The sequence below is a fragment of the Saccostrea cucullata genome, unplaced genomic scaffold, assembly GCF_032062105.1.
Source record: "Saccostrea cucullata isolate Sc308-1 unplaced genomic scaffold, CSIRO_AGI_Scuc_v1 ctg827, whole genome shotgun sequence".
In the NCBI taxonomy this organism is placed as follows: Eukaryota; Metazoa; Mollusca; class Bivalvia; order Ostreida; family Ostreidae; genus Saccostrea; species Saccostrea cuccullata.
This window is the reverse complement of record NW_026922193.1, coordinates 105,552-177,640: the sequence shown is the minus strand read 5'-3', so window position 1 is coordinate 177,640 and position 72,089 is coordinate 105,552. Positions and strand designations below refer to the sequence as shown.

The following is a 72,089-nucleotide window of genomic DNA, read 5'->3' as shown; positions in this document are numbered from 1 at the left end:
TAAGTGGATGCAAGAAGTTGGCACACAGGGTTTAATACTAATATAAAGTTCACAAAATCGAACATTTTCCCTTCTTGGTAACCATAGCAACAGTGTTGTTTTCTTCATCAAATTTTATCAATATATGATATTCAACTTCAGTTCTAACAGATAAGTATGATTCAACCTCAGTCCTTTAATTTGTTTAGTGGTTATATGGCAATTTAATTCTGAATGCAGCGAAAAATAATTCACTTTTAAGCACTGGTACTTTGTTTCCATGGTAACACTGCAAAGTAGCAATTATACCCAATTTTTCTTATGGTTTTGGTGTTGTAAGGTCCTAAGGATGCATATTTGCCAGTTTTGAGTTTTCATGTTTTTCCTCAAGACAGTAGCATTAACCCAAACTTAGTTACTGGTTTTGCATGGTTACACTGTGTTACCATGGCAACCATAAAAGGTATTTATAGAATAATATTGCTTATACTCATATACTTAAGTTCAAACATTTTCATTGTTTTTCTTAAGTCGTTGATTGAGTTTGAGCATGTAACACCTACAACTAGTGAATACGGAGTATTTTTCAGCATATTTCAGCATTTTTTAAAAGTATTCCAAATGTATCCTTGGTTACCACTTACTTAGAGATATATTCTAAACATTTTCTTTACAGTATAAGTGACACCAAGGTGTCATGTCTTTGTGAAAATGACTTGTTTGCTTTTTCTAGTTTTTATTAAGCCACAGTCAAGATTTAAAGTGGCTGAAAATCTCGATTTTTCAAACTTTTCCGGTTGTTGCCATAGCAACCGAGACACATAGCAACGAAATTTTGTTTGATATTTGTTTCTGGTGTCAAGTACTAAGCATGGGTGAAGTTTCATCAAAATCGGTGACCATGCGTGGCAACGAAGTTTAAGTGGCTACAGAGAATGGCTATTAATAAGTGTAATAAATATAATTTGTTAAAAAAAATGTCCAGTAAGCCCTGGTATTGAATATCGAGGGGGGGAGGGGGGAGGGGTCCTGTCCACAAGTACCTGTGGTTTTCCTATGCGCGGAAATACCAAAAAAAAAAAACATAAGTGTAGAAGATAATACAAAAATATATATACTCCTGATACATGTAATCTATTTAATATTTAAGAAGCTATAATATAAATTGAAGTATATCTTGTTGCAAAAATCCAATAATTATTAAATTTCCTTCTAATATATATAAAACAACCTTTCTTGCATTGTAATTTAATCAAATGACCCATTGGTTATAATTATTTTAAACGATTTCTTGATAGTAAAAACATAATAAAGGGGAGTAATCAAATGTTGAATCCGCTTTTGATTGGTTAGTTTGGATCTTGAATCTCGAAACTCGTATTTCGAATCTCGAATTTCGAATCTCGTATTTTGAATCTCGAATCTCGAATGAGCCTTCTGGGCTTTCGTACTTTAAGCATCAAAAATACTGTAGAATACTGACTGAAATGAAACATTTGGATATAATGAATAGAGTTCAGATCAAAAGTCTGTTAAACATTACAATATAGAAGCAGAGCAAACACGGACCTCGATCCAAAACATCGGAGTTGGGATCAGGTGCCATTGAGGATTAAGAATTCCCTGCCAACCGGTCACACCCGCCCTGTGCTCCTTGTCATAATCGGGAAACAACGGGATAATTCGTAGTCAATTCAGTGTATAAATAAAGGACTAACAATTAGTATTAAAAATGTCAATTAGCATTTGAATCAATGATAAATTGTATTTGCTGACAAGATCATTATATCGACCATAGAACTTACGAAATGATGACTTTAAACGAGACTGCTGATATTCTTGTTTTATCAACTCGTTATAGAAATTGTTCAATCGTAGAGCATGCTCTTGCGTATAGAATCAACTGAGATATATAAACTCCATATGCAGGTGATGAAGGCATATTGCTGCATAAATAAGGGAGGTTTAAGATAGAAAAGTTAAAGTCATCACATTTATCATATAGCTTTGTTGTTAGATATATCATATCGACATAAGTATAAGTTAAAAGCCACAGCAAGTGTTTTCTTCTTTTTACGCATAAGATTTTATAACATTTAAGATTTACATGAATCATTTTCCATACTTGGTATTTTCTAAGACATATATCCATAAATTAATTTACATTTTCATGAATATTTATTTACCTCTATGTTTTATGGGTTTTTTTTTATTGTACAACGATTTTAGAGGCCATTGATAATATTAATATATTACTATTTTTTTTCATTTTAAAACAAAATATATCTTTTGAAATTAACTTCCTATAGTACGGTAAAACACACATCTAATTAATTTACAATTATTAGTACTACAAAGAAGTCATCCTATGCCCACTTCGCCTTAAAACTTTTTCACATTTTTCATACCTATATATTTCACAGTTAAGGCAAAATGGGAACACACCTTATATCCTTATGAACCTGCAAGACATATTACATGGTAGATGGACAACACGACGGACGTGCTATGTCCACAGACCGAAGGCTTTATGTCTCTGATAAGTCTAGTACTGCTATTTAAGGAAAGGCCTGTTTATTTGAACCACAGTTTAGAATTGTCAACAAGGAATCATTTAAAACTGCTAGTATGAAGGCTTTACTGGTTCTAGTTGCTGTCATTGGTATGAATAACCATCTTAATAATTATTTGTATTAATTAGGAGAAATAACCTAGCTAAATTGTTTTCATTTTTTCTTTTACCTAATAGTTTTTTTATTTAAATAAGGAAAAGTTAAATTCCTATTAGGACATAGGATTTATGAATTATTTTATTCAGTGACATAAGAGGAGTTGTGGAGAAGAGATGGATATTACCCAAAACGTAACATACGGACGAACGTACAGCTAGACGGACGGACATCGCGATCACTGTATACTGAGTACCCCCTACTTCTCTTGTGGGAGATATACTAATGTAATTCAATCTGGAATTTAATTAGCTGTCCTATAAAATGGAAGATTTTAGATCTGTAATATAATTGGCTCTCCAAGATAGGTTTTGCTGCGTCAGAGGGTTTCGATCTATAATGCAACTGACTCTCCTAGATAGGTTTTCCTGCGGCAGAGATGTGTTGATCTGTAATAAAATTGACTCTCCTACAGGTTGCGCTGTTGTAGAGTTGCGTAAATCTGTAATTTTATTTAGCATCTCAAAGGTTGCGCTGTTGTGGAGTTGAGTCAATTTGTAATATTATTGACTCTCCTATAGGTTGCGCCGCTGTGATGTGTCAATCTATAATATTATTGACTCTTCTACAGGTTGCGCTGTTGCAGAGCAGTGTAGAAGTGATTCTGACTGTTCACATGTCCAGTGTGATTCCTCCACCCAGCTCCACTGTGTCTACAATACGTGTACATGTACAGCACCAACTACGCATAGTAAGAAATTTTTTATGTCTTTGATATTAAACGATGAACATAGCTAAAAATTTTGAAAAGTAAAGCAAACATGCATTTGAAAGCAAGAAGGCAAGAACTCTCTCTCTCTCTCTCTCTCTCATGATTTACTAAATTAAAAATAAAATCATTTTGATATTGTGGAATCTATTATGATGTTCTGAAATTTGAATTATCAAATATATATTTGAATATATTCAAAAAATTATTTTTCCTTGGTATAGGGATAAAATAAAATCCAAATTCAAATGACAAACTCAAACTTTTATCTAAAGCGCTTTCGCCCTATGCGGACTAATTAGTAGATCTACTGATGAGCCCGCATGGGGCGAAAGCGCTTTAGATAAAAGTTTGAGTTTGTCATTTGAATTTGGATTTTATTTAAATATATATACATTTATTTCATCTGCAGTTAACCTGATTGTAATTTATCTTTTCAATACTAGAATGCCAAACACAAAGAGACTGCGCCTACCTGATGAGGTGGGACTGCCCACGTGACCGTCGCCATTGCATTGATGGATTATGCAAATGTACTCGATTTTAATAAATTGAAAAGCCTATCTAACAATAAATGTAAATTACTCAAAGAAATTATATCGAGGAGTCTAAAATACTAACAAAATATCTCGAATAACAAGAATGTCAAATTTTAAATATCTCTGTTGAATGATCCGAGCTTTTTATATGAAATGCCATAGATGTGTTTCAGTTGCAACAGTCACAATTTACTTGAATTTTTTTTGTGTTGTTTTCCTTGACAAGTCAAATGCAATTTCACAAAACGAGGTACGTATCTTCAAAACTCATATATTGTTTGGTATGTTCTTTTTTAAGATTTATTCATTAAAAATGTTTTTTAAAATCAATTTTGAGCAAATACTTTCCAATATCAAAATATGCAACATTTGTATATTTAACCAAATATTTACATGTAATTTGAATATGAAATCATATCTGTTCCTAACAATTTAAAATATGTTGTAGTAATGCATCTAAACTGAGAAAATTACGGAATGTTAGAAGCAATAAAATCTTAATCACAAGAAACTGACAAATATATATTTAAGGAATACTGTTAGTTTGTTGTGTATGACAGGGTATGCATGAATTTCCCCACGTTTCCATCTGTCGTTGATGTTTATGGCATACTATTCTACACTGCAACTAGACAGTGATTCCTGATTTTTACATGTCACTGTGAAATTTAACTTATTAATTTTTACTCTGAATGTTTTTTCATACAGATGTAAATATAAACAATAAATTGTCTCTGTTTGTTAGAACCTTTTCCAAGATACATTTCCAATAGTTGATAAAGGTAGGAATGAAATGAATAGAAAGTTGATCCATTAATCCACAGTAGACTCCATGTAACGCTATTGGTCCTATATGGACGACAGGTGTAGACTACATTTGAGATTTAGAGGCTTTATTTAAAACAAGACAATATTACTCAGTTCATTCGATAAGCAAGAGTATACTCTATGTACGAACGATTTTAAACGTGGTAAGTTTTTGACTCACAAGTTTATGAAACAAGAATATCAGCAGTCTCGCTTAAAGTAATCATTTCGTATGTTCTATGGTCGAAACAATAACCTTGTCAGCAAATACAGTTTATCATAAAGTCAAATGCTGACTGACGTTTTTTATACTAATTGTGAGGTCATTAGATATACTGAATTGTCAACGAATTTTTTTTATTTTCCTATCATGACAAGAAGAACACGGCGGAAATGACCGGTGGACAGGGGATGCTCACTCCTCCATGGCACCTGATCCCTCCTCTTATGTTTTGGAGATCCTTGTTTGCTTTACTCCTATTTTGTATTGTTTTATGGACACTTGATCTTGAATGAAGGATATGGAGATAACAGTATTCAATATCAAAGTCCATATACAGTGTATTTCATTTTACTATATTGAAATTATAGGAATTCAATGAAGTGTAAGTTAATAAATCAGTAAGTGAGGGAATAAATATTTCAGTGAATGTTTCAACAAGTTGCTGTCCTTTAAAAAAAGGACTACAATACGTGGACCACATGCATGTGTTTCTAACCGAAATTCAATTCAAAACAATTTCTAGGTTTAGTGAATATTCATGTAGGTTCGTTCACATTTTCTATTATGATCTGCCTACTTTGACTGATAGCACTTTCATAGCAAAAGTGTTAAATGTTATCTCCGATTGGCCTATATAGTTTTGTCGTTTTAAAAAAAATGGCCTATATTTATACATATAACCCATAATGGCTGGGACTTTACATCTGTTCTGGATGTATTTAAACCAAAATATATGTAACCCTTAGGATATCTCCACCAATTATGACCGCGTTGTGTGTCGTGGGGCAAGAGGGAATGTTGGCAGGGGAAGTGAGTGGCGTCGTTGGCCGGAAGAAATCTATAATTGGAAAAATAGATCTAATGATACACGTGTAGCACGGCTCTGCAGTACATACAGAATATTAAATGTACCATAATTATGGATATTCAAGGAATCACTGTCTAGCTAGTATAGTATGCCAGGGCATCAACCATGGGGAACGTGGGATAATTTGCATAACGGCGAAGCCCGTTATGCATATATTATCCCACATTTCCAACTATGGTTGATGTCCCTGGCATACTGTACTAACTAGACAGTGATTTCTTGATTATCCATTTCATTGTGATATAAATTGTAGATTAAGACTTTAAAGATTTAGATTTTATAGATTTAAATTACACGAGGACTCCCATGCCAAATCAAATAGTCCTCGCTCACTGACGTCAAACACAAAGACAGCCGCAAGAGATTTTCATGCATAGTTGGGTTCCGTATTGCGTCGGACAAATCGACAGACGTGGACGAGATTTACATGCATATAAGGCCTCCTTAGCTCCCGAGCTATCGATTCGCCTAATTAACATACCGATCGGTAGAATATCAAGAAAACAACTCCACTAACTTTCAAAGAGTTATCATAGAGAAAAAAAATAGGAATGGAAATATAACAAATTTTATATCAGGCCCGTTGGACATATAAGTTACTTTGTGCATTTTTTGTGTATAGATCTGGAAGTGTAGCTCCAGTGCAAAATGCTGAAAGTGAATGAAACTAAATGTAATTATTTATCGTAGAAAAGCATTAATTTCATCTTAACTTGTTGGAATAAAATTAGATATATATACAATCATTTAAAAATCATTTAATATTTCAAACCTTCCGTATATCCATCTTTCTAAAGAAAGGTGAATCAAACTGAAGCACGAAACAAACCGAATTTAACCACAATGATCCAGATCATGGCCAGGATAAATCCGGAGTAGTTCATGAAATAATTGTCAGGACGTAATACCTTTATAATCTCATGCATAAAATGTGAAGATATGGAGGTATATTTTGGTATTTGATAAGCTTTGAAAACGTGAGACTATGTTGACCACCAGTGACCTTTTTGATATGGATATATAAGACGACATCGCCGTTCTATCGCCGTTCACTGATTTTTCTATCAAAGCCATGAAAGTCTTCCTCCTTTTGGCCGTCGTCGTTGGTAAGTTTGTCTGTCTGTTTTATCGACTTAAATCATGTTTCATCCTGAGCGATGTTCAGGCATCCACTATAAATGATTCAACATAATATGCTATCTTCTACGTATACATGTACGAGGGCTGTTCAGTAAATAATGTCCTCAGTGCTCGGAAAGAATCTAAGAACGCTTTTCAATGATTTAGCCTGAATGATTTCACTTAAATATTTTCTTTTTGTTAAAACAGATGTCCGTAAATTTTTATCTAGTTTCTGTTTTAGAACGTATTTTTAGTATGGCCCTTCGTATACTGAAATATGGCAGATCCTTTTATATCCTTGACTTTTCTCTTCTTTCTGAAACATGTTTTTTCAAGTTTGGAAAATGAAACAAGTCAAAGGTTGAAAGATCTGGCGAATATTATTGGTATGACAAAACATTAACTTTCTGATTATCCCCAAAACTACTTCATGGTGTGTGGGTTTGGACGCTGTCGTGAAGAGATTTATTGTAGTAGATTCCTGATTCTGGTTCCATCCTCTCATAAACCTTTTGATTTTTTCGCAAAAGTTTGCTTTCTAGACTTCTCCAGAAATTGAGCTGCCTCCCTGAATAAATATTTGAGCAACAAGACTAGTAATATTTAAAGATGGCAACTAAAACTGTTATTGTGCTATTGCAATTCTTTCCTCGTCCCAGACCTTTGCTGTTTTTGTCAAGTGCATCTTATGGTAAATTTGTAATGATTTGTTTTGAGAGTTTAAAGAAATGGATTCAAGTTTCACTATATCTGTTTGAATTTCAGACAAACGTGGACAACTCCAATTTTTTATTTTTTTAAAAAATAATTGTTTAGATGTTCTAACACGCTGTCGTTTTTACTCATTTTTCGAAACATTGGGTTACCATCGAGTGCCTTGAGTAGTGCATTTCTTTATCACAAATGCCATTATGACCCTCAAAATTCGTCGATATTTAGATGCAATATGCTTTGCGCAATAAATTATATAGGAATTGCATATAACAACTTCTACGCATCTACAAATCTGTATAGTTTGATCTACTAATTTTCGAATGTAACCAGTTTGAGCTATTTGATGACGTCAAAGTGTATTTCTTACAGGATATGTAGCAGCCGAGTCCTGCCGAAGTGATGGCGACTGTTCACATACACAGTGTGACAGCACCAGTCAGCTTCACTGCGTCCACGGGATCTGCACGTGCACGGATTCCTCTGAACACAGTTAGTACTTAAAATATCTCATCTGATCCCAGAAATATCAATTGCTCTATTTATAGCCCTGTATATAAGCGTATATACATAAAAAATAAATCTTTTGTTATTTTCAGGATGTACATCTTTGACGGATTGTCAACGAGTTAACAACTGGAACTGTCCTTTGTCCAGGCGCCACTGTATTGATGGAGAATGCAGATGTACAAGACTCTAAATAAATACTCGAAAATCAATACTTCCTACACTGAATAGCAGCTAAAATACTTTTTGTTCTTATCGCATTTAAAACATGCAAAATAAGGATATGGAGATAACGAACAGTATTCAGTATCAAAGTCCATAAAACAATTGAAAATAGGAGCAGAGCAAACACAGACCTCCGAAACATCAGAGGTGGGATCAGGTGACATGGAGGAGTGAGCATCCCCTGCTGACCGGTCACACCCGGTGCTCCTTGTCATGATCGGGAAAGTACGAGAAAATCCCTCGTCAATTCAGTGTATAAATAATGGACCAACAATTAATATGAAAAACGTCAGTCAGCATTTGACTCAATGATAAATTGTATTTGCTGATAAGGTCATTGTATCGACCATAGAATTTACGAAATGATGACTTTAAACGAGACTGTTGATATTCCTGTATCATCAAATTGCTTGTCAATAATTTACCTCGTTTTAGAAATTGTTCATGCGTAGAGCATGCTCTTGCGTATCGAATAAACTGAGATATATACACTCCATATGCAGGTGATGAAGGTATATTGCTGCATAAGTGAGGGAAGCTGAGGATAGAAAAGTTAAAGTCATCACGTTTATCATACAGCTTGGTTGTTAGATTAACATTAACGTCTTTTTCAAGTAAAATATCCAAGTATGAAACAGATGTGTCAGACTCTGTGGTGTCTTTTATATCAAGCTCACCAGGATATATCGTATCGACGTAGGAATGGATATGACCATTGTTAATTGACAATACGCCGTCGATGTATCTAAATGTCGTGTTGAAGGCCACAGTAAGTGTTTTCTTCTTTTCACGCATTAGATTTTGCACAAATTCTGCTTCATATGAATATGAAATAGGTCTGCTAATAACGGAGCGCAATTGGTACCCATAGGAATTCCAATAGATTGTTGGAATACCTGGTCTCCAAAAACCACATAGATATTGTCAATCAGAAACTCAAGCATCTTTTTGAGGTCAACTTCAGAGTACTTGTGTGTGCAATCAGAATGTGTTTTAACAAAATAATTTTGCAAATGACCAATGACCAGGTAAGCAAATTTATGTAATTGACAAAACATTATCAATAATATTTAAAAGCCTGTTCTGTAATTTATCGTTCCATTTTTAAAATCTTGTGGCTTCAAATTGTCCAAAAGTTATTTGGAATTTTTGAGCATCCACGTCCACCAATGACCAGGTTAAATTTACGAGTTCCATTTTTATTGAAAAAGCAGCTGTCAATGATATCAAAAAGCCTGGACTTTAATTTATCGCGGGGAATGGCTGTGGATAAAGTTGAAAAGTCGTAAGTTTTTAAGCTGTTGATTTTGGTATGATTTTGATGAAAGATCTGGAGATAACGAACAGTATTCAATATCAAAGTCCATAAAACAATACACATTAAGAGCAGAGCAATCACGGACCTCCAAAACTTCAGAGGTGGGATCAGGTGCCATGGAGGTGTGAGCATCCCCTGCTGACCGGTCATACCCGCCGTGTGCTCCTTGTCATGATCGGGAAATAACGAAAAAATCCGTCGTCAATTCAGCATATAAATAATGGACTAACAATTGGTACGAAAAACGTCAGTCAGCATTTGACTCAATGATAGATTGTATTTGCTGAAAAGGTCATTGTATCGACCATAGAACTTACGAAATGATGACTTTTAATGAGACTGCTGATATTCTTGTTTCATTAACTTGCTTGTCAATAATTTACCTCGTTTTAGAAATTGCTCATACGTAGAGCATGCTCTTGCGTATCGAATCAACTGATATATATATATATATATATATATATATATATATATATATATATATATATATATATATATATATATATATATATATATATATATATATATATATATATATATATATATATATATATATATATATATATACTCCGTTGCAGGTGATGAAGGTTATTTGCTGCATAAGTAAGGGAATGTAACGATAGACACACTAAAACAAGTCAATTTGAGGATTTCAAACGCTGTTTATCAAATAGTTGATCATAATTCATTTAAAAAGGAGTTTTAAAAAATGAACTTACTAGTACTTAAAGCCTTAGAGAACAGAAGGGACACTGCATTTGTATATGATTGCAACAAGGAATGTTTGGAATATTTCAAACCTCATTGTGTGTCAGTTTAAATGTGATATGTTTTTGGAAATATACACGAATACTAATTGTTAACTTCATCATTAACTTAATACTAGTATATGTAGACGTATACATATTATGTTAGTGTTTAATCTTCTAATATTCCAAACAACCAACATGAATTCGAGTTTCCAAATCTACCGGTATATTGGATTCTAAAATTTTAGAAAAAATCTTAGAAAGATACATTGTGGGTTCCAGTAAAATGTTCAACCAAGCCTCTTTCTTTACTCCTCACTAAACATTCAACAGTAGTGAAGGAGAAACTTAAGGAATCTATATTTGAGAAGTGTTGTAAATATTAAAAAATTTAAAGGAAATTTTGGAAATATTAAATATTATTTTATTAAAAGACATTACTGTACACACGCGTATTCTGAAGTTGATATTAAAAAGATGCTTGAGTTCCTGATTCACAATATCTATGTGGTTTTAGCTCACCTGAGCCGAAAGCTCAAGTGAGCTTTTCTGATCACATTTTGTCCGGCGTCAATTTCAACCAAACTTGCCACAAAGCATCCTTGGGTGAAGGGGATTCAAATTTGTTCAAATGAAGGGCCACGCCCTCATTCAAGGGGAGATAATTCAGAAATAGTGAAAATTTGGTGGCATGTTTTACAAATCTTCTTCTCAAGATCCACTGTGCCGGGAAAAATGAAACTTTGGTGGAAATATCCTCAGGTAGTGGCAATTCAGGTTTATTGAAATCATGACCTCCGGGGGTAGGGCCGCAATGGCCGATCAAAGTTTTGTATAGAAATATATAGGAAAATTCTTTAAAAACTTCTTCTCAAGAATAACAAAGACAGTATTGATCATACTTATATGGAAACATCCTCAGGTAATGTAGATTCAAGTTTGTTCAAATCATGACCCCCGGGGGTAGGGCGGGGCAACAATGGCCGACCAAAGTTTTACATAGAAATATATAGGAAAATTCTTTAAAAATCTTTTTCTCCAGAATAGCAAAGCCATGTTTGATCATATTCATATGGAAGCATTGTCGAGTAGTGTAGATTCAAGTTTTTGCAAATTATATCCTCTCTCCTTTAAGAAATGGTTGGGACTACTTTTGGATTTAACCTATTTAATAATAGACTAATTTCTTCTTTTTTCTAGCCAAAGTGCTCAGGTGACCGATGTAGCCCATGGGTCTCTTGTTAGCGCACCTGAGCCAAAGGCTCAAGTGAGCTTTTCTGATCAAAATTTGTCCGTTGTCTGTCGTCGTCGTTAACTTTTCACATTTTCGACTTCTTCTCAAGAACCACTGGGCCAATTTTACCCAAACTTGCCACAAAGCATCCTTGGGTAAAGGGAATTCAAGTTTGTTCAAATGAAAGGCCACTCCCTTATTCAAGGGGAGATAATTCAGAAATAGTGAAAATTTTGTGGTATGTTTTAAAAATCTTCTTCTCAAGAACCACTGTGCCAGGAAAATGAAACTTATAGGGAAGCATTCTCGGGTAGTGTAAATTCAAGTTTGTTTAAATCATGACCCCGCAGGGGTAGGGTGGGGCCACAAAGGCCGATCAAAGTTTTGCATAGAAATATATAGGAAAATCCTTAAAAATCTTCTTTTCAAGAATAGCAAAGGCATGAATGATCATATTTATATGGAAGCATCCTCAGAGATTCAAGTTTGTTCTAATCATGACCCCAGGGGTAGGGCGGGGCCACAATGGCCGATCAAAGTTTTACATTGAAAAATATAGGAAAATATTTTTTAAAAATATCTTCTTTTCAAGAATAGCAAAGGCATGAATGATCGTACTTATATGGAAGCATCCTCAGGAAGTGGAAATTCAGGTTTATTCAAATCATGACCCTTGGGTAGGGCGGGGCCACAATGGCCGATCAAATTTTTGCATAGAAATATATAGGGAAATTCTTTAAAATGTTCTTCTCAAGAAAAGCAAAGGCATAAATGATCATATTTATATGGAAGCTCAGGTAGTGGAGATTGAAGTTTTTCTTCAAATCATGACCCCCAGGGGTAGGGCGGGGCCACAATGGCCGATCAAAGTTTTACAATGAAATATTTAGGAAAATTCTTTAAAAATCTTCTTTTCAAGAATAGCAAAGGCATGAATGATCATATTTTTATGGAAGCATCCTCAGGTAGTGGCGATTCAGGTTTATTTAAATCATGACCCACGGGGGTAGGGTAGGGCCAAAATGTCTGATCAAAGTTTTACATAGAAATATATAGAGATTTTTTTTAAAAAGCATAGCAGCCATGATAAGTCATATTTATATGGAAGCATCCTCAGGTAGTGTAGATTCAAGTTTGCTCAAATTATGACCGCTGGGGATAGGGCGGGGCCATAACATGGAATCCAAGTTTTACATAGAAACATGTAGAAGAAATCTTTAAAAATCTTCTTTTCAAGAATGGGAAAGCCATCATTAGTCATATTCATATGGAAGCATTCTCAGGTAGTGTAGATTTAAGTTTGTTCAAGTGATGACCTCTGGGGGTAGGGCGCGGTCACAATGTAAGTTCAAATGTAAAGGGCAATAAAGCCACAGGTAGTCAAAGAAATATGCAAGCATCCTTAGTTAGTGTAGATTCAAGTTTGTTCAAATCATACCCTCTCCCCTTTAAGGATTGGACCACTATTGGGTTTAAACTTTCAATAAAAAACGATTTCTGCGTTTTTCCTAGCCACCTTGCTCAGGTGAGCGATGTGGCCCATGGGCCTCTTGTTTGATACTTGGTCTTCCAGCAGTCCATTGGAATTCCCATGGGTACCAATTGCACCCGGTTGTTAGCAGACATATTTTTGTATTCATATGTAGCAGAGTAGCAATTTTTTTCCCAAAATCTGATAGATGAAAAGAAGAAAACAGTGTGCCCATCACCATTAGATAAATCGACAAAATATTTTCTCCTAACAATGGTTATTTCCATTCTTATGTCAATACGATATATCCCGGTTGGGTTGAGATAAAAAAAATACCACAGAGTCTAAAGCATCTGTTTCATATTTAGATATCTTATTTGAAAAAGAGGTTGATGGTAATCTAACAACCAAGCTTTGTGACAAACAAAATGACTTTATGTTTTCAATCGTCAACTTCCCGTTTAAAAATATCCAACAGTATACCTTCATCACCTGCATACGGGCTGATATCTCTCAATTGATTTGATACGCAAGAGCATGCTCTACGTATGCGCAACCTTTATATTGAGGTATGTTATCGACAAACTAGTTGCTGAAACAAGAATATCAGCTGTCTCGTTTAAAGTCATCATATCGAAGGTTCTATGGTCGATACAATGAACTTGTCAGCAAAAATAATTTGTCATTGAGTCAAATGCTGACTGACTTTTTCACATTAATTGTAACGTCATTATTTACACATAGATTTGACGACGGATTTTCCCGGATTTTTTTCGATAATGGCAAGGAGCACACGGTGGATGTGACCGGTCGACATGAGATGCTCACTTCTCCATGGCACCTGATCCCTCCTCTGATGTTTTGGAGGTCCTTGTTTGCTCTGCTCCTATTTTGCATTGTTTTATGGACTTTTGAGCTTGAATACTGTTCGTTATCTCCATATATATCATATTTTAATGAAGCAATAATTATTTTGTTTAAAAAAAACATTTCTGAGAGGGGAAACCCCATGCTGAAGCCTTCTTGTTTGAAGATAATAATGTCGAAGACATTTCATTAAATGACAATTATTTTCCCTGAATATATCTGAGTGAATTAAAGATCAGAGATTACATTTTTTGTTTAAATGACGGAAACAAAAATCCAAACTGGAATATACGTAAAGGTATAAATTCAGTTTTCTATAATCACAGGAAACACAACACCTCCAAATATGACCATGAAAAAATAAAACGATTTTCAAAATTGATTAGAATAATTATTTTCTGATAAAAATAATAGCACAGGAAAATCCTTTTAATAAATTAAAGGTTAATTTAAAAAAATAACGCAGGAAATGGACATTCCATTTTTTAGGACACAGATGTCTATCTCAGATTTCAGATAGGTGTATTTTTTTTTTATTATTAAGCAATTTTAAAAGTACATATTCCGGTGAAAAGGATATCAAAATTGAGAGAATAACAAGAAAAAAGCAAAAATGTGTTGTTTTATCTAGTAAGAGAAAACACTCGGGTTGGAAACAAGATATTTATGAACAAATTGTTGCTTTGTGTGTAAGTGATATGTAGACATTCAGAACTGGGTACATCTGCACCTTCCGTCGATACAGTGTCGTCTGTTCTGAGGACATATCCAGGCGTTGATTGCTAGACAGGTCTGCACGTCAGTACAAGCTGAAAAAAATAGAAAATATGATAAAGTTATAGAAATAAAAATTGCAGTGGAATACAGTTAAGTTGTTACTGAACAAAATAACATATTCTGTGACCAAACATAGATATCTACAGAGTTACTGCCTTATTGACATGACATAACGTGTACTGTATTTCAAATTAGTGCACTGATTTAAAATGGTTTAAGTATTTGATATTGAGCACATTTATAAGGTTTAAACACATTAAAATATTTATAAAGATACTGTACAGAATTCACGTTCAAAATTCCAAATAAGCAATGTAGATTTAGAGCAGGGTGACCCCTGAAAACACCCGACCTGGGATCAGGTACCATTTTAGAGTGAGTATTTTCATGTCGACTGGTCAGACCCTCCAACAGTTACGCACGGAATTGTTCTCTGATATGGTTTAAGAATTGTACACAGCTGATAAATCGATTTATTGTGACACTGGATTGTTGACAGATTTTTTTGTTTTTCCTGATAATGACATGGAGCACACAGCGGATGTGACCGGTCGACATTGGAACCACCATCCACGGTGGCGCCTGATTCCACCTCTGATGTTTTAGATGTTCGTGTTTGCTCTACTCCTGATTTGTATTGTTTGAATTACTTAATACATTACTGCTGACTAGCGAGTAAGTCTGTATAATCCATGCTTCTTATTTAAGGAATCTATGAGAGTTCTCATATAATGATTAATTTGCATAATGGGCGAAGCCCGTTATGCTAAAATTATCATGTAAATGTCCCTGGCAACAAAACAATGATTCCTTATATTTCCATTTCATTGTGAAATAAAATTGTAGACTTAGACATTAAGAATGTAGACTAATCGATTTAAATTACACGAGGACTTCCATGCCAATTTCAATAGTCCTAGCACACTGACGTCAAACACAAAGGCAACCGCACGAGATTTACATGCATATTTAACCTCCTTAGCGTCAGACACAGAGACAGATGCGCACAAAATTTGCATGCGTATTAGGCCTCCTTAGCTCCTGACCTATCGACCTGCCTAATTTACATTCCGTTATCAGGAAATCAACTCCGCTTACTTTCAAAGGGTTATTATAGAGAAAAAATTTAGAAATGGAAATATATAATAATTACAGAATGGAAGATAAGTACATGTAAATAACAAAACAATTAATTTCATGAAGTACGTACACAAAACGTAAATAACAAAGTTCCTTTAGGTTCTATTTGTGGTTATTACAGTACATATCACATACTAATGAGGTAGCGACTTACTCCATGTGGTTGTTACGGTACATGTACATAAGTTGTTGACACAGTGGATCTCGCTGCCGGAATCACACGACGTATGATGACAGGAATTGGTTTCCGTACAGTGTTCGCTGGTAACTAAACCTGATAGAACATTTAACTGATTGATATAATTATTTTAAATACAACTCAATAAATTGTTTTAGGAAGTATTTTTCTTTTGAAATTTAAAGATAAGAAAAGTCCAATAAAAAAGTTAACAAACATATATCTATTGTATTCCTTTTTATGTATGTTATCAATTCTTTTTAAAATAACATATCAAAATTTTAGTCATCTGATCCTGATGAATTACTAACAGTGCATATGTTACTTTTTTCAAAACAGAGAATTTAGTTCAATATAGACATACACTTGTCTTCACACAATAGGTTTCATTTGTGAATACCAGTACCACCCACAATTCAACCTTGTCTAATATCTTGAATATTTACGAACATAAAAATAGAATTTTAAAACCCCTAAAGAAACTTATAAATCACAAGTTACAATATAAAGGATATGAACCTATTTCTTACCAACACAGAGTGCAATCAAAACAAATTTCGTGTCCATTGTTCTTAGATCTATCACAAACACTCGCTTGTCTACTTTATCTTATTGACCTTCTGTCACGTCTATGATAAGTCTTTATTATATAGGAATATGATATACTGCAAAGTACAAGTATATAAACATCTATATAAAAAAGCTAGAGCCGAACATAATTTAAATATGTATATATATGTAACGGGAGAGGAGAAAATGCAGCGGACCAGACCGGGATTCGAACCCGGACCCCCTGAAACTCCGGTCAGGTGCTCTACCAACTGAGCTATCTGGCCACCGGCGATCGAACCCGGCTGACCGCCACATTCCTCCCTCCTTAAAGGTCTTTGGCCCTCCAAAGACCCCAACCCAGGCTCATCCCTGGCCGGTCTCGCACCTGTCAATTCCAGGGCATGGCACGGCACCAAATGTAACGGGAGAGGAGAAAATGCAGTGGACCAGACCGGGATTCGAACCCGGACCCCCTGAAACTCCGGTCAGGTGCTCTACCAACTGAGCTATCTGGCCACCGGCGATCGAACCCGGCTGACCGCCACATTCCTCCCTCCTTAAAGGTCTTTGGCCCTCCAAAGACCCCAACCCAGGCTCATCCCTGGCCGGTCTCGCACCTGTCAATTCCAGGGCATGGCACGGCACCAAATGTAACGGGAGAGGAGAAAATGCAGTGGACCAGACCGGGATTCGAACCCGGGCCCCCTGAAACTCCGGTCAGGTGCTCTACCAACTGAGCTATCTGGCCACCGGCGATCGAACCCGGCTGACCGCCACATATATAAGATCACTGTTTGTTATCATCACCTTTTTCACCCTTACAAGTCAAAAGTTTGCTTTTCACCGTCAATATGTTTTTTAAAATACTAAAAAGAATTATTTCAGAATATATTTTAACAATTTATAAATCAATTTCTTTCTCCCGATAAATTAAGAACAAGCATGAAGATCAAAAGCTGAGAACAGACACCAAAATTCAAATTTCAAATTAATATAATTTCTGAAATAATTTTGAAACAATATTTTCATCTTATGTTTGTATTTAATAATATTATATAAATATGGAAATTGTTTAACATGAATGAAAATACAGCTTTTGATCTTTGGACGAGGCGTTATGATATAGAACCACTTCTTTAATATAGGTAAATAGAACACGCCGATTTCTTTATTAGCTTTTCTGATCACATTTTGTCCGGCGTCCGTCTGTCTGTCCGTCTGTCCGTCTGTCTGTCTGTAAACTTTTCACATTTTCGACTTCTTCTCAAGAACCACTGGGCCAATATCAACCAAACTTGCCACAAAGCATCCTTGGGTAAAGGGGATTCAAGTTTGTTCAAATGAAGGGCCACGCCCTCATTCAAGGGGAGATAATTGGGAATTAATGAAAATTTGGTGGCATGTTTTAAAAATCTTCTTCTCAAGAACCACTGTGCCAGGAAAGATGAAACTTATGGGGTAACATCCTCAGGTAGTGTAGATTCAAATTTGTTCAAATCATGACCCCCGGGGGTAGGGCGGGGCCAAAATGGCCGACCAAAGTTTTACATAGAAATATATTGGAAAATTCTTTAAAATCTTCTTCTCAAGAACCACTGTGCCAGGAAAGATTTTTAACATCCTCAGGTAGTGTAGACTTGAAGTTTGTTCAAAATACATCACCCCCAAAGTTTGATGGGGCCAAAATGGCCAAAAGTTTTACATAGAAATATATTGGAAAATTCTTTAAAAATCTTCTTCTTAAGAATGACAGAGCCATAATTCATCAAATTTATATGGAAGTATACTCAGGTAGTGAAGATTCAAGTTTGTTCAAATCATGACCCCCGGGGGTAGGGCGGGGCCAAAATGGCCGACCAAAGTTTTACATAGAAATATATAGGAAAATTCTTTAAAAATCTTCTTCTCAAGAAGGTCACTGTGACCTAATTTTTAGTAGGCGACTTTCGAAAGCCCAAAATACATCAACTGACAAAGTTTGATGATTCTCAGCCAATAAGTACCTGAGATATTCAAAAGTAGGTTACCATGACCTACTTTTCGGTTGACATTCTCTGAATACCCAAGATGCATCAACTGACAAAGTTTGATGATTCTAAGCCAATAAGTACCAGAGATCTTTAAATAAAGCCATAAAATGTGAAAAGTAGGTCACTGTGACCTACGTTTTGGTCATCACTCTCCGAAAACCCAAGATGCATCAACTCACAAAGTTTGATGATTCTAAGCTTATAAATACATAAGATACTTAAATAAAGCTATAAAATGTCAAAAGTAGGTCACCATGACCTACTTTTTGGTCGTCACTCTCCGAAAACCCAAGATGCGTCAACTCACAAAGTTTGATGATTCTAAGCTTATAAATACCTAAGATACTTAAATAAAGCTATAAAATGTCAAAAGTAGGTCACCGTGACCTACATTTTAGTCAACATTTTTCAAAGTCGCAAGATGCATCTACTGACCAAGTTTGATGATCGTAGGTCTGAAGGTAATCAAAATATGCCTTTTAAACAATATGAAAACATATGCCTGCAAAATTCAAAAAGTAGGTCACAGTGACATACTTTTTCATAAATATGCTTTAAGGTCCCAAGATGCAGCAATTTACAAGATTTGATGATTCTAATCCTCTCAGTGTCTGCAATAATGGGATTAAATGTTTGAAAAAGGATAAGTCATAAAGTTCAAAAAGTAGGTCAAGGTGACCTACTTTTAAGTTGAAGTTGTTCAAGGACCCAAGATGTATTAACTAACAAAGTTTGATGATCATAGGCCTTAAAGTGTCCAAAATATGCCTTCAAATCAATTTGAAAACAAATGCCTGCAGAATTAAAAAAGTAGGTCACTGTGACCTACTTTTGATTCAACATGATGTGAAGTCTTAAGATGCATCAACTTACAAGATTTGATGATCCTAGTCCTTATAGTAAGCAAAATATAAACGTTTTTATCAATTGTAAATTTAGGTCAACTTTGAAGTGACCTTGAGACCACGCCCTTTGCCCCAGGGTCATGCCTTGAACAATTTTTAATCTTCAACATATCCTGATCCTTGTATGTAAGTTTGGTGAAAATCTGCCTGGTGGTTCTGGAGAAGAAGATTTTTTAGCAACCAGTACTTTTGGTTTTGTTTTCCTGATTATCTCCCCTTGTTTAAGGATACCCTGTGACAAATTTGACACTGATTGGCCAAGGCGTTCTTGAGTTATGGTCCATTTTCTAAAAAGTTAACGCACACCGCACACCGCACGACGCACACCGCACAAATGGCCATAGCATTAGCTCTTTGAGCCTTTGGCTCAGAAGAGTTAAAAATATATAGGAAAATTCTTTAAAAATCTTCTTCTCAAGAATGACAGAGCCATAATTCATCAAATTTATATGGAAGCATCCTCAGGTAGTGAAGATTCAAGTTTGTTCAAATCATGACCCCCGGGGGTAGGGCGGGGCCAAAATGGCCGACCAAAGTTTTACATAGTCTCGTTCAACCAGACGCTCGGCTGTCTCCGTAAACTCCGACCAGCAGAGAGTCTGGTAAAGAATCACGTAAGCGTTTGTAACCGTCAGAGGGCGCTATCTTGTTTTCATTTTGACGATCCTTTTTGAAAACAAATGTTATATGTGTTTCTTCTTCTGGTTTGTGACTTTATATTAATAAACTAATCTTTAATTTGTGACACCAAACGAGAAATTACAATATCAATCGAAGGAATGTGTATTACGCAGGTAGGGCTACACTACTTTCACTTTTGCTTTCGTACGGAATATTTGCAAGACATAATAAAACACACTTACCTATAACTGGTGGGCAACACCGTGAACAATTCCTATCTAACAGCTTTAACTTTTAGACATATAACTTTTACATCTTTAAGTTATTTTTCTCCTGGTTTATCATGTATTTATTTAAATCGTGTAGGTGTGTTCTTTTCAGCCAATCCAAAACTTTACCAGAATTTCGGTAAGCCTCGTTTTGGCGTCACAATCGATAATACGTATCTTTACCAGACCCTCTGGCTGGTCGGAGATTTACGGAGACAGCCGAGGGTCTGGTTGAACGAGACTAAGTTTTACATAGAAATATATAGGAAAATTCTTTAAAAATCTTCTTCTCAAGAATGACAGAGCCATAATTCATCAAATTTATATGGAAGTATCCTCAGGTAGTGAAGATTCAAGTTTGTTCAAATCATGACCCCCGGGGGTGGGGCGGGGCCAAAATGGCCGACCAAAGTTTTACATAGAAATTAATGGGAAAATTCTTTAAAAATCTTCTTCTCAAGAATGACAAAGCCATTATTCATCATATTTATATGGAAGCATCTTCAGGTAGTGTAGATTCAAATTTGTTCAAATCATGACCCCAGGGGGTAGGGCGGGGCCAAAATGGCCGACCAAAGTTTTACATAGAAATAATTATGGGAAAATTCTTTGAAGAATAGCAAATCCATGATTGATCATGGGATTACTTTTGGATTTTAACTTTTCAATAATAAACCAATTTCTACTTTTTCTAAGCTACAGTACTCAGGTGAGCGATGTGGCCCATGGGCCTCTTGTCTTTTTATTTGTAAAATCAGTTCATCAAAGGAAATAAAAATGATTTTACACGCAAATGCTATGAATTTTAATTAAATAGATGCTTGAGGTCCTCATTGGGAATATGTAAGTGGTCTTTAGATACCCCAATACAGACAGTATACATATACAGGGTGTCCCATAATATATGATACCATTTTAAATTATTGTCAGAAACTCAAGTCTTGGCCAATTTCTTTGAAATTTGTCTCATTAAATATTTGAATAAATACAATTTTTAGCAACAAATAATTTCAGTTAAAAATTTTCACTTAGTTGGAATAATATAGCCACATAACTACGTCAAAAAATTGCTAAAAATTGCATTTCAAGCAAAATGGATTTATCAAACTAGCTGGGTATACCCTCATTTCAAAACTAATTATCAAATCCTGTCTTAATATATTGGTACTAAACCTAAATTTAAATCTTTAATTTATCTAAAAAGGTATACTTCCAATGGAAATCTAGGTTATAACTAAAGAGAAATGAACTGTTGTCTTAAGTTATGGAATTTTGTGCAATGTCTAGACATGAACATTACCAAGATTTGACGTCATTTAGGGGACATAATTTAAAAACCATAGCATTTTCAACCTGAACTCATTTTGTCGTGTTCCTTTCAATGTCCATCAAATTGTGTGAATAAAATTGGACAGTATATGCAATGTTTATCGTGCATTTGTTGTAATTCAATATTCATTACATTATATTTTATATAATCGTGAAATGGTATCATATATTATGGGTTTTTTTTTCTATAAAGTTATTTTTTAAACCTCTATACGATTAGAAGAAAGATTTCACGATGGCTTTTATTTAATATACAAAGATTAATTAAAGTATAAATGTTTACTCATACTGTAAAATAGCAAATGTTCGTTTTGGTTTGATTTTCGTTGTTTTAAAGTTATGAAGAAACCCAATTTATGTCCACCACCAAATGCAATTTTTCACATATTGTACTACTGAACAATTATTCAACCTCGTAATCAAATCCCCGTTTACCAATATACTTTCCAAGAACCACGAAATTTAATCCCTCGAAAATATGTGAATTTACAGTATGTCGACGATATTTGTAAATCGGATGTGGATCCTTAAAGACTGCAAAGAACTTTTGGAAAATTTGAAATCGCCATTTTTTTTTTAACATTCAATAACATCAAAACGCACAACTTTTTACACTTTATAATCCATTCCCCGAGATTCCATTTTATATTATAGACAACGCTTCTTCAATAACAGTAAAAGTAAGAAATTTTCCTTTCTTTTATATGGTCTACAAATTACTTTGTTAAAGATCACTCTGATTCTACAAACAAGTGCTCTCAGGATGATATTAAAATGAGATTGGAGTTCCTTTCTGACATTTATGTATAGTCTTCAGAGACCAAATCTTCTAACAAACCGTTTGAATGAGCTGGCCTTTTTATATTCCAATGAAGGAGAATTTATTTTTTAACATTCTTCTTAAAAAGAAGAGGGCTATGCTATTGCTTTTAACGCAACATTTAGGTAAAGCAAAGATGTATAAAAATAAACAATGATTACGTTAATTCATATGTCAATTGGATATATACCAGTGAACTTGGAACGTCTGTTTTGAAATTTCTTCTAATTTAGACTGGAAAAGATTTGAAAAGAAAACAGCATCCGAAAAAAAGTGTAATAAAGGATTCATATACTTGAGTTTCTGCATGATTGACAATCTTTGTTGTTTTTGGAGACCCGTCTTTAAACAATCTATTGGAATTCCTGTGGGTACAAATTGCGCCCCGTTATTAGCAGACCTATTTTTGTATTCAAAAAAGCAGAATTTGTGCAAAATCTTATGCGTGAAAAGAAAAAAAATACTTGCTGTGGTCTTCAACTCAAGATTTAGATAAATCGACGACGTATTGTCAATAAACAAAGGTAATTTCCATTCTTATGTTGATGCGAAATATCCCGGTCAGCTTGATACAAAAGATACCACAGAGGTTGACACATCTGTTTTGTAACTGGATATTTTACTTGAAAAAGACATTAATGGTTATCTAACAACCAAGCAATATGATAAACCTGATGATGAGAATTTTTTATTCGTCAACTTCCCTTACTTATGCAGCAATATACCTTCATCAACTGCATACGGAGTGTATATATCTCAGTTGATTCAATACGCGAGAGCATGATCTACGTAAATATAAGTTCTAAAACAAGGTAAATTACTGACAGACAAGATGATGAAACAAGAAAATCTGCAGTCTCGTTTAAAGTCATAATTTCGTAAGTTCTATGGTCGATACAATGACTTTGTCAGCAAATAAGAGTCATTGAGTCAACTGCAGACTGACTTTTTCATACCCATTGTTAGTCCATTATTTATACACTGGATAAATGACGGATTTTTTCGTTATTTCCCGATCATGACAAGGAACATACGGCGGGTGCGACTGGTCGACATGAGATACTCAATCCTCCATGGCACCTGATCCCACCTCTGATGTTTTGGAGGTCCGTGTATGCTCTGCTCCTATTTTGTATTGTTTTATGGTCTTGATCTTGAATGCTGTTCTTTATCTCCATATGTTTTATATTTTAAACAATATATAGTAAAATAAATATACAAAATAATTTTCAAAAATATAATATTTATTTTTCAATTTTATTAACAATTACACTTTGTGATCATAAAAAAGTATATTTATGAAAATTCATTCTTATTTGTCAGTGCTTTACTTACAAATCTTTCCATAAAAAAATTGCAGTTAAGTATGACACTCCTTTTATGTAAGAGGAAGCGATTTTAAACAGATATAATAAAAATATCGTCGATACATGCAATGCAGTACAAAATATAAATAACAATACTATTTTTTCTTTAATCAGAAGGAAGACGTTCTTTTGGGAGACGGTTTCCACTGTTATTGCTACGAATTTAAACTATAGAATGCATTTTTAAAAAATAAATAAGGAAAATACAAGTATTTATTGATACAAAAAACCTAGTATAACATAAAAATACATAACTATACCGTCGTTGTCGTGACTCGTAAATAACAATTACAGTTTTTAAGTAAACGCTTACATTTTTTACGGAATTTATTATCAAAGAATCCATATATTACCGGATTAACAATAAAACTAATGATGTAAATTCGTGCCAGAAACGTCATGGCTACCAGCGTTTCCCTGTCAAGCTTGAACCAGAAGTTTGTGACCGCCATCTCTAGAACACGAACGATAACTCTAGGAAGAAGGGAACAGCAATACACTGCCGACATGATAACAAACATCCAAGTAAATCTTAAAAACCGAGCTCGCTTGCGCTGAATAAATCTTGTTTGCTTTGCGCGCTTTTTCTTCTTTTTTAATGTCGTTTCAAGGGTATTCATGCTAGATGGCACACAACTTGAATTTTCTGCTTTATCAATGTCGTCTAGGTAGAAAGTGGAGTGTGTTTTATAGTCTTTTGTATGCCAAAACATATCTTTCGTAGCAACAGTAGACAACGAAAATGTGCTCGCCGTCAGGTCTTCGGACGTGTCATCGATATCGTTGGCGGGAGTCGTTCTAATCGTGGACTGGGCCAGGGAGTACTGTCTTTTGATGCGGACGCCGACCAGTGAGTAGGACACAATAATGAAAAGAATACCCCCTACACAAAGGGCTGCTATAAACGACGAATACACACTAGACGAGGTTTTTAATGTGGGTGACAATCGTAGGCACTTTGTCGCGTTAATTCCATGTTCTATGTCAAAAAACAAAGTTATGTCGCTAAAAACTAACGAGGGAAAAGATATAACTAAGCCGCCCACAGCAGTCATTGCAATTGTTTGAGTCTGTGTGATGTGCAAGCGAGAAAAAGGATTACAAACTCTTTTATATCGGTGAAATGCAATTGCAAGCAAAATCATCCCCGAAATAGATGCCGGAAGCAAGCTTGTAAATGTCAAAACCTTGCAAGATAAACTTCCGGGATACCGCAGCGGATATCCATTTTCGATCATGTATTGACAGGACGAGGCTAGGGAAGCCATGAAATCCATCAGAGCCAGATAGGGTATGAAGCGGCGGTCGTCAAGCTTGTTGGAGAATTTGTAGTCTTTATAAACAAACAGCACCAAACAGTTACCAAAGGAGCCAAAAAGCATGAATAAAACCAACAACGCCGTGTTTCCCGCCAAAGCAACTTCTAGTTCATTTTCATAGTCCAAAGTACTATTTGTGTAGTCCAAAGTACTATTTGTGTCAACTAAAAAAATGCTAACATTAAAAGACGTGTTGTCGTACATGATTGAAATATTGCTAAGAGAAAATTCACATCTAAACAGTTCATTGTTTTATACAACTTCCTGAAGATAAAGTCCATTTCCTAAAAGTATGTACTTCCTGATGCTGAAATTCCATATATATTCTTAATTAGGGTACTTGTGTTTTACATTATTAACAATTAAGGAAATTATTCATCTATGTTTTTAACTTCCTGACAGTTTCATATTCATGATAATTTAAAACAAAATATGAAAACATCACTTCAAAATATGCATGTAATACTACATACGGAATAAAATAATTTGAATGCTTTGAAAGTACTAAATTGTTCCATAATTTATCTACATTTATACATTATTTTACAAATAGAAGGGTTATTGTTTGTTTAGGAATGAACAAAGTTTTTGTATTTTCTGTTGAGCTTTCTCGTATGATTATTCGTCCGTTCCTTTGGAAGAACAGCCGTAAATCAATGACGTCACCAGTGCCATTCCAGCTGCCCCCACCGCCACCCAGAATGACCATCCGAAGTGAAGGGACGCGTCATACGACACTTTGGCATTTTCTTCTTTAGATGATTTAATTCCGTACACGGCCGTAGCTATTCCCATGCTTAAAACTGTCAAAAAAATTAGGATACAAATCTATTAATCATTTTGATACAGAGGACAGAAAAAATAGTTTGAGGGCATACGCAACATAGTCTTGAACTTCAATTTCTTATTCTTTGTAAACTTTAAAATTTCCAATTATTGTAGGACCATTCTTGTCATTTTTAATGCCTGGCAATACTGTACACATCAAAATCAAATTTATGTCAAATAGCAGCTAAACTATAATATCATGCCAAGTTTTCTTTTACAAATTTAAGGTTTTTCATTATTTTCATGTATATATGGTCAAAACTTACGAAAGCCCAGAAGGCTCATTCGAGATTCGAGTTTCCAAATACGAGATTCGAAATTCGAGATTCAAAATTCGAAATTCGAGATTCAAAATTCGAGTTTCTTCAAGTAAACAACCAATCAAAAGCGGGTTCAACATTTGATTATTTCCCTTTATTATGTTTTTACTATCAAGAAATAGTTCAATATAATTATATCAAATGGGTCATTTGATTAAATTACAATGCAAGAAAAAGTGTTATATATATTAGAGGGAAATTTAAATAATTAATGGAATTTTGATCAGCAAAAAATATTTTTATTTATATTATAGATTCTTAAATATTAAATAGATTTCATATATCAGGAGATATATTTTTGAATTGTTTAATAAACTTAATTTTCATGCATTTCCTGTGTTAGGAAAACCACAGGTACTTGTGAAAGGTACCACCCCCTCCCCCCTCGATATTCAACCCTAAGGCTTATTTGACATTTTTTTTCACAAGTTTTATTTATTAAACTTATTCATCATGTATACAATAACAAATAATTGTAAAATCCCCAGAATAATCGCTTGCATTTATTTGGTTTTAACTTTATACATGTATGTCGATTCACACTGTCTCTACATATGCAATGTATTTCCAGGGGCGGATCCAGGAATTGAAGTTAGGGGGGCGCCAGATTCAGGCAGGGGGTCTGGGGGCGCCCGGGTGGGGGCCCAGGGGGCGAAGGCCCCGGAAGCTCTTGGATTCTAGAGGTTTTGTAGGGTAAAAATGAGGTCTACCGAGTAGACATTTAAAACATTTTCTCGACAAACTATGTTTTATGCTAACTTGGACAATTTTAAGGGGGCGCGCGCCGGGTGCGCCCCCCCCCCCTTAGAATGACTCTGCATCACGTAATAATCCCACATTTTTTCCGTAAACAGCTTTCTTTCTTGTAAAGTGGGGTAAAAGGTTTTTTTTTGTTTTGTTTTTTTGGTTGAGCACGTTTTAGAGTTTGTGTACATGTACGTTGCTTATGTCCTTGAAACCTATTGTCAGATGTTATTTAAATATATTCAAAATTATATTAATGCGCCATTTTATTCTATGCATTCAAGTACTAATCAGTGTAGAATGTAATGAAAATAAGAGCATTACAAGGAGAAATTATTGTAGCTTGAAATTCTTCAAGAGAAAATGAGTGCTCGCCCACTTGTAGCCTGCTAAGTCTTTTAATGAATTTACATTTAACCATATTTTTCAAATGTCTCCTTTGTTTAATAGTCTACAAATAAACTTGTTTATCATTGGGACAACTTCCATAAGAATTTTTAATTTTAGTTTAAACAAAAACCTGTTTTAAATATATTATTATATTAATGAAATATTTTTTATTTAAATTGTTTTATCGAAAACCAATCATCTTATAAATTTTCTAAAAATGTATCAACTGAACAGGACGCAGGATATATTGATACTTGATATCTATATGTATTGAGTGATTTCTGGGGAAAACAGATTTTTAGCAGGTGCTCTCATGAGACAAGTAAAATGTTTCCAAAGTGAAATTTAAATTAATAACAAACAAACAAATAACATAAATAGTACAAAACTCGAAATTTGGATGCAACAAAAAATACATTACATGTACAATAAAACATGATAAACATGATAAAATAATAAATAGGAACAAGTCTTTAAAACTTACACGCTGTTATAAGCAAACCCGCCACAAATCCTGCGTGGTTGCAACTAGTGCACTGGCAACATAAGGCTAAGGTAGCGACAAGTAGTGCTATGAGACACACGGCCAGGCCAACGGACATCAATCCCTGGGAAGCGATGACGTAATCTGTAAATAAATATAGCTCAATTAAATCATTATAATAGGTTGCACTCTGTAACCTATAATGGAGAACAAAAACGCGAAAAATAAAAAATATAGAGCAAGAATCTGAACTTGGCGTCGGTGCTCTTATATCAATTAAAGATGAAAGCTTAAAGAGAAAAAAATGTACACCTCAGTCATTAGCTGACATTTCTATAGAGCTTCCTAGTCAGAGTAGCTCTTATTGCAAAATTTAAGGGAATTATCTTTTTGGTACACAAATACAAATTTTCTCAGAAATATTTGTTACAATGAATTTCAAAACTTTATTCAGACAAATTTTTATTCATTTACAATTTTCTTATATATCGGTGAATATATTTTTTTGAAACTTTAAACATCTTGTCTTACCCTTGTCGGTGGGACTGTAGCTGGACTTTTCAAACACCCATTCACATTTCTGGTCATGACATTCCGCCCACAGGCCTATCGTCTTCCCTGTTTTCTCCAGCCAGTAAGGGGTGGCGAAGCTGACAATGCACGCTAAGTTGGTCACCACCAGCAAAATTAACCCCGAGATGGCGGTACAACTGTTCATTCTCAAAAAGTATGACAAAGGAAACGGCGACGAAGAACTAAACTGAACTCTTAATGTCAAAGTATAGCCAGAAAACGGCTCTTTTTTCCTCTTCAAAAGTACGGAGTTTGTTATAATTTACCAACTGCCTCAAAACTTCGCATGGTCGACCAACCACTGTGTAATTTAGCAAAGCGTTCCCCTGGAAACGACACAGATTCAATTGCGCGGAATATCTCTATATCATACAGCGTTCGTTCCTTATCTTGTGTTAATCTTCTAAAACTAAATAATCAAGAAATCCGGTAATGAAGTTCCCAGATTATAACGCTATAGGAGCCTGAGTCATAACAATCCACTCTATGCTTGCATCATACACGCCTTATAACGCATATCCACGGAATATAAAAATAACATACTTCCGGGTTCTTGCCGTTGGAGTTTGCGGAGAATATGCTAAAACTTTGTTTCTTTATTTAAGAATGGTGCGGTAGGATCGTAAAGATGAAAAGGATTTTTTTTTCCTAAGAACAATTAAGCCTTCTTGTCTCAATTAGTTTTAAGAACTAAATAAGAATTCTTAAGAGCTAAGTACTTAATTCCAGACGAAATATACTTGAGCTTACATATATATAAGTTCTCTCTTTTTTTTTTTTTTTTTTGGTTTGCTATGGATATTTTCTGGCAAGGAGAGCGAAACTACTTTTTTTCGAATCCGTGTCTCGGAAATTATTGAAACTTGATATTCTTTTTAATTTCGTTTTTCTATTTTTTGTTAATTTGTTTTTAAACACGAGTATTTCCATATTGACTGTAATATTAGGCAAACTATTGACAATTTCCTGAATAGACATAAAGGACATGTGGAAATGCGGAAATATAATGATTTATATATAGAGAGAGTTCGATATCAATCACGAAATCACTTTAAAAAAGGGATATGAAAAACTGGTCCATGAACCACAACGCTCACATGCGTCACCCCATTATTAAACAGCAGATTTGTTTCTGTGAAATGTATTACTTAAGGAATGAAGTTTATTCTAACCTATGTTATACGCGCGATATAACATAACTTGGGGCAGTTTACACACTATAAAGCGGTTTATATAAAAAAAAATGTACGCTGTCCCAAATTATGTTATATCGTTTAAAATAGGTTAAAATAAGCCTTATTCCTTATAATTTAATTTTAGTGTAGATAATGAGACAATTTTTCTTCCCGAAATAGCTTCAAATTGACCATATTTTAAGGATGTACAACACACATACCCCAAAAAATTCCTGTCGTTTAATTTTCGTTATTTTTGTATTTTTAAATATATCTACTGCATGTATGCATATTTTGGACAAAGATTAATTATTGGTTTTTGGAATGATGCGAACGTCTTTATACGTTTCATTGTTTACAAGGAGAAAAAAATTTAATCAATGAACTACTTAAACCTTGATTTTCAAAAAAACCCGGTTAGATATAAATGTCAAATTTCATTGGCTTATTCCTTTAACCATTTAACACAAAAACATAGTCATCTTTTTGATATACATATCATCAAAACAATTTTAAAAGACCTTAAACTGAAAAACTATGAATTTTCTAAGCCTTGAAAATTGCGTATTTTTCAAATTTAAAATTCTTTTGTGAAAAAACCTGTCGTTTAATTTTAGTAAAAAAAACTTTCTTTAGGTAGCTGGTTGTGATAATAGGAAACATGTTATTCGATATAACTCTTTTATCCAATCAAATGACTTGTTACAATTAAAATTAGCTTCTATTTCCATTGTGTAACTCCGCCTTTTATAGCTTCCTTGTTTGTCAAACTCTTATATAATTCACTGCGGCCCCATTCTATTGCCTATGTTAAACGTTGGTCCCTAATTGTGGTAAGCATCTACCCCCGCCCCCCACCCACCCTTTCCGGGGTCATGATTTACAAAACTAGACAAGTACGGGTGTGTCATACCAGTAAATTATCAGAGATGTTCTAAAAGGGACTACAATTTGCTTTCTTTTCATTTTTTAGGAGCAATGAAATAAAGAATTTGATACTATGCCAATAAATAAATTAAATTTTGTTAATTCTTTGGTAATTTTAATTTTAAAAGTAATATCTGTTAATTAATAAAATATTAACAAGATAATAATTTCAACTTTATCCTTTCCTCCTTTCCATCATAAAGAACTTTGATTATAGTAGAAAGGAGTTATCTTTCTTTTGTTATAAATGAATTGCAGCCATCACGTTTACATATATCATAAGCATGATAAAGCTTGATTATTTGATTATCATCATTGTTTTTTTTTTTCAATCAAAATATCAAATTATGAAAGAGATGCATCAAAATCTGTTATATATTATTTAAAGCTCACCGGGATGTATCGTATCGAAATAAAAAAGGAAATAAGAATCCCAAAGGATTGCTGGAAGACCTAGTCTCCAAAAACCACATACTTTATATTGTCAATCAGAAACTCAAGCATCTTTTTAATATCAACTTCAGAGTACTTGTGTGTACAATTAGAATGTTTTTAACAAAATAATTTTGGAAATAACCAATGACAAGGTATGTAAACTTACGAGTTCCCATTTAAAAATCAACTGTCAATACTATCAAATAGTCCAGACTTTAATTTATCGTCGGGAATAGTTGTGAATAAAGTTGTAAGTTTTGATATTGTCGATTTTGGTAAAATTTTGCGATTTCAAATTTCCAAAAAGTGTCTTAATATTTTAAGTCTTCTCATCTGATTTACACCACTCATCGAATATATTGTTGCATAATACTCTTGAATTTTCTCCTTCACTACTCTTAATATCTTAGTAAGGAGTAAAGAAAAATGCTTTGTAGAACATTTACTGAAACCAGCTAAGAATCTTTGTAAAGATGTTTGTCAAGTTTGAGAATCCAATATAGATCAAGTTCATATTGATTGTTGAGAATATTAAAAATACTTAAAAAATTGACATGTGATTTTGAAGAATTTCCTCCTTCTATAGAAAGGGATCTATGAGTATAAGTTGGATAACCACCAGTAGAATCACTAGTAAATCACAGTTCCTCTTAGAATATAATTGAGGAGTCTTAAAATAAAGACAATTTTGTTACTGCTTTGTCAGCATTAAATACTGACCGTGTTATATCAGTAATCTATCTAATTGTTTTTTCACTCCTTAATGGAATAGTTGCTTTCAGTTTCCATTCAGACAACGTGCCAATGCCTATTTTTCCATATTTTGCCAATCGCCTGGTTTAATCTTCATTAGAATCTATTATATATATTTATGAAACTGTGACGCCAGTTAAAAGATCTGAGTTTTCTAAAAGGCTCTTTTAAAATTAAATCAAAATAAGCTGAAACTTTGATGTCGAAATTTTCTGTTGCAAAATAGTCAGTAACTATTTAAAGCACAGAGAAAAAGAACATTTATAAACCTATATTGATCATATTTGTAATAAAAGAAATATAAATAAAGTCTTAATGATGCAAAATTACATTACTGTCGTCCTGTTCAATATTGTTTTCTTAAATAATACTAAATATTTGGTTGTTTCAAAGTCTTTCTTTTGAAATGGTGTTCTCAATAAATGAATTGAATTTGAAACAATTTTAATACTTTTTTAGTTTAATTGATCATGAAAGTTCAAAGGATGTATTCGCTTTAACAAAAGAATTGACCTATAGGAGAGAACAATTTCCCGGAAAAAGTGACATTTAAAAATCAGTCTTTATTTGTTGTTTTCTACCGTATATATGTCTAAATTTTTTAAATTTGTATTTTATACCTAAAATTTATTATTTACAACTTTACAATAAACCTCCAAAGTTGATCGAAACACCATTTTGTCCTTGAAAGCGTTGATTTTTGCATGAATTTTGGCCTTGAAGTCCACCAGGGCAGGCTTGCCCCTAAATAAAATTGTGATATTTTGATAGGTTAGGATGTAAGGAATAATTTAAGATAAGATTTGTTTAGGGGCACCTAACACAGGAAACTTTGATTGAGAATTTGCCTCTTTAAAAATAATCCCCCCCCCCCTTGCCACTGAAATTATCCTATATACTTTCTAAAAATATGCAAAATATACATATTTATGTAGTGTTTTTAATTTGTATTAACGGGTATATTTTTTAATTTGTAAACTGGCATGATTTAACATGTCCATGTATTAACTATACAGTATTGATAAGAGACGTACACTCTATTTTGAATTAAAGTTTTAGACAGACCTGGTACATTTTATATGACAAGTCAGTGTCTTTTTTGCTTTTTTTTTTAAATCAAACATTAATTGATCTGATAAAGAGAACAATAGCTGTGTTTCACCTAGTTCAATCAAAAAATCATCCGTGCTTCACTAGATGCTCAGCACTGTTAATTCTGATGGTTTTAGAGTAGAGCAGAACACACTTAACGAGACTCAAAGGAATAATCTAGTGTGTCAAAGAATTAATGTGTTTAGATGAAACAGGGCCGTATAGTTTGTTTATGTATGGCCAATGCTGAAATCTGAAACTCTGAGACAATTATCGCTTCATCGTCTTCACTAAGTGGTCACTGGTCAAATGTTTATTCTTTCCCAAGATATCGTTAGCTCTATTACTTGTGTGTATGAACAGGAGTACATGTACTTAATATATTGAAATCATGTGTTTTTCTTTGCTAGCAATATAGTGACCTTGTCTAATATCATACCCTGCTATAAAAACATGTTAAAAATTTTACTATAAATTGGTTATCTTTAAATATTATGGAAAAAAAAGACACAAATTCAATAAATTAATATCATCAATATTGTATCCTTTTAAACTATATGCTGCGGTTAGAATTTAAAAAAAACTAACTATAAAAGATTTAAACACTTTTTTGAAACAATTTACCGGGATTTTTTTTCTATTTTTATAAAATTTCTAGGCAAATTTTGTTGTGTTGTCAACTGCAAGGATTATGATCAATGCTTAAGTACCCGTGTACAATTTAAAGAAACATTTATAACAAAACCTTTATCTCAAAGGGTTTTTTTTATCATTCTATATATTAATCTTTTCTAAAAAAAAAAATAATAGTTAATTAAATACAAACTCACATTTTATGTATTGCATTAATTGTTTTAACAGATTTTTAATATTAATCAAAATGGAATGCAGTCCAAAATAGAGTGAATATGAAGTTTCTTTTAGTTGTCCTTCATCACTATCCCAGTGAAAAAAATATTTTATTCTTAGAAAAAAAAATCCAAAGGTGGTATCTTGTTTATATTCATACATATACCTATTGTTAAGGATTAGTTAAATACTTTAACAATAACTTAAGTATATATATTATTTAATTATAACTAAGTATTTATACTTCAGATCTAAAAAAAATTGTATATTAGTTATACATGTTAAATGCATGGTCGATCGGCAGATCTAATTGTCTAAATGTGTACTCAGTGTCCCGTCCCTGATAAAAGAAAAATAGTATTACTAAAAATACGAGTTACAGTTTCACTAGTTGATACTTCCATCATTTTATGCATATAACCGTAATTTTGTTATTATTTATTTATTAGGTTAAAGCTGAGAAAAAATGCACTATTCAGTTTCATTAGAGAGGTTTATTTTTACAACACATGCCTGATATGTACACCAATGAAATTCTTATTCCTAAAACTCAGTGTTCCAGTGTTAGTGAATGTAATTTCAAAGAGTTGAAGAAAATCTTCTTAAATTATTTCTACATAATGAAAGCTGCTAAGACCAGGGTTATATAAATTGACCTCAAGTTTTACAGATAACATCATCTTCGCTAGCCAAGGGTTTCTGATATGATACTCTCCTCATGAGAGTAGGCTATCAGAAACCCTTGGCTAGCGAAGATAAGATAACATAGACTTTTGACCTTGCTGCAGCTGGCTAAATTATTTAATCCCAAATGAACCACACTGCAATCCAAGATATAGGAAATCTGTGAAATTCAGAGTGCATGTTTCTGAAATTAACAATTAAATCAAAGATAGTTTCATTATCAAAGTATCTAACATTGAAAAGGGGGAAGGGGGATGAGCAAATGCCAATCAATAAAACAAACAATTGTATCACTATGACTCAGTACAACATTTCTTTTAATACATGTGCTAATAATTTAATAAAATATTCTAAATCAATAAAACATTTTTTAAGGTTTTTTTTTTTGGAAATATGGATTCTTATTCCTGCTTCCTTAAGATCTGACAATTAAGTGCAGGAGATGCTGTTTTCACATTATTATTTATTTTTATTATTTTTTTTTTTTACAAAATAATTATGTGGAATGTTTCTTTGCATTTAATATGTACAAACCAGATTTTAGCCTGAAATTTGTTATTCCCGAACCAGAATAATTAGTAAAGTTTTACAGTGTATATAAATTTCATTACATTTTTTGTTTTTTAAATATATTGAAACTATCCAAATCTTAAGGGAGTAAAATTTAAAATTCTAACAAGATCTAAATTCTCTCACTGTTTGAGTTCTGTTCTACAATGTAAATTACTTCAATCTTCTGACTGCAGAGACATGTTTATCTATAACACGATCAAGTCATCATAGCATCAGCACTGATCTTTACTGTCCATGAAGTCACAGGGGACAGATAGTTGCCAGAGCTGATCGCCTATAGCTAGTGTTCCATGAGCATGTATGATTGGCAGTGATTAATAACAATTACACTGTGAACTGGGGGCAGGAAGACATCAAGGTCTCAAAGTCTTTATCTTTAAAGTAAAGAATGATGCAGGAATTAGGGTTACTAGACAAATCCCTATTATAGAATCAATTCTTCGGTTTAAAGAAATACACAGTAGTACTACTATATATACAAATTAAGATTCAGAATGAAAATAGGTTCTTGTAAATTAAAGAATACATTAATAAAACCCATGAAATATTATTTGACAGCTGCATGTACTATGGAAAAGGAGAAATAAATTAAACTTTTAAAAATTTGATGACTTATATTATCATACATGTATATAAAATGTTCATTGGAGGAGTATGGGGCTTTAAGACCTATATATTATTATAATTTACATTGCAAGATATAAAGGAGAATTTTTTTTCTCAGACAAAATTTGCAAATCAGAGTTATTACTGTAAACGTGTAACATTTGGCGGTGTATTCTTTTTAGCGTTTTTGGTGGAAAGAAACATCCGCTAATTTAAGTACAACGCTAAATGTCTTAAACAAAGAACATTAAAATGCGCTAAATCAAACCTTTGCTAACTTGTTTAAATATCAATTTCCGCCAAATATTGTACACTCTAAATATAAAACATTTACAGTATTTCATTAAAATAGTATGAGAAAGATAGAAAGTGTCAATTTTGCTATATTCTTAGTACAGCATGAAAATGCTTTCATAATTCATGGGCAATTTAAAGTTCAAAATTTTAATTTAAGTTTTGCAATTTTTTTTATCGATTTTTCCAGTCTATTTAATTTTTAGATGAGACACCAAAACTTGTTACTATGTACATATTCAATTTGTTTCGACTATTCTAACTTTGCCTGAATCACATCTTTGATAATACGACATGCCGCTGTACTGAATGTGAGATTTTTCCTTCAGAAGATGACACCCAAGAAACTTGTTGAGGCTGTTTCACTGTGACTGATGAAAAAATGCTATGAACCTTTGGAGACCAAGGAATTGGAATCGTCTCTTTTATGAGGGAAAGATGTAACCGACAAAGAAACATTATTGACCTTCATCAACAATTTTGGCTTAATTTCATGGTAGAAAGGGAAATACTGTGGGTATTAACCTGTTAACCAAGACATTGTAATATGTGATCAACTGCCATTCAGTGAAAAAGCCCTTTGTGTTGATACATTAACACTGCACATTGCACATGCTTGTTCCGAAGTGAAATATTTGTTTGTTCCTGTACCTTGTTTATATTATGCTTTAAGAAAGCCTTAATTCAAAAAGTACTTTATAAAATGACAAACTGATTTTTCATATATATTTTGTAGAGTGTGTACAGATAAAAAATGTTTCTATGAATATGTACTGCATTTCATATAAAAGAGAGAAATATTTCCCAAATTCTTCATGTACGATAAAAACTGATATTATATGACAAAACACATGATAATGTTAGAGAGGGACGTTCCTCCAATGTTATTTTTAAGTGGGCTTTGTAATGTATCAACAGATATCCATTAAAAGACAGAGGAACGTTCCTCGAATGCACGGGTTGCAAGCTTCATGAGGTATAAGTAATCAACAGAAATACAACCATTTGTGAGAGGAACGTTCCTCAAATGCCTGATTTAATATGAATAAGGTATCAACATATACAAATCTGAGAGAAGAGCGTTCTTCAAATGCCTGGTTTAATATGATTAAGGTAGACATATACAAATCTGAGAGAGGAACGTTCCTCATACATGTAAGTATCATGTGTGAACAATGTTAAATTTAAGTGAGGAACGTTCCTCAATGCCTAATGTTTGACAATTCATGAGACAACCATTTGTGAGAGGAACGTTCCTCAAATGCTTGATATTTGATAATCCATGAGATGCCTACAGTAATAATTAAATTCGAGCAAGGAACGTTCCTCAAATGCCTGATGTTTGACCATTCATGAGATGTCTTCACAAACAAGTGAATTTGAGAGAGGAACGTTCCTCAAATGTCTCATGTGTTAAGATTCTTAAAGTATTTAAAAATACACACTGTATGTGCACATGTAAGAGAGGAACGTTACTCAAATGTCTGGTAATAATAAATTCATCTTAGTTTAGAGAGAGGAACGTTCCTCAAATGTCTGGTCATAACAAATGCATATGAAGGTCAGAGAGAGGGACGTTCCTCAAATGTCTGGTCATAACAAATGCATCTGAAGTGTAGAGAAAGAGAGGAACGTTCCTCAAATGTTTGGTGATAACAAATGCATCTGAAGTGTAGAAAGAGGAACGTTCCTCATATACTTAAAAAAAATCTTCAAAAAGGGAACTTGTGGAGAAACATATATGGATTTTAAGACCAAAATGACTTCAGATTGTAAACCTTGGGTGAAAAAAAGGGAATTTTGATTTTCCCTTTTATTTTTGGATTGTGTTTAATCAAACAATTAAGGGTAAATAAATCCGAATTATCTTCAGAAGTTAGGAAGACCTCTTGTGCAGAGGACAGTAGAGCATCAGCTAAAGGAATTGGATATGTAGGAGCAGTGGTTATCAATTTATTTATGGCTATCATACTCTCTTTTGATCTGATTAATCTATTTCAGAAATATGGACGTTAAAGAAAACACATGAAACCAAAAAGTAAAAAATCGGTAGAGTTTTAATGGCATCTATATGCTACTTTTGAGTGACCTATTCAGTTATGTGTCGCATTTAATTTATTATCTGAAGATATAATTAAAGCTATTCAAGATGTCTTTGTAGTTTTGAATGTAATTGATATTGCTTTGAACAGTTATTCATCTGTAACTGCTGAAGTTATATAATAAAAAGTTGCTTCTATAAAAAATTACAATAGAATTGACATATTTTTGAGTGATATTCCAGAGACGCTTTTTGTTTTGATCGTTTAATTAAACAAAAACTTAGCTTGTATTATGTTTTTATATTCATTGTTTTATTAAAGAAAGAATGTGCATTGATTTCTTTAAATTATTAATTGTGTTCTTCCCTTTATCAAAATAATCAACTTTAAAACAACCATATTTCCCATGATTCAATAGTGGATGTCACACTCACATGTCCTTTTCTGAACCATGTACTGTAGAGGTATTTTTTTCACGGGGTCATAATTCCGCGGAATCTCAATTTCTGTTTAATCCGCGTGTAGAAAATTACGCGGATTTCCTAGACTATCAATATATGCCTTGTATTTATATTAAGAACGCTTGGACAAATTTCCGCGGTTAATCTGCGACCGCGTACATAGCGTAAATTAATATCACGCGGATAAAAGTACTTCTACAGTATTTAGAAAATAATGCCAGCGAACATTGTTTAAAATTTATAAATATTTTATACCACACTCATGAACAATAAACAGTAGAAGAAGGATATGGAGATAACAAACAGTATTCAATATCAAAGTCCATAAAACAAAACAAATTAGGAGTTGAGCAAACACGGACCACAAAAACCTCTGAGGTGGGATCAGATGCCATTGAGGAGTGAGCATCCCCTGCTGAGCGGTCACACCCGCCGTGAGCTCCATGTCAGGATCGGGAAATTCAGTGTTTAAATAATGGACTAACAATTAGTAACTGAGATATACATATATATACTCCGTATGCAGGTGATGAAGGTATATTCCTGCATAAGTAAGGAAAGTTGACGATAAAAAAGTTAAAGTCATCACGTTTATCATATTGCTTAGTTGGTAGATTACCATTAACGTCTTTCTCAAGTAAAATATCCAGGTATGAAACAGATGTGTCAGACTCTGTGGTATCTTTTATCTCAAGCTCACCAGGATATATCGTATCGACGAAGGAATGAAAATATTACCATTATTAATTGAGTAGGGTTGTCAGTATTGAAGGGGAGGACTTTTGTCTTCTTGGCATTGATACATAGCCCAACTTTCTTACACTCCCGCTCTACTCTAGATAACAGTTCCTGTGCTTGGACGATTTCATCTGATAATAAGGAAATGTCGTCAGCAAAATCAAGTTCTGTAAGAACTTGTTTTGGATGTCTTCTGGATTTTCTAGGCAGTATGGTGAAACCCAATTCATTTTCATTTCCAGAGATGGCTTTTCTCAGTGCATAGTCCAGTACTATGATAAATAAGAATGGTGCTAAGGTATCTCCCTGCAAAACTCAAGCAGTTATTTCAAACATACCAGTTTCTCCATCAGGTGTTACGATCTTGGCCATGGTATTAGTATACATCTTTTCGATTGCTCGAAGAAGAATGGGCGGAATTCCATATGCCTTGAGTATGCGAATCATCTTACCTCTGTGTACATGTATGGAGTCAAAAGCTTTCCGAAAGTCTATAAAGGTAAAGATTGTTTTCAAGTTATTGGCTTTGACACCTTCGATTATTGGACGGAGGGCAAGAATCTGTGCTACTGTTGTTCTTCCAGGGCGAAAACCATTCTGATTTTTTCTGAGACGTAGATCGATGGCACTCCTGATACGATTTAGTATGAGCCGATTGTAAATCTTGGCTATGATGCATATCAAGCTGATGCCTCTGTAGTTATCAGTCTTCGATAGGTCGCCAGACTTGGGCACAGTTACAATGTTCATGAATGACCATGTATCTGGTTTGTCATTGTTGACGAGTGCATCATTACAGAAATCTAAACAAACACGATCAAAGTCACACAGTTTGAAGACTTCCGGGGAGATTTCATCCGGACCTGCTGCCTTGCCTAGCTTCAGGGAGGACTTTACTTTTCTGTATTCAGCCAGAGTGAAGGGTTCATCATTGATGTCGATATCATCGAACACCTTTGGAATTTCCTCCTCAGGCTCGTCTACATCAGGTTGATTTTCTAAGAGATTCTTGAAGTGCGTAAACCATGTGCTGACTCTCTCTTCAGGGCTACTTCCGGCTACCTGTCCTTCCTTTGCTTTTTTTCTACCAGTGATCTCATTAACGACTTTCCATGCCTCTCCATATCTTTGCTCTCCATGTGCAGTTTCAATACCTTGTATCTGTTTTGCTAATTCTTCTTCTTGTGCCAGCTTGTATGCTTGATAAAGGTTATTTACTGCTACAGACCAGAGATCTTTGTCCACGTCGGTTTTAGATGACTCATATTGCCTCTGGGCTTCTTGTGCTTTTTGGCGAGCTTCAGAGACTCTGGCGTCTGATGACCTGAGTGATTTCTTGATTTTAACTCGTTTTGGGAGACATTCTTTCATTGCTCCTTGATTGGCTTTTACAAACTTTTCGTATCTTTCGCTGTTGCTCTCATCAGTCAGAATCTGAAATCTGTTCTTAACAGCGACTGTGTATTTTTGCTGAAGCTCAGGATTGCTGGAGAACTGTTTCCAGTCGTATTTGACTTTCTGGGCTGTTTTTTAGGTTCTCAGACTGAGCTTGATCTTTGCAGACACTATTCTATGGTCAGACTTCACTGTGCTAAAGGAGTTGTACGCTTCTGCATTATGAACGCTATTTCTCCATTTTTGACGAACAAGAATGTAGTCAAGTTGTCTCAGTGTGTTGGATGCTCTACATTTGAATGTCCAAAGTTTTCCAGGGCGCTTCTTAAACTGTGTGTTTACTGCTAGTAGACCGAATTCAACGAGAATTTCAGCAAGATAGTTTCCACTTCTATTTGTTAACTCATGAAATGGATGAGGTACATGTTCAGGGCCCAGTCTAGCATTGAAATCTCCCATGAGTGCAAGGAAGTTGTGGGCTGGTACATCCTGGAGTACGTTTCTTAGCTCTGTGTAGAATTCCTCGATGACAGATTCCTCTGCATAGTTGGTAGGTGCATAAATAACTAGGATGGTTGTAAGAGGATTTCCATCAAATTCAGCCACTAGTATTCTTCCACTCTTAGATGGGACCACTTTCAGTAGAGATTTTCTAGCTTTCCTATCTAAGAGGAGTCCAACTCCACCTTGTGCTGCTTGGGATTTGTTTCTCCATCCAGATGAATTCACTAGAGTGCTTGTGTCAAACTTGATGTACTCAATTGGGTCAGAGTGTATGATGCGATGCTCCTGCACACCGAGAATTCCTATGTGTTGCAAATGGCTGCAATGCTGTTATTCCCACCTCTTATCTTCATCAAGTAGTGTGTTGACATTGTAGACTGCAATATTAGTTGTTTCATTACAACGTAAAAATGCCTTCATACGTCCACTGTTCTCAGATGCTACCCCCGAGAGTTCCGGTTTATGGCGACATCTTCATTCCGTCGCTGTTGCGAGCGACTAGCTTCAGTATTGATGGTAGGGTTCCTGCTCACTCCCGGAGCTGGAAGTATAGGATTCGGCTTACGAGACGTGTTCATGGTTGGTTTACGAAGCGATGATAATTCACTTGGGTCGCTACTCCTCAAGTGAATACTTTGGGCCGAATTGAAATGAGATCCTTTCTTCGCATCCATTCTTTGATTCAAGCAGAATCAGAAGTTTCTTCCTATGTAGATAGGTAACGCAGAAAACACTACGCCTGTTTTAAGTGATAGGTCACTAGGTATTTGTCTTGGCACCAGATCATATCCACACGCCGGTGGGTCATGCATGCCATAGACTTTAAGGGATACCTATCCCTGAGCACATGACCTCATTACTGAGTCTGCTACTAACAGCCGCGAAGCTGCGTTCCCCGGGAGGGCGGGCGAGAACCGTTGTCGTGCACTTGTGAAGATAACCTAATATCAGAACGTACTCCGACCGGTGCTCCGAGACAGCTGTGGAGAGAGCCTGACAGAACTGAAAGTTGAAAGCTTATAGGCCACCAACACCAAGCTGCTAAAAGCAAAATGTACCAAGCAACTAGCTAAAGCCAACTACAAAGCACTACTTCTATCAGCCCCTTCGTACTATAATATATATTATTGTGTGAAACTTAAATCCTATATCTTGAATTAATATGACAATTAAGCATGACTTTTCTTTATATTTGAATAGATCAATCCAAAAATACTTAAGTTTGTTTTAATTTTTTTATTCCTGTATACACTAAACAGTGCTCACTTATCAAACGCATTTGAAGCAATGGGATAAGAAGCGCCATTGATCGTACTGAAAATTCGTTACTTAATTAATAGCGGTGCACTCATTAAATCAATGTCTTTTTCAATTATTAGTAACCGACTATTCATTTACATTCATTTGTCGATTCGATAGATGTCCCTTTGAAATTGAAATGAAAGATACCACAGAGTCTGACCTATCTGATTTATATTAGGATATTCTACTAGAAAAATACATAATGGTTATATAATTATAATGCTTTATGATAAACGTGATGACTTCAACTATTCATTCGTTTATGTTGCAACCTAACCCTTAACACCTGCAAACGTGGTTTATATTTCTTAGTTGATTTAATATGCTAGAGCATGCTCTTCCTACGAACAATTTCTTAATCGAGGTAATATAACACCTCCTAACCTCATTAGCATAAATCGGAAGAATTCGGAGATAAACGTAATAAAATATGAATAAAATCCGTAAACGCCCGAACAGCTTTCCTCGCGAGAATTCAGCGAGACCAACATGCTAGAAGTGAAATTCGAGAGAGAAATTCAACATGAAAAAAGAGGTAAAACTTTATGTTATCTCGATTTATAAGATTTGTAAATTGCAAAAAGTTGAAAAACAAACGTTTCTTTACCTGAAAAGTGAAAGTAGATTTGCAGTTTCTTATTTTGTCATGTGCTATTGCACTTTAAAGTGTCAAAACAGCACCTCTCGATTTTGTAAACATGTTTCCACGTGGAAGGGAGTAGTTTATGTCGGTCAAGATTAACCCACATACATTGATTTAGTAAACAAAAACACTCGTAAGTAGAATTTGATTTATTTTTTCGATTACCTGTAGCACAAAATGCCTAAATATTTTAGGACATGTTTGTCAAATGCTGTTAATAGCATGTTTTAAATTGAAGAGAAAATGCAGGTGTGCTATAGTTCGTTCCTACTTGTAAGGTATTCTACTATGCATGCATATGCAGAGTAACGCGTATAAAAGTCATCATTCTTACTTATCAATACCCAGTGATTTGTGAGAACCATATCTGTTTTTTTTTCAAATACCAAGAGCAGACTAAATTTAATTCTATCCGTACTCGTGTGTATGCACAAGAAATTCTTCCGAATTTCCTCTACACATAAACATGTGTACCTGGATAAAGGATTCAAGGTTTCACCGTTTGTTTACATTTGTTTGCAGTTTTAATAGTGTCAGCTGTTTATATCAATCATGCAGTTCTCACTAAAGCCTACTGATCAAAATATGGTGGTTACTTTTCTAATTTTGTAATTTAATATCATAGAATTAATGATCAGATGATGTCAATTGCAGTTCTCACATACTTGTGTAACGTGTTATATATCAGGTATGAAACTTCACATATGCAGTTGTCGCCCACGTGGCGCAGTGCATAGAGCGTCTGCTCTAGAGTTGGGAAGTAAGGAGTCAATCCTTACGTCGCAAGTTCGAATCCCACTGTGGGACGTAGAGACCGGTCCTTCGGATGAGACCATATACCGAGGTCCCGTGTAGCAGTAGGTACTGGCACAAAAAAGATCCCTCCCTGCTAAATGACCCCAAATGCCGAGTATATAGGACAAAATTTGTAGCTCTCCACCGGCAAGTGGTGGCGACTCCATATGAGTGAAAATTTTCAAGAGGGACATTATAACAACATACAATCAATCACATATGCAGTTTATGAAAATTTTTGAATATTTCTACTACCACTATTTTCCATTTTAAAGTATTGCCCATCTAAAAGTAGCTACTGAAATACAGTATGAATATTATAAAACTAGAGGTACTGTACGTGAGCAATGAGCTCTGACACTAAATGATACCCATCGCTTCTCATATGAATATAATGACTGAGTCCATGTTTTGCGATGGGAAACCCCAAATATGTGGCGGATCAAAAATTAAACTAGATGCTGTCATGAGACAGTAATACCCACACTAAGGTGTTTGCCTCTAAATACACGCTCCTACATATTGGGCGGCTTTCCAAGGAAAAAGTCAAAATAATTCTATAATTTACATGTATTCATCAAAAGGCTAGATGGAAAAGTTTTGTTAAAACATCGTTTGTTATGAATTAATTTAAAATTAGTTCCTGTACTATACATGTTAACATGTAAATTTCTACATCACATTGCATCACCCATTATCATATTTTTAGATAAAACACGATTCGGCACACCGCGGCGGATTCCCACTTCAATGATTCTGTGCGTATTTTTTCATATCAATTCAACTTCGGCGCCCCAAAACTCACTGATGCTTTTGACTTTTGAATCCAAAAAATAAATATAAGTTACACAGACATGTAAGATCTTATTTATTTTGCATGCATTAAATTTGCGAATATGTGGAGGTACGGTGGGGTTGCAACTGCGCTGATTTTTAGATCTTAGATTTTACGAGAAAATATAGGGCACACTAAATTTAACTTCTCTTGAGCCTTCATCGATCCCACAAATCTGGTTAAAACACTGACGAATTTATGCCATCAAATTTTGTAACACTATCGCCTACTTTTCCTTGATTGTCAGCTTTGTCTTTTTCTCACAGTTAGGTCCCTTTTACGCAATTAATAGTTTGAGAGAGATTCGATAAAAACATGCCAAGTTTGACACTCGCTAAAACCATTTCAAAACAAAAAGATCTCCGAAATAGAACACCAAATGATAGATTGTAGTCTATGTAAACATTCCACCAATTTGTATTTGCTTCCGTTAGCTTGCGTTCGAGTAATGAGCAAGAGTTGTCTTGAAAATTTTAATTTGATCAAATTGTGTCTTTTCTTACGTCATTTTTATGGTAAGTATGCTAAACATTCTATATTCTGACGTCATTTTCGGAGTTATTACGTGATAAAAATTATAACGTGACTTCACAATACGTATATTTTTCTGATCTTTCCAAAGATATCAAGCTGAATAATTTCCGTAAAACGGTTAATTTTTTTATTAAACAGTTGCCAGAACTTTTGAAATGCCCCTCGTATATCAGACCCTGCTCCTACGTCATCGTTTAATAAATCTGATACAAAAAGTTATTTTAAAAATTTAAATTAATATCTGACAAAACAAAGAGAACTAACTCCCAAAGCCTAAGTGCATTGCTTCTTTCTGTGTAGAAAAATTACCCCAACTAATATTCTAAAGGGGTCACTTCTAGTCGTTACAGCTTTGCTAGCTTAATAGTAGTGGAGTGCGCTCATATAGACCACGGTTTGAATTTCGCGCCAATGACATCATCAAACTTTCGACCAATCAGAAGGCATCATTTGAATATTTGGTCACGTGACCTATCAAAGGAAAGGTCTGGACGAGAAGAGGTCATCCCGGGGGGGGGGGGGGGGGTCATTAAGTGCAAAATCAAAGCTACTCAAAAAGTATCGTCTGATATATCAAATGGAAGGACTTGACGAGGAGAGGTCATCCCGGGGGTGGTCAGGGGTCATTAAGTGCAAAATCAAAAATTATCCAAAGGGTATCGTGTGACATATCAAATATAAGGTTTCAACGCGTAGAGTTCAGCCCGGGGGTGGTCAGGGGTCATCAAATGTAAAATAAAAAAGTTACCCAAAGGGTATCGTGTGACATATCAAATGGAAGGTCTCGACGAGTAAAGTTCAGCCTGGGGGTGGTCTGGGGTCATCGAGTGCAAAATCAAAAGGTTAACCAAAGGGTATCTAGTGACATATCAAATGGAAGGTCACGACGAGTAGAGTTCAGCCCGGGGGTGTTCCGGGGTCATTAAGTGCAAAATCGAAAAGTTACTTAAAATGTATCATGTGACATATTACTTGGAAGGTCTAGACGAGGAGAGGTCAGCTCGGAGGTGTTCCGGGGTCATTCAGTGCAAAATAAAAAAGTAATTATAACTTGAAGTGTTGAATGTGATATCTCAAGTCTCGACAAGTGGAGTTTAACTCGAAAGTGTTCCTGGGGTCATCAGGTGCAAATTCAAAAGATAACCTTAAGGTAGCGTGTGACCTATCTTATGGACGATTCCGGGTTTTTCCGGGCCATTTGGTGCAGTATTTATGAATTTCCTAAAAGTATAAATGCTCTGAACAATCATGAATCTCTTCATTTTCAAACAGAATGGCAACGACGCTAGTCCTTCGATCTTCGGTGGGCAAACACCTGTTCCCAAGCAACAAACCTTATGATTTCACCGTCACATTGCCAAAAATGTTGGTGTTAAAGGAACAGTGGACACTAGAATTAAGTGAATTTTATATCACAACCCCTGTCAAGACCACAAAGAAGGAGCTTTTCATCTACTGTGACGCATGCGACACGTCTGTAGTGGGTGAACAATACCGACCATTGCTGAGGCGTGTTGTTTTGGAGTCCAACAAGAATCAAATCTTCACGAGACCGTACCCAGTTCCAATGCGAATCCAAGAGTTGAAAAAGATACGCCTGGAAATAAGAGATAAAGATTATGAGCATGCCACCTTCTTGAATGGCGATATAAGCCTGACTCTGATATTTCGACCCGCAGCCATGACCAGTTCCTTTGCCTAAAAACTATAAAAAGGTGATTCAAGAATAAATTGGTCACATTTTAAGAGTGTCTGCGGAAGAGTGAACATGCATAAAATCCAGTGCGACGATTGCCAAGGCTGGTTTTCCCGAAAGGATGTCTTAAAGCGGCATCAGCGAAGTGTACACGGAATGATGGGAATGCAGCCACCACCACCATCGTCGCCACCGCAGGTGATCACACCGCCGCCGCCACCGCCGCCGGAATTCACGCCGCCGCCATTCAAGCCACCGCCGCCGCTGCAGATGATCACGCCGCCGCCGCCGCCGCCGCAACTCAAGCCACCGCCGCCTCCATCAGCAACTCTTCCTTTACAGCAACGGCACCAGGACTTTGTCTTCAGGCATCCCTTTACTGCGAATATTTCTGGCCCCACGTGTTGTGGCAAGACGTATTTCTGTAAACTGCTCTTGCAACACTGCCTGAAAATAATATGGTCTCCTCCCGAGAGAATCATATGGCTCTACAAACGTTGGCAACCACTGTATGATGTCATTCAGAGTACCATTTATCCCAAGGTCGAATTTATTCAAGGAATACCTTTGGATCTGGATCAAGATTCCTTTATACATCCCAGATTGAGGAATCTCGTTATTTTGGATGATCTGATGTCTACGGCTTCCAAAGATTCCAGAATCAACGAATTGTTTACGGAGGGTAGTCATCACAGAAATATGTCCGTCATAGCCATCAATCAAAACCTATACTACAACAAAGATCCCACGCAGAGACGAAATTGCCATTACCTGGTCCTGTTTAACAATCCTGTGGACAGACAACAAGTTATGACCTTGGCTCGACAGATGTATCCCGAAAATCCTCAACACCTGCTGAGACATTTCAAAGACGCTACTTCCAAACCTTATGGATACCTGTTGGTGGATTTGAAGCCCACTACACCCGAACACCTGCGCATGCGCACTGACGTCTTGAATTCTATCAAACAGCAAGAAGCAGAGAATTTCCATCATTCTTCGAGAGATATTCCTCCCGATCGGTCGTACCACGGGTCGGTTCCTTCAACCTATCAATCCAATGATGTCTTGAATCCTATAAAACAGCAAGGAGCAGAGAATTCCCCTCATTCTCTGACAGATATTCCTACCGATCGGACATACCACGCATCGGTTCCTTCAACGAACCAATCCCTTGGGTCGGAATTTCAACACGTCATACCTACAGAAGATATGCCTTCCTGTGACGATTGTGGTCTGGTCTTTGAGAACGTCCACGACCTTCAAAGACATGTGAAAAGATGGTGTCCCGAAAACGGACAAAGGAAAGATGATATTGCCCCCATGGAGATGGATGAGGCAAATGCCTCCCCTGTCAAACCAGAGAAAGAAAATGATGACGAACACGAAGTCTTTAACTTTCTCATGGAAAGGGCAAAAGAAGACAACGAAAAACTATGGGACCTGAAATATGATAAATACATAAAGGAAGGTCTATCACGACAAGACGCCAGAGTTCAAACGGAGGAAAAAATGAACTCAAAAGACCTGAAGAAATTCTCAGAAAAATATGGACAACTCATCCTGTACATCTTACAGTTACAAAACGGATCCATTCACACCAAGGTCATGGATGATGTTAAAGATTTCCTGTCTGAAGGCTATGACGAACGCAGAGCCATCAGAATGGCTTTGAATAAGAATCGTCCCGTCCTTGAAGAAATGTGGGATCCTGAGAGTGATATGGAGATCGACGATGCTTCCGAAAGCGAAGACCAAGAGAGAGAGGATGACGATAGCGAGGAGGAAGAAGATGAATCCTAAGAAGTCTAAATAACATTTTGAGACTATGTCCATTTATTGTTTGAAAAATGGACTATCGATTGTATATTATTGCATTTACTTGAATAAACAGTGAAAAAACAGCATTGTTATTTATGTCATTATAAGTCACGTGATTAGGTATTATATAAGGGATTGGGGTACATTGAAGCTTCATTTTAACGTTGTCCATGCCAGAAGAAACATGTCTTGGGAGGATTATCTCAAGCAAGTGTATTACGATCCATCCACAGCTGGTAGTTTTACCGGAGTGGATAAATTATTCAGATACGTTCAAAAAGAGGGAAAATATGATATCAGCAAGTACAAGGTACGCAAATGGTTACAGAGACAGGAACCCTACAGTCTTCAGCGACCCGTGAGACGACATTATCGTCGCAATCAAGTCGTGGTCGCTGGCCTTGATGATCAATGGGACGCTGATCTCATGGACATGACAAGATTCAGCACAGAAAATGAGGGTGTGCAGTTCGTACTCTTGGTCATCGATATCTTCTCCAAGTTCCTGTGGATGCGACCTTTAAAGGATAAGAAAGGGCCAACGACAGCCCGGGCCTTTGAAGACGTATTGCGTGAGGGGAGGCAACCTAAGAAGCTTCGCACGGACAAAGGACAAGAATTCCGATCAAAAGCCTTCAATGATGTATTAAAGGATCACAACATCGAACATTTTTATTCTCAAAACACCGAAGTGAAAGCCAACTATGCAGAGAGAGCCATCAAGACGATCAAAACTAAGATGTATCGTTACATGACTTTCAAACAATCCCAACGATACATTGATCGTCTTCAGGAATTCGCTCGGAGTTACAACAAGACGTACCACCGCACCATTGACACTGAACCTGCACTGGTTAGACCAAACAACGAAGAAGAAGTGCGCGTATCAACATTCCTGTCTCGAGAGGAGATCCCACGCAAACAATCAAAGCGGCCCTACAAGTACAAAGTGGGTGATAAAGTCCGCATTTCGAAAATATCATCCATTTTCGACAGGGAATACGATCAAAAGTGGTCTGGTGAAATTTTCATCGTGTTTCGACGTTTCCTGAGGAACGGCATTCCAGTGTACAAACTCAAGGACTACAATGACGAAGCCATTACTGGGACATTCTATCAACCGGAACTCCAAAAAGTGGATGTTAGAGACGAGGATACGTTTAAGATTGAAAAGATCCTCAAGACCCGTGGAAGAGGACCAAACAAGCAATATTTTGTGAAATGGCTGCATTGGCCAAAGAAGTTTAATTCTTGGATAAATGCTGATGATATGGCTGCATAATTTAATGCAATTATCATTGCTTTCCTTGAAATTATATGTATTCAGACTTATGTCGAAAATATTGCTCTTCATGTCTTGCAATAAAATATGAACAAAAACAATGTGTTGTTTTGATCAACCCCCGACTGATCTTTACTCTTTGAGACCTTCCATTTGATATTTTTTTTTTCATTTGCACTTGATGAGCTCGATAGACCCCTGGACTGAACATTACTCGTCAAGACCTTCCATTTGATAGGTCACAATAAACCCTTTGAGTTACCTTTTGATTTTGCACTCGATGACCCCAGAACACCCCCGGGCTGAACTGTACTCGTCGAAACCTTCCATTTGATATGTCACACGATGCCCTTTGGGTAACTTTTTTATTTTACACTTGATGACCCCTGACCACCCCCGGGCTGAACTCTACGCGTTGAGACCTTCTATTTGATATGTCACACGATACCCTTTGTGTAATTTTTGAATTTGCACTTAATAACCCTTGACCACCCCCGGGCTAACCCCTCCTCCTCAAGACCTTTCATTTGATATGTCGCATGATACACTTTTAGTAACCTTTTGAATTTGCACTTGATGACCCCAGACCACCCCCGGGACGACCTCTCCTCGTCGAGATCTTCCATTTGATAGGTCACAATACTAGTATACCCTTTTGGTAACCTTTTGAATTTGCACTTGATGACCTCGGCACACCCTCCGGGCTGAGCTCTTCTCGTCCAGACCTTTCCTTTGATAGGTCACGTGACCAAATATTCAAATGATGCCTTCTGATTGGTCGAAAGTTTGATGACGTCATTGGCGCGAAATTCAAACCGTGGTCTATATGAGCGCACTCCACTACTCTTAATGATAAATAACCCATTTTGTTTAGAAGTCGGCCGGCAAAATTTCTCATTGATCTAAGTTTAAATTAGTAACCTGAATTTAGTTTACAAGGTATAATGGAGATAATATTATAAGGTCCCCTTCCCTGTACATGAATTTTTAAAATATGAGATCTTGCAATACCCTTGATCATGCTTTACCTTTTAATAGCAAGTATCATATAGGATATATCAGATTCACGGCCACCATTTTGGCCAGGCTTGCTTAGCTATATTGGTTTGGGATCTTTTGTCTTTTTTTTGTAAGTGTTGTCTTTGATTACCTTTATCAGCATGTTACAAATTGAGAAAATCTGGTTGTTTGAAAAAAAAATGAATTAGGACACTTACTGACAAATAGTGAACCCACCGCAGAATACGGGTAGCTATTCATTGAAAAGCGCTTGGGGTTTTAACATATACTTGCCTCACCTGTCTATACATGTATATAGTGCATCTCAGACAAGCATTGTTACCCGGTAATCTACACCTGATATATACGGGTTACCCTTCTGCTTATCGCGCATGTCAGAGAGGCGAACTAAATTTTTAGTTCGATTGATACTTTTGTACAGTGCACATCTACAAAACTGCTTGCACACCGTCAACGTGTGTAAGTTACTGTTTCCAAGGTTTGTGGTTTCTTTAAGGCATATCAATCTGTCATAATCAATTAACGTCAATTTTTGGCAGTTATTCGGTCAGATGTATGAGGCAAAAATGGACTATGTGTGCTTGAAAGAGGAGGGTATTCGACACAGATAAGTTTACTGTAATTCTTTACTGTCAAATGTCTTATACATAGCAAGTAATTGTGTTTTTATAAAACTATGCTATCAGTTACGCAGGTCCTAATTAGTTATCTCCATTGAGGAAATATTAAATAATTGAAAGCCGGAAATGAATAAAGTTAAATATAGGTTATCTAGAATGTTCCCATGATGACGTGGGTTATATATATAAAGTTGTATTTGTCATTCATTTTTAAAAAAACAATATGCTTCTCGCACGAAAATGCTTTGCGATATATGAAACCAAAAGCAAATAAAAGATATTTTCACTGTACAATAGAAAATTGATGGTTGTTAACAAATGTTCCTCTGAAAACATATTTTTGTTAAAAAAAAAAAAAAAAAAAAAACATTTCAAAGGAGGCCAAAAATTTAATGTTCCAAATGGGGCCTAAACTTTTCTCCCTTGCAAATCATACTAATACAGTTGACAAATATTTTTGACTTAATATCCTAATTGCAGAATATCAAATTAAGTTAATGCACATTATCATAGCAGAATTTAAAAAAATAAAATTTCCCTTCTATACAAAAGAATACAAATATCAAATGGCGAATAATGACAAATTATAATGTTATATAGAAACTTTTGCCAATTTCCTCTATTACCTATATTGCTATAAAATTTATAGCATTTTGTTTCCTGTTTCATTTATATGCTTTGCATAATCTGTTCACCCTGCCACTGTATGAGCTGTTGTATGGCTGAACTGATCCATTCAGAAAACAGGGAAACTGTTGTCCATCGATAAAGAGGAAGACCTGGGAAACTGTTGTCTTTGGCCCAAGGTCTCAGGCAACAGTGAATGGAGATGAAATTTAATCATTTATTTAAATATTTCATCTTTTTTTTAATCAAAATTTTAAAAAAAATAATTTTGTAGAGGTCATTTATGTTATATGTCTTTAAAAGATGGTGGTTAAAAAATAAATAATTTTAATTGATAAATAGTAATCGAAAACTTTATAGTTTGATTATAAATTTCATAATTTTGAAAATTTGCCGAGAATATCACATTACTGCAATAACAGTATACCCTATGTGACAACATAGCGAGAATTTGTTAGATCTACTCTATAAACCTTAATTATCTATTTAAACATGCATATAATATAAGAAAACTCAAACATAACAAAAATAATCTACAAAACATATCTTACCATATTATATATATTATCATAGTATATATATATATTCATTCCAGCAATGGCTGAAAATATCCCAAAAAAATATCCCGGAGTTGACGTTCCGTCAAACAGAACAGAGTTTTTGGATTGGTTTTGGAAAAGAAACAACGGGAATGATTTAATAAGAGATCTTAACAAGTACGCAATAGAAAACAAGTTGTCTGATCGCATTCGTAGAGAACGCGTTACAGAGCGGCCAAGTATCTACGGGCTGGTGATAAATGATAAAAGGATGAAATTTTATAGTGACAAAAGCGGCAAGAAAACAGAGTGGACGTATGTTAAGATAGGATTTACACATAAAGATACAACACAAGGTACTGGCAACAGAATGGAAACAGTAGTGGACAAGATTAAGAAAACGGGTTATGAAAACGTATCCACACTATTTGTTTTATCTGTCAGTTGTGTTGATACCACTCCATTCTTCGAAACTGAAGACAGAATTCGAAAAAAAGTTGGTACCTGTGTCAAAAAAGAGATAGCAAAAGGACATAAGCTACCGGTGCCTACAGAGTGGGTGTTTGCTTCACAAGAACATTTGTCAAAGATACTGATGAAGATCAAGTCCAACGAAGGAAATCTGGATAGGATTGATATCTTCAAGGGTATTGAAAAACCACCAAAGGTCCCTGAAGATTTGATTGATAAAGTTGAGTAGCTGTTGAACTAATTATATCGAGAAAATGTAGTGTTTCAGCTATAGATTGGCTTCTGTATGTCTTTAAATAATATTTAATGTTCATAATTATGTTTCATGGCTAATGCCTCTTATATTTGTTAGGTTTACCTTACCATTAAATACCATGAAAAATATTTAGTGTTCATCTCTAGTTACTCAGTATACTCAGTTACTCTAGCTACTGTATACCTCCTAGACTTTTACCTAATACATAAAAAAATATATGCATTAAAACCGGGTTTCGGAACATCGAATTTCCATGCCCCGTGACCTGAAATTTAAAGGAAAGGGCACTAGTAGTCAGATACCGTTTTAATGAATTATAGCGATGGTATCTCTAGTTTTCGAGGTAGAGCCCTCCCGTTTTAAGGCTTACTATATAATAAGTATTGGATATATGCCGAATACAGTTCTGTATTAAAATATCAGACAGTTTGAGGCGCTTTAGGGCCGAAAACCGTCTGATATTTTTTAATACAGAATTGTATTCGGTATATATCGTACTTAAAACATTGCTTTTGATTTACCTGAGACAGTCCGATATTAGAACAAAAGACAAAGGTGTTAATGACCACTGAAGCAATTCTTTCAAGAATACAGGTATAAATAAAAAGTACTCAGTATTTATGGATTTGGCTACACTGAAGAAGGTATTTGAAAAAAATTTGATAAGGAGAGTGGGGACAAAATTTTTATTTATTAAAACATACACGGAGATTAAAGCAGTGCAGCGAATTATCATACAGACAATCTAGTGAATGATGAATTTGGAATGAAATGCCGATATGAAGAATATCCACTGAAAATTAAGCAGATGCTAAAGGTACACTTCCATTTCATTTTTTATGTTAAACGTCTACGTATACCTTTGTTTTTGATGTTCCATTACAGAAGAACAAACATAATCAATAATCTAGGAGTTTTTAGGGTAGCGTTGAAAATCTTCAAATTTCTTTCAAAATTTGTTGCCAATCTGTCAATTAGGTATTAATTATTATATACTAGGCCTAGTTACCTTGATTTTTGCATCTAGGCATCTTTCTTTTTATGAGATAAATGAAATCAAATTGTCTAAACTTTGTGTTTTATTATGGATTTATTTTTGGGGCTTTGAAAGTTTATGCGCTTCTCTGGTGACCCCCAGTGTGCCCACTCTTTTTCAAAAACCGGAAAAAGGGGTTGAAACACTTCCCCAATTGTAATAAGTTTATTAGAAGTTTACCCGTTTTTGTGTGTTTTTTTAATTTGTTTTTATTTGCATTATCTGGTCTGCCGCTTGTTCTTCCTGTTACAGTATAGTCGGTGTAATTAAAAGTTTATTTTTTTTATTTTGAAATTCTGAAAGATCAATGTTCCAAAATCATGATTCTATGTGAGAAATTTAAATTTCTGTTTGTTAAATTATCACACTTTTTATTTCTTTTTTCAGTAGCAGTCCAATTTTGAAGGATATCAGTACTGAGACAGTCTGATATTACGATTAATATCAGACTGCTCACTAATATCGGACTGCCACAGGTAAATTTTTAGACTGCAAGAACAAAGGAATGACATCACAGCAATGTTTTAAGGCTTACTATATAATAATATATGGATAAACATCGGGCTCTGGGATATTGATAAAATCGGGTTATATTTAGAAAACATCAAAGTCCCCTTACTCGCGATCTAAAAGAGCAAAAACCACTTATATCCGTTTTTGGCCCTGGGAGTTTCTTCAAAATCAAAACTTTAGTTTACCGGGTAGGCTGAAAATACAGTATTTATTACTTGGAATGTTGGTGATCACATATCTATTAAAGATGATGTAGTTATTCCTCTAGGCATGCGTCATTTTCCTCCTATCCTGTAAAACCCTTTGAAAATAGCCTAAAGTTGAAATATTTTATTCAATGTTTCATACAGAAGGAAACCTTTTATCCAAAATATGTAATTACATAATGAAAGATCTGGGCTGGGATTCATAAAGAGACTGAAGATGTGTGCTTAGATGATAGTATACACACTAAAGTATACATAAAGTCTTAGCTAATAAAAAAAAATCTTAATCTTAGCTAGTAAGTTTAAATATGAGTAAATTGGAGCACTTAAGTAAAGTCATCATAGCAACGCTTTAAAAAACATTGCTGTGATGTCATTCCTTTGTTCTCACAGTCTAAAATTTTACCTGTGGCAGTCAGATATTAGTGAGCAATCTGATATTAGTCGTAATATCAGACTCTCTCAGTACTGATATCCTTCAAAATTGGACTGCTACTGAAAAAAGAAATAAAAAGTGTGATAATTTAACATAAGCAATTTAAATTTCTCACATAGAATCATGATTTTGGAACATTGATCTTTCAGAATTTCAAAATTTTAAAAAAAAATTAAACTTTCAATAACACCGAATATACTGAAGAAGAACGTGCGCCAGACCAGAGGATGTAAATAAAAACCAACAACAACAACAAAAAAAAAAACAAAAAAACAAAAAAACAAAAAAAACAAAAAACACCAAAAAAAAAACAAAAACAAAAACAAAACAAAAAAGGTAAACTTCTAATAATTAATTAAAATTGGATAAGTGTTTCAACCCCTTTCTCTGGTTTTTAAAAAAGAGTGGGCACACTGGGGGTCACCAGAGAAGCACATTAACTTTCAAAGCCCCAAAAATAAATTCATAATAAAACACAAAGTTCAGACACTAAGTCACACTATAAAGATCAGCATTCAAACAATATGATTTCATTTTTCTCATAGAAAGAAAAATGCTTAGATGAAAAATCAAGGTAACTAGGCCTAGTTTATGATAAAACTTAATTTGACAGATTTGAAACAAATTTTGAAAGAAATTTGAAGATTTTCAACGTTTCCCTCAAAACTCTTGGATTGTTCATTATGTTTGTTTTTCTGTAATGGCCCATAAAAAAGAAATGTATAATATGTAGAAGCTTACATGTAACATAAAAAAAATTAAATGGACTAGTGTACCATTAGCATCTGCTTAATTTTCTGTAGATATTCTTCATATTGACATTTTCCATTCCATTCGAATTCATCATTCACTAGATTGTCTGTATGATAATTCGTTAAAATTGCTCTTCTTTAATCTCCGTGTATGTTTTAATGGAAAAAAAATTATCCCCACTCTCCTTATCAAATTCTCTCAAATATCTTCTTCAGTATAGCCAAATCCCTAAATACTGAGTACTTTTCATTTAAGCTTGCATTCTTGAAAGAATTGCTTCAGTGGTCATTATTAACACCTTTGTCTTTTGTTCTAATATCGGACTGTCTCAGGTAAATCAAAAGCAATGTTTTAAGTACGATATATGCCTTATACAATTCTGTAATAAAAAAATATCAGACAGTTTTCGGCCCTAACGGACCTCAAACTGACTGATATTTTTTAATACAGAACTGTATTCGGCATATATCCAATACAGAACATTGGGTTCAAAGAATGAGTGCACTTTCATGTAAGAACATTGGCAAGGTTCCTAGCTAGCTTGAGTATAGAATTATTCAAGAACTCTTGAGTAGTTGTAATGGCAATAATTATTTTTATATGTTTAACCCACCGAGCATCCCATCCTTTTTAGATCATGTTTAATCAGTGTTTTCCAGTTCTCAATAGATTCCTCATGTAAAATGATGATAAAAAGGACTAACAGCTTTTTTTCACCATACATACGATTTCTTCAAAACCACTATTTTTCATAAAGTTCATGTATTACATACATTATTGTATTGGCATCTTCTAATACTTACATTTCCAATGTCTTTATCTGATTTAAAACTATAAATGTGGTAATAGCTTATTTAATAGATAAACCCGAGGGAGATGTTTATATTTCTTATTATCAAATAAAGTAGTTTTTAATCAATGATCAAGAGTCTAAATGTTAAAATAAGGAAAAAATCTGTTTTTTTTTTGGTGGGGGGGGGGGGGGGTAATGATGATAATCAATCAGTTCGTTTGCTTGATAACTTTACGTACATGTATAAAACGTCTTCGGTGTTTATGCAAATTATCACGCGAGCAAACTAATTGGTTACATCATAAGGGCCAGAAAACTAGACCACTATTCCTTTATGTTTTAAAAAAAAAAAGTCAGTCAGGATTTGACTTAATGATAAATTATATTTCCTGAAAAGGTATGACAAGGTATGACTTTAAACGAGACTTCTGACAATCTTGCTTCATCAACTTGTTTGACAATAGCTTACCTCGCTTCCTCGTTTCCTACATATCGAATCAACTGAGAAATATAAACTCAGTATGCAGGTGACAAAGTTTTACATGTTTTGCCGCAGAAGTAAGGACAGTTGACATTTAAAATGATAAAGTCATCATTACGAAATGATGACTTTAAATGAGACAGCTGAATTCTTGTTTCATCAACTTGTTTTTCAATAATTCACCTCGTTTTGGAAAATGTAACATCCTTCAACTGCAGTTCTTTGGATGAGACCACATAAAGCGAGGTCCAAATTCGCAGTAGGTGCTGGCACGATAAAGATTCCTCCATTTTCAAAGGCCTTAACTTCCGAATATAGGACAAAAACTCTCCATCGGCAAGTGGAGTGAAATATTCTCGAGAGGGATGTTAAACAATATTCAATCAATCCATCAATCAATAAACCCTTCACCTGAGCCAATGCTGAATCAAATATTAAAAAAGAAAAAGTTCTAAGAGAGTACATTATGAACACAATAGAAAAAAATGCCTGAGATCCCTCCAACAATTGTTTTTTCTCAAAGAATGGACAGTTTTTGGCCATAACCTTTACTCAAAGTTGAAAAGTATTCAGTTTATATGTTGTTGATTTTGTGAAAATTTTGTGATTTCAAATATTCCAAAAGTTCATTGGAAATATTTGATCCACATCTGATTTACACCACTTCTCGAATACATTGTTGAATAGAACTCTTGAAGTTTCTCCTTCGCTGCTTTCAATACCTTAGTGAGAAGGAAAGAAAGAGGCTTTCTAGAATATTTAATGGAACCCACAATGTATCTTTGTTTGTAAGAATTTTTATGAAGTTTGTATATGTATATGAAGTTTAAATCAAAACACATGTGGAATTGAGATCAATGTACAAGTTGCGGTTTGGTGTATACAACGCAGTTGAAAACTGGCAAGCATATGATTAACAATAGAAATGTGGCAAAAATGCTAGACCCCTGTCTCAAAAGAAAAAAAGTTGCTATGCATTATTTAATACTGTCATATAATATAGTACGAGGGGCATTTCAAAAGTTCTGGCAACTGTTTAATAAAAAATTAATCGTTTTACGGAAATTATTGAGCTTGATATCATTGGAAAGATCAGAAAAATATACACCTATTGTGACGTCCATTTAAAATTTTTTGACGTAATAACTCCGAAAATAACGTCAGAATATAGAATGTTTAGCATACTGAAAAGTCGCGTTTTTTATCCGTATGAGACGATCGTAAAAGTGCTGCCAGAGGCTTATTTGAAAAAAAAATATTTCAAAGAAAATTTTAATTTGCAAAGAAGTAGAGTAGGACTATGATACTATTTATCAGCAATTCCGTTATTCATTGTATGGTTTGTTTACGAGCAAGGTTTATGCCCGGTTATGCTATCATCGACATTCATTTAACAAGTCTAGGAAACTATTTTTTGTGACGTCAGAATAAATTTACATGCTAAATGAGGTACCCACGTGACTGACAAATCGACCAATCCGCTGAATGAGTTGGGTTACTACACAACATACTACGTTTGGAAAATGCCAGTTTTTTCAAATCGCTCTCGGAAAGGCATGATGCATTTTTTCAAGCATTTTTCATGCTTAACACAAAGTTTACATCGTTATCTACTAATACCATGCTCATATTTACAAACAAGTCATTAACAATGGTAATATTGTTGCTTTCTCCACTACATTGAATAAGTCTATTTCTGGACAATTGCCTGTATTTGGTGAATAAAAATTCACGTGTATTCCATGCTCTTCAACAACCGACTCCGAGATTTACTCACGTATTGTGATGTACACAAGACTTCAGATGGTCATTTTACAGTTTAGAATTGTGTAGAAATTCTTTGGTGCAAAATTCTATCATTGCTACCTCGTTGCAATGCCATTCACGCGCCAATGCTCCTTCGAAAAAAATTGAACATGGGACTGACAATCTTCTTGACAGAAAACACATCACAGCAGCTGTACTTAATTCAGCAAAATTTACGGACTGCGAGATTCATGTAGATCTATTTGTACTGGGTGCTGTGCGGTTTTTTTTATATCAATTTACGTACATGAGACTTAAATAGTAAAATTGTGTAGAATAAATGTCATACAACAATACACTGTGTTTTAGAATGTATGAACCTTAAGGCAACAAATGAATTAGACCTGAAGCATATACGAATATCAAGGAAAAAAAAGTTAATTTTTATTACCTGTGAAAAGTTTGTGAGCGGTATTTCAACGTACTATTTAACACAGAAAAGTAGCTTTGTTTGTTAATGTGAGCATGGAACATCTTATTTAATATTTATTCTTTCTATTTTTAACAAAAAAATTAAAAATAGATATTAGTTGACTCTCCGACAGGCTTTTGAAATCATGTCGTAAATTGACCTGAACCACGTGTTTGAAGTAAATTGTAAACACGTAGTAGACCAGCATATTCGACTGGTTCATTGTTTGCTATGAGCACCTCTGTGCGCAATAACAACAATAACCATATAAGGTAGTTTCCTCGACATGTTTAAGATTTTTATATACATGAAACGGCTTGATTTTCGGTCTTTTATTTAGCTCTCCATTGTTTGAAATAAAACATGTCCTGTATTTAACTGGAGTATATTAATGCAGTTTTCATCAAACATATTTTGAGTAATAGGACTCTTACCGTATACGAATAAAATGTACTAAATCTTGCCCCTGACTTGATTCTATGCGTATTTTTTCATATCAATTCAACTTCGGCGCCCCAAAACTCACTGATGCTTTTGACTTTTGAATCCAAAAAATAAATATGTTACACAGACATGTAAGATCTTATTTATTTTGCATGCATTAAATTTGCGAATATGTGGAGGACTCAGGTACGGTGGGGTTACAACTGCGTTGACGCCATTTTAGATTTTACGAGAAAATATAGGACACACTAAACTTAACTTCTCTTGAGCCTTCATCGATCCCACGAACAGCTTTTAAAACAAAAAGAAAAAAAATATTTAAATTTTCATGTCATGCTTAATATGTTCTTCATGAACAAATTATCACCTTTACATTTTGTACTAAATTGTTCTCAGTACATTGATTGATTCACAAAAATATAACATTTAGAGTAGAATTTCAGCAAAAATAATTCCGAATATTTTGCACAGATGGAATTCTAAGTGATTTATTATTATAGCATCCCATTTTTCAAATTTCGGATATAAATTAATATTTCTCGCGAATGAAAATCTTATTTTTATTGAAAAAATTCTGTTTTAAGAAAACATTTTTATTTTGATTTAATTATATGTATACATATGAAAATGTTATTAAACATCTACTTACCCATAATACCTGTACAGAGAATAAATGATAGCTCTGAGAACATTATGATGTACATCATTAGTACGGTCATGTATACATGTAGATCTATATTCGTTCAACATAAGATAACACCCCTTTAAATCGTGTCTGATGAAGATTACTGCCTAAATTTTTTTAACCAACCCTATTCCATTTTTCTTGAAAAAATGATAAATTTATGTGGCATTTATATAAATATCATCGCATTGGGTAGTTTCCGGATTAAACTTTAATGAAACATTGCAAAATCGAATATCTTTTTTTAATTAAAAGTAAGGATTTGAAATAGAAATAACTATTGCTATGATGCACAGTTTCAGATCCAGCATTGAAATATTTGGTAAATAGAGATGAATGGTAATCAATTTTCACGAATTATTAAATGTTCATATCTTAGTAAAAAAGAAATTTCTTTTACTACAGATTGATAGATTAAGAAAGTAGAATAAAATATTTTTCTTAGTGTCAAAAATCAGTTAAACAGTTTGATTAAAGCCAAACGGTAGTGTATATATACATTTCAATGTCTGTCCTTAATTAAAATATAAAAGGTGAAATATACAGAAAATTTTGGTTGCTACCTACCCATTAAAATATATTTTTTTTAAAATTTCAAATCAAATATTTATATATGCAAGTTTTCTTACTTGAGTTCTTATGGATAGAAATGATTGCAGTAAATTTTTGATATTCAACGATTACTCACGCCTCTATTAAATCATACTAAAAAAGTAAAAAATAAAATTATTTTACTTAAAGTTATACAGATATCACCACCCCTCCTACTACCCAAAAAAACTTCCAACCAGAAAACAACAAAAATTAATAAAAAATCATAATTAAATAGAATTACATAGATTATTATATAAAATGCTTTAATAGCATGAACATCTGATAAACTTAATTATCTATATTAGTTAACGCGCAACAAATATAAAAAAAAATTACAGATAAACGGTTATTTCAAATATTTTTAATTTGTTAAACTTGATGCCACATAATAAGTCAACTCAGAAAATCCTATCTTTCTCTTATATTTGGAAAAAATTACAAATAAAAAAAATGTACAGTTTTTGTCATCATTTTCAAAATATATCAAGTATCAATTATATATTTATTATATTTGAGTTTCATCGAGACTTTCGATGTCTTAACATGCAATCTGAAATGTGGAAAATTGAAATACATAATAAGAAATATCACTTACACATTTAAGGTGAATAAATAAAGAAAAAGAAACAAGTGAAAATCAAAGGGGTCTTTCCTTTCAGATTTGTGTAAATAATGACAAACTTTTCTTCTATTCTATTGTATTCGATGAAATGTGAAAGTGACGACTTGATTTCAAACTTAAAAAGAAAATTAAGCAATATAAATGCACAAATCCATCAACGACGTTTGAAAGAGAGGTGGGATCAGAGGCAATTGCAATTGAGTTGTGTGCATCCCCTGCCGACCAGTCTTCTCTGCCGTGTGATATTTGACATAATCGAATAAAACAAAAAAAAATCTTCAGTCAATTCAATTTGAAAATAATTCCTCTACAATTTACCTTACAAAACAAAAGACGTTAGTCAAAATTGAACAGACATCAATAGACAAGTATCATCATTGTATCGTATTGGCCAAAAACTGACTTGAAACGAGATTACCTCGTTGCACAAATCGTAGATCATGCTCCTTGAGTATACACATGTGACTTAAACAATCTTAAACAAGAGCAGTATTTACTACCGTTATGTAATTCTTACATATTTGTGAATAACTAATTACCATACTGTCTTAGAGTTCTAGTACATTTTATCAAGTTTTTTGGTATTTGAATCGCCCTTCAAATATTGATAGCAAGTCACAAGCAACAATAGATCCTAGACAGAAGGAAATGACTATTATACCGATAATTCCAAGGGTCCTGGACGACGAACGCCCGTCCCCTGCACATGTTTTCCGTCTGATGAACGAGTTCAGTGAAGTCTTATTTACCATCAAAAATGATTGTAATTGTATTATCTTTTCTTCTAAGGATGAAAAGTTGGCTTTGTCTTGCATTATTTCGATGCAGTATTCGCCTACTGGACACAAGCATTGTCCCTCCGTAGTTGACTTATTTAATGTCTCCGACCTAGTGATGTAGTGATAGGACAAGTCTGAAGAATGAGATGAAGTGGAAGAAGTTGTTGTTGATGGATAATTATATGCATTGTGTTGCTCTGGAAATCCTGATTGCAACACCAGATTTGGATTAAAAGTTGCCAGCTCTGTTTGATCTGATGGACGTATTGTTACTAACTTTGAAAGGCCTGGAGTTTGAGATTTTAGGAGTTTCGTAGTTGGATTGATCCCATATCGGGACAAGGTTTTACTATTAGAGAAAGGCAATATGTTCCATAATTTGGTAGAAGACCTTTGGTTTTGATTTGGTAAACTAGATGTTGCTGATTTGTTGACATTTTTGAGTCAACAAGAGGGCTTTTATTATTTGAGGATGTAGTATCAATCATTTCTGTCAAGTTTTTAATTTTAGCAGATGAATTGGTACCATGAGTTTTTGGAGTTTTCTGTGTAAATGACTCAAATTCAATTTCAGTTGTATGATTACCAATGGAAGAAAGGGCTTCAACCTTTGTCCAAATATAGTCGTTTTCATACGAGTACAGTGTAATAAGGGCACAAACTTCCTGCCCGGAGCGTAACGCATAACCTTCATTAAAATTAGTAAGATTTAAGGAAAAGAAGTGTCCGGTATAAGAAATGTTGTCAATTAGACCCCTTGAATCGAAAAGCATCAAACTATTTTTGTCAGAAGTTGTCGATGTAAGTGATATTCTGCATCCTATTATGACTGAGTGTCCCACACATGAAAAAAGGAAAGTATATCCACACTGACTGCTTGGTTTAAGCTGATATCTTACATTTTTCTCGGCACAAAACACAGAAAATGAACTGTTTGATGAGTGCAAAATGACCTGCTGTAGTGGAATAGAGCTATTGAATTTTATTAGTTGACCCTTTTTAATACGCACGGTAGCACTTGATCTTTCAACCAATTTTTCATTCATTGATATTTTTCGAATAAGTGTGTTCGGAATAGTGAAGTTGAGGTTTATATCCCTATCAAGGGGAGCTAAAGCGGCGCACATGAATTCTTCACTTGTGTTATGAATCGTACTCAGATAATAGGTGTGTCCATGATCCGTTTCAGAGAGTACCTGGTAAACGCTCGTGTATTTAGAAGTTGTTGTTTCCACTTTGGTTTGTAGCTCGACGTCTATAGCTAGTGACGATGATGAACGGACATAGTATCCCATAGTCGGGAAGACAATGACGTTGTGTGATTGGGATGTTGTGTAAGTCTTCATGGTTGTTGACAATCCATTGAGAAGAATGGCGCTTGCATTTCCCAGGATCGTCATATTAACCAAGACAAAACTGTCGGATGAACGATCATACTCATCGTTCAGGTAAAATGGAAAGAAGGCATAACTTTTCGCACTTACTGCTGAAAAGAAGGGGGAACAAACATGTCACTATTTTGAATAGGCATTTTACTTTAATGATTTGCTATATACATGTGTCTCAATATTTGTGTACATATCAGAGATATTTTCAAGTTAAAATTTATAGGAAAATAAGGTAAAATTCAAAATAAGTTTATATTTAGCTCTCAGTAAAAAATGATGATATTGATAAATAAATGATTTACAATTTCTTTTCATATCAGTTTTCAACATGTGGGAAACATGATTTTCCAAAAAATATTAATAGGTCTACAACTAGCATCTTGTTATTCTTCTTTTTAGTTTTAACGTAATAGATAATAGACTTTTTAAAAGATATACCTACTCATGTATGTTATTCCAAAAGAGATGATCAAGACAAAGCTCAGTTGAGTACTTGCCAACATTTTGAAATTTACGCTTTATGAAGTCATTAAACAAGGTTACTGTTTATATTCCATCTTTGTACCATTTCTATTTTGTTCTGAATTATAATTATAATTAGAAAGAGATTTTCCAAGCAACGTGAATATGACAAGATTAGTTTATTTGTGGCTTGTATTTTAATAATAGTTGCATAACCAAGAGGTTTTAATTAAAAGAAACTGAAAAACGTCTATCTCTAGAAAACTGTAATTAAATCATTCAAGTAAAAAGTAAACATATTTGATCTAAAATAACTTAAATATTTGACATCTTGTTTTATTGATTTCAGGAAGATGAAATCATCTCAATAACAAATTGACATTTTAAGAGTTTATGATCAATTGTTAAGCTTATCAAAACAATTAAAGATAAGGAATTTTGCGTTGTCTGTAAAATTAAAATATAACAGTGAAAAGAGATTTTATACAGCATAAACTTCACTCATATACTCTAGCTTTTTTTTAGTTCGTTTTAAATTTTATCCAAAATTTTGTTTTTACATAGTCATCTGACTGATTCCATTCGACCACTATGGCCTAGATTGCTTTTTGTTTTTATCAGTCTTCGTTTATGGTCTGTCGCGCGTACATTTAAAATTTATCAGCTTATTCTCTAAACCATTGAGCAAATTCAAAGCAATAGCAAACAAAGCATAAAACAAAAGGCGGCATAAAAATCGTAAATATCTTTAGCCCCCACCCACCCGGTCTTAAGGTAAAGGCAACCAGTTAAAATTGATTTTAAACCTTATTCTTCAATCCTGAAAAGAAACACATGGAGCGATCAAAAGGTTGGCAAGATTGTATTAAGCATTGAGTCTTTTCACCAACATTGTGAAATTCAGGAACCCAGGGTCAGAAAGGCTAATGTCAGGATGGGACTCTGTTGGACTTTTGTGAGAGGCAAAACGACGGTTTACGTTTACAAGGGTTAATCAAAAAGTTCGTGGACTTAAAATTAGTACTATGTTGTCTGAGCTTACAAAATTTATAAGCAACATTAAACAACAAAAAATAAAGAAATGTTAAAAATTTGAACTTGATACGTTCATTATCACCCAAATTATCATAAAATAAAAACGACATTATATGATCACCCGTTACATTATGCAGGTTTAAAGTCAAAGTAAGTCCTCAACTTTAAAATTCAGCGCTTCTCACCAAAGTCAATTAGAAATAATGTCGAATTAGGACTGAATTCTATCTTCATTCACTAGTAGGGAAATGCATTAATTCTTTGAAAATACTTTGCTGTTTAGAATACAAATGCATAATTATGCTAAGTTGTGTGTTTCTGTCAAACAACTGCAATAACTACCATTATTGTTAGTTGCATTGTAAAAGTAGATCCTTACTTATCATATATAATAGAATGTATGAAAAAAGGAGCGATTTTTTTGGGTATCTTGATTCGGAAACATAAATAAGGGCTTGCTTAGTGGGGTGTTCTCTTAAAAACTGAAAAGAAAAGAATTTAGGGACAACAATTTCATAAGAATTAGTTACACTCTTCTCATCTAAAGTGTCTTTCTTCTAGTTAGTGCTTCTCAGTAGCAGTTACAATATCCATTATGTCAAATTAAATAAACGTTTTTGAAAAACACGCAAAAAAGTAGTTCATCAGATTCATTAACCTATTTATAAATAGACATCAAATAAAAATTGCCTAAGGTGTTTTGTAATATTGAATGAAAACGAAAACGAAAAAAAATATATATATGAAACACAGTCGATAATTGGATAATGATCTTTGTACGATGTGCAGTGGTTCCTTAATTTAAATTCTCCACGGCTACAGGTAGCTTAGTTTGCTGCTTATCAGGCTATTTTTTATGTTGCTTATTATTTATCGTTTCACATCCATAATTTACGACTGACTGGCGTAGTGAATAGTGTTCCTTCATGTTAACATTGCAAATTTGAATCCCACTGCAGATCGTTCAGAAAGGTCCTTAACAGAAAACGATTTTAGATCTGAAGATACTCGCAAGAAAAACGTTTTTTGAGACCAGGTATTCCAACAATCTATTGGAACTCCCATGGGTACCAATTGCGCTCTGTTATTAGCAGACCTATTTTTAAATTCATATGAAGCAGAATTTGTGCAAAATCTTATGCGTGAAAAGAAGAAAATACTTGCTGTGGCCTTCAACTCGACATTAAGATATATCGATGACGTATTGTCAATTTACAATGGTAATTTCCATTCCTACGTCGATACATGTACGATATATCCTGATGAGCTTGAGATAAAAGATACCACAGTGTCTGACACATTTTTTCATACTTGGATATTTTACTTGAAAAAGGCATTAATGGTAATCTAACAACCAAGCAATATACGTGATGACTTATGCAGCAATATACCTTCATCACCTGCATACGGAGTATATATATATGTATATTGATTCGATACGCAAGAGCATGCTTTACGTATGAACAATTTCTAAAACGAGGTAAATTATTGACAAGCAAGTTGATGAACCAAGAATATCAGCAGTCTCGTTTAAAGTCATAATTTCGTAAGATCTATGGTCGATACAATGACCTTGTCAGCAAATACAATTTATCATTGAGTCAAATGCCTGATCCCACCTCTGATGTTTCGGGGGGTCCGTGTTTGCTCTGCTCCTAATTTGTATTTATGGACTTTGAGATTGAATACTGTTCGTTATCTCCATATTCTTCTTCTACTGTTTATTGTTTATGAGTGTGGTATAAAATATTTATAAATTTTAAACAATGTTCGCTGGCATAATCATCTAAGTACATGGATCAGAAAAGGACATATGATTTCTTTAAATTATTAATTGTGTTCTTCCCTTTATTAAAACAATCAACTTTAAAACAACCATATTTCCCATGATTCAATAGTTGATGTCACACTCACATATATGAGTTTATTATTTTAATAAAGGGAAGAACACTATTAATAATTTAAAGAAATCAATGCACATTCTTTTTTTTAATAAAACAGTGAATATAAAAGCATAAAACAAGCCAAGTTTTTGTTTACGTAAACGGTCAAAACAAAAAGCGTCACTGGAATATCACTCAAAAATATGACAATTCTATTGTAATTTTTTTTATAGAAGCATCTTTTTATTATATAACTTCAGCAGTTACAGATGAATAACTGTTCAAAGCAATATCAATTACATTCAAAACTACAAAGACATCTTGAATAGCTTCAATTATATCTTCAGATAATAAATTAAATGCGACACATAATTGAACAGGTCACTCAAAAGTAGCATCTAAATGCCCTTAAAACTCTGACGTCGCACATAGTATTGGGGTTTCAAATTGTGTAACTTGTAACATTGTAAACGACGGGCGTTAGAATTTTTGGTCATTTTAACGTTTTGGCTACATGGATTTTTCTGCCAATTTGTACCAATCTTCGATAATGTCCAGGGATGATGTCACACAAAATTCATTTAAAAATTTCCAATATACTAACCGATTTTGACTGTTCGTAAAATTTCTGTTTTTTCTGACGGAAAAGCCCGAGTCATTATCTGATTGTTCTCAACAAAGACAAGGGAGGTTTTTTTTTACGTCTAAGCACAACCGAAGATAGACTCTAATTTCTGATTGGTCAATTCAGCCAATCTTACAAATTCAAGAAAGAAGGATTTACACTAGAAATAACGAATAAATCCATTATTTATATTTAAAAAAATATATTCTGATGTGTGTGGCTTTTAACCTACGATTTCTTGACAAAGATGACCCAAAGGACCAAGCTACTTTGATCTTCACATTCGGAACTCTCTGGATTTCTTTATACAACATACACTTTGAGTTATTTTCTATATTCCTTTAAACTCTCCTGTATTTTCTTTGCTACATTACCAAGGAATTCTATTCTTGAACAAACTCATATAATGCCCCAATCGGAATCTTCTCCATATTATATATAGACTCTCCCCCCTCTCCAGTAAAGGTCGTAAATGTCCCGTTGCGCCAAATTTCAAATACGTCAACACAAAAACCCCCTCCCCTAGTTTTTTTTACCTATGTATCTATAAAATACGCTTCACAAAACAATTATAACTTTATCACTCTCCAGCCTCGATAAAAATTAAAGAATTCAGCAAAATATATCACTTGATCACGGATCCTCCTTTCTGTGTGTAAAAATTGCTACGGGGCTAGCTCACCCATCTTTTTTTAAAGATAAACTTGTTGAATCTTTACTATAGCAAAACAAATTCAGCAACATAAATCACTTGATCACGGATCCTCCTATCTGTGTGTAAAAATTGCTACGGGGCTAGCTCACCTATCTTTTTTAAAAGATAAACTTTTAGAATCTTTACTATAGCAAAACAAATGCAGCAGATGAGGACATGGAAATTCGTGAGCCTAGAAGAAGTGATATTTATGGGGCGCCATTTTGGTATATTTACTGCCAATAAAAGATATCACCTATTCGAATAGGTGATATCACCTATTCGAATAAGTGATATCGCCTATTCAGATTTTGAATTGGTGATATCACCTATTCAAAAAGGTGATATCACTTATTCGAATAGGTGATATCACCTATTCATTTCGAATAAGTGATATCAACTATTAAAATAAGTGATATCACCTATTCAAATTGAATAAGTGATATCACTTATTCGAATAGGTGATATCACCTTTTCGAATAGGTGGTATCACCTATTCAATTTGAATAGGTGATATTACTAATTCGAATAAATGATATCACCTTTTCAGATTATTTATGAAATAACAACAGCTCCCAAGACTATAGGTCCCTAAATCTTTTACTTTCATTTTCGTTTTATAACTCACCATTTTAGGAGAAAATAGATTACAGTTTTGCATTTAATTTTAATCAACCCCAATAGAAATTGTAGTTTGTTTTTCTCACAAATTTATATTATAAAAATTATAAGTTTATTTCACTTATCTATCATGTAAAAATTGGAAAAATGCATAAAAACTGGGTAGTCCGAATTCCAGTGGTAATCTTTATATAACAGGGAGCTTTCGTTATTCATTGTTCTAAGAAATTCAAATAGGTGATATCACCTATTCGAATTGGTGATATCATCAATTCAAATTGAAAAGGAGATATCACCTATTCGAATAGGTGATATCACTTATTCGAATAGCTGATATCACCTATTCAGCACCTATTCGAATAAGTGATATCACCTTTTTGAATAGGTGATATCACCTATTGAAAATGAATAGGTGATATCACCAACTCGAATAGGTGATTTCACCTATTCGAATTAATGATATCACTTATTCAAATAGGTGATATCACTTTTTGCCAGTAAATACCAAAACGGCGCCTCATAGATATCATGCTTGGGTATACATGTCCAGTTTCATTTAGCTCTCGATTAGACGTGGTGATAAATATATATTTACATTTGAAATTATCTTCCTTAGATGAACCCATTGAAGAATAGGAATGTTCAATTAGAACTGTGTGAATGTTATTTAGGGGGTCAGAGGTCAAAGTGCGACCAAATCACAGAGCGAGGTGATATTTTGTCTACATATTTCTGTTACAGTGCAACTTGTTTAGGAATATTTCCTAAGTTGATAACGATGTAAAAGATAAAATGATAAACAATATGGATATTTTCAATCATGAGATGTAAATAAACCTTCTTTTGATACGTTTTGAATACTATAATTAGTCTGAAACCGCACTTACTTTTCGACCCGAAATTCCTTTGGAGTTATGTAAACTAAAACAAGCGATACCACCGCTTTTAACTTCATATATTGTAAGAACTTACAAAAGAGTTACATTTCTCAGCAGCGATCATTGTTCTTTCACTATATACAGATATTTCATGAATGTTGGAGCGAGGTAAACTAACTTTGACCAGAGACATGTCACTGACTGCTTTGACCAAACAACTTCTAGGTCATTGGGCGTCACAACATAGCAATACGGCGACCCTTTCGTGTAATAAATGCAGTTTTACTCGAAATTTATTCATCTCAAATGTAAATATAAGTAATAAACAACAATGTTAAAAAGTTCATTAAGAAATGAACTTTTAGTTGGTACTTCACAGGATTTATTCACGTGACCAAATAAAAGTTCATTTCCCAGAGAACTTTTTAACATTGTTGTTTATTTCTAAAAAAAAAAAACCTCCAAGTTTGCAACATGTCTTAAACAGGTCGAGACTACTACCTTATATGGAAGGCAATTTTCAACACGTGACGATGTCTTCGTCACACCCGTTCTCCAATCACCTGAATGAGTCCAAAAGCATGACAGTCTACTACTTGTATACGATTTAATTGATATAGCAACATGTAGTTTCGTCGGTTTATATATTGCCAAATATTTACGTCGTCACCGGAAAACACGTAGAGCTTCTTCATCATTTCATAAGTCCGAAATTGAAAGATTATATTCCAAAGCATTGCTCCGTGCTCACATTTAATATTGGTGATGTTTTCGATGAATTTATAAATATTTGCTTCGAATACCGTGCGAACGATTTGATGTTTACATGTATAAAAAAAAATCTTTGTGATAATATTTAGGGGTTAAATAATAATTGCGCACCTTGTAATGCTGCTTAAACGCGTATATCACGTGAAAAAAACTCAATCATTTATCGACACCATAACACCTAAATGTATGTCTCTTTGAACATTGGTTTAGGCCAATGTATTATTAGTTGATACAATGTATCAGGCTTCATGAAGCAAATTTTGTAAATTGAGCATAGAAATAAAAGAAAATACATCATTTTAAATATTTCTTTCAGAAATTTTAAAAAGGGGTTGAAAATAAATTTCCAAATGCAAGGGACAATTCAAGTTGCCCTTTAATTTCAACACAGCCCAGAATGCTTTGCGATTCATTCATTAGTAGTAGTCCAGTCAAACTGTCATTAACCTCAAACAAATTGCACCAGAATTTTTTTTATTTATTTATAACTAGTAAATTG

At 34.2% G+C, this 72,089-nt stretch overlaps 6 protein-coding genes and 1 non-coding gene across 8 annotated transcripts; 3 read left to right on the top strand and 4 right to left on the bottom strand.

The window, feature by feature from the left end:
* The first annotated feature begins 2,401 nt into the window (after positions 1-2,401).
* LOC134261350 (serine protease inhibitor Cvsi-2-like) lies at positions 2,402-4,110 on the top strand. Its single transcript, XM_062743788.1, has 3 exons — positions 2,402-2,641; positions 3,280-3,399; positions 3,864-4,110. The coding sequence occupies exons 1-3, from the start codon at positions 2,608-2,610 to the stop codon at positions 3,962-3,964; spliced, it is 255 nt and encodes an 84-aa protein (XP_062599772.1). The 5' UTR covers positions 2,402-2,607; the 3' UTR covers positions 3,965-4,110.
* Positions 4,111-6,853: 2,743 nt separating this feature from the next.
* Positions 6,854-8,406, top strand: LOC134261349 (serine protease inhibitor Cvsi-2-like). Its single transcript, XM_062743787.1, has 3 exons — positions 6,854-6,960; positions 8,060-8,179; positions 8,287-8,406. The coding sequence occupies exons 1-3, from the start codon at positions 6,927-6,929 to the stop codon at positions 8,385-8,387; spliced, it is 255 nt and encodes an 84-aa protein (XP_062599771.1). The 5' UTR covers positions 6,854-6,926; the 3' UTR covers positions 8,388-8,406.
* Positions 8,407-14,701: 6,295 nt separating this feature from the next.
* On the bottom strand, positions 14,702-16,785 carry LOC134261348 (serine protease inhibitor Cvsi-2-like). The gene is made up of 3 exons (XM_062743786.1): positions 16,684-16,785; positions 16,130-16,249; positions 14,702-14,867 (listed from the first exon to the last, which is right to left on the bottom strand). Exons 1-3 carry the CDS (start codon positions 16,718-16,720, stop codon positions 14,767-14,769), a joined length of 258 nt encoding a protein of 85 aa, XP_062599770.1. The 5' UTR covers positions 16,721-16,785; the 3' UTR covers positions 14,702-14,766.
* A 595-nt stretch (positions 16,786-17,380) lies between these two features.
* On the bottom strand, positions 17,381-17,453 carry Trnas-gga (transfer RNA serine (anticodon GGA)). Its single transcript has one exon. It is a non-coding gene; the product is annotated as a tRNA-Ser (tRNA).
* Positions 17,454-23,902: 6,449 nt separating this feature from the next.
* On the bottom strand, positions 23,903-29,232 carry LOC134261355 (claudin domain-containing protein 2-like). Its single transcript, XM_062743794.1, has 3 exons — positions 28,663-29,232; positions 28,132-28,275; positions 23,903-26,168 (listed from the first exon to the last, which is right to left on the bottom strand). Exons 1-3 carry the CDS (start codon positions 28,847-28,849, stop codon positions 25,984-25,986), a joined length of 516 nt encoding a protein of 171 aa, XP_062599778.1. The 5' UTR covers positions 28,850-29,232; the 3' UTR covers positions 23,903-25,983.
* An 11,631-nt stretch (positions 29,233-40,863) lies between these two features.
* LOC134261351 (craniofacial development protein 2-like) lies at positions 40,864-41,906 on the bottom strand. Its single transcript, XM_062743789.1, has 2 exons — positions 41,677-41,906; positions 40,864-41,551 (listed from the first exon to the last, which is right to left on the bottom strand). The coding sequence occupies exons 1-2, from the start codon at positions 41,904-41,906 to the stop codon at positions 40,864-40,866; spliced, it is 918 nt and encodes a 305-aa protein (XP_062599773.1).
* A 9,641-nt stretch (positions 41,907-51,547) lies between these two features.
* On the top strand, positions 51,548-53,801 carry LOC134261347 (uncharacterized). Of its 2 annotated transcripts, none has more exons than XM_062743783.1 (2): positions 51,548-51,638; positions 53,003-53,801. In XM_062743783.1, exon 2 carries the CDS (start codon positions 53,005-53,007, stop codon positions 53,644-53,646), a length of 642 nt encoding a protein of 213 aa, XP_062599767.1. In that variant the 5' UTR covers positions 51,548-51,638; positions 53,003-53,004; the 3' UTR covers positions 53,647-53,801. The 2 variants fall into 2 exon arrangements, with proteins under 2 accessions (XP_062599767.1, XP_062599768.1); XM_062743784.1 differs by lacking the exon at positions 51,548-51,638 and adding an exon at positions 51,674-51,778.
* The last annotated feature ends 18,288 nt before the right edge of the window (positions 53,802-72,089 follow it).

Excerpts from the sequence above, each read along its gene's own strand:
- LOC134261348 (XM_062743786.1), bottom strand. The coding sequence starts at position 16,720 with ATGGACACGAAATTTGTTTTGATTGCACTCTGTGTTG. Across the intron at positions 16,250-16,683 it reads TTTGATTGCACTCTGTGTTG|GTTTAGTTACCAGCGAACAC; the intron begins GTAAGAAATAGG and ends ATGTTCTATCAG. Across the intron at positions 14,868-16,129 it reads TACCGTAACAACCACATGGA|CTTGTACTGACGTGCAGACC; the intron begins GTAAGTCGCTAC and ends TATTTTTTTCAG.
- LOC134261355 (XM_062743794.1), bottom strand. The coding sequence starts at position 28,849 with ATGAACAGTTGTACCGCCATCTCGGGGTTAATTTTGCTGGTGGTGACC. Across the intron at positions 28,276-28,662 it reads CTACAGTCCCACCGACAAGG|ATTACGTCATCGCTTCCCAG; the intron begins GTAAGACAAGAT and ends ATTTATTTACAG. Across the intron at positions 26,169-28,131 it reads GGGTTTGCTTATAACAGCGT|TTTTAAGCATGGGAATAGCT; the intron begins GTAAGTTTTAAA and ends TTTTTTTGACAG.
- LOC134261351 (XM_062743789.1), bottom strand. The coding sequence starts at position 41,906 with ATGGATGCGAAGAAAGGATCTCATTTCAATTCGGCCCAAAGTATTCAC. Across the intron at positions 41,552-41,676 it reads ATAAACCGGAACTCTCGGGG|CCATTTGCAACACATAGGAA; the intron begins GTAGCATCTGAG and ends ACAGCATTGCAG.
- LOC134261350 (XM_062743788.1), top strand. The coding sequence starts at position 2,608 with ATGAAGGCTTTACTGGTTCTAGTTGCTGTCATTG. Across the intron at positions 2,642-3,279 it reads GGTTCTAGTTGCTGTCATTG|GTTGCGCTGTTGCAGAGCAG; the intron begins GTATGAATAACC and ends ACTCTTCTACAG. Across the intron at positions 3,400-3,863 it reads TACAGCACCAACTACGCATA|AATGCCAAACACAAAGAGAC; the intron begins GTAAGAAATTTT and ends TTTCAATACTAG.
- LOC134261349 (XM_062743787.1), top strand. The coding sequence starts at position 6,927 with ATGAAAGTCTTCCTCCTTTTGGCCGTCGTCGTTG. Across the intron at positions 6,961-8,059 it reads CCTTTTGGCCGTCGTCGTTG|GATATGTAGCAGCCGAGTCC; the intron begins GTAAGTTTGTCT and ends TATTTCTTACAG. Across the intron at positions 8,180-8,286 it reads CACGGATTCCTCTGAACACA|GATGTACATCTTTGACGGAT; the intron begins GTTAGTACTTAA and ends TGTTATTTTCAG.
- LOC134261347 (XM_062743783.1), top strand. The coding sequence starts at position 53,005 with ATGGCTGAAAATATCCCAAAAAAATATCCCGGAGTTGACGTTCCGTCA.